Source organism: Eulemur rufifrons, chromosome 9 (genome assembly GCF_041146395.1).
Source record: "Eulemur rufifrons isolate Redbay chromosome 9, OSU_ERuf_1, whole genome shotgun sequence".
Classification (NCBI taxonomy): domain Eukaryota; kingdom Metazoa; phylum Chordata; class Mammalia; order Primates; family Lemuridae; genus Eulemur; species Eulemur rufifrons.
The window spans coordinates 36881373-36949830 of NC_090991.1; the positions used below are offsets into that span (position 1 = coordinate 36881373).

General features: G+C 47.8%; 4 protein-coding genes and 1 long non-coding RNA gene across 10 annotated transcripts; 3 read left to right on the forward strand and 2 right to left on the reverse strand.

Annotated features, from left to right (window-relative positions):
• Positions 1-10647: 10647 nt before the first annotated feature.
• On the reverse strand, positions 10648-14116 carry LOC138391540 (uncharacterized). Its single transcript, XR_011234846.1, has 3 exons — positions 14043-14116; positions 11538-11589; positions 10648-10726 (listed from the first exon to the last, which is right to left on the reverse strand). It is a non-coding gene; the product is annotated as an uncharacterized lncRNA (long non-coding RNA).
• Positions 14117-15133: 1017 nt separating this feature from the next.
• MSL1 (MSL complex subunit 1) lies at positions 15134-27913 on the forward strand. Of its 3 annotated transcripts, XM_069482492.1 has the most exons (10): positions 15134-15923; positions 16448-16543; positions 18987-19210; positions 20250-20632; positions 22539-22586; positions 23046-23110; positions 23872-23939; positions 24340-24464; positions 24630-24702; positions 25264-27913. In XM_069482492.1, the coding sequence occupies exons 3-10, from the start codon at positions 19008-19010 to the stop codon at positions 25352-25354; spliced, it is 1056 nt and encodes a 351-aa protein (XP_069338593.1). In that variant the 5' UTR covers positions 15134-15923; positions 16448-16543; positions 18987-19007; the 3' UTR covers positions 25355-27913. The 3 variants fall into 3 exon arrangements, with proteins under 3 accessions (XP_069338593.1, XP_069338591.1, XP_069338592.1); XM_069482490.1 differs by having other exon boundaries at positions 15134-16543; XM_069482491.1 differs by lacking the exon at positions 22539-22586 and having other exon boundaries at positions 15134-16543.
• Positions 27914-28889: 976 nt separating this feature from the next.
• CASC3 (CASC3 exon junction complex subunit) lies at positions 28890-48155 on the forward strand. Of its 4 annotated transcripts, none has more exons than XM_069482495.1 (15): positions 28890-29935; positions 30357-30384; positions 30727-30764; positions 41178-41333; positions 41423-41574; positions 42146-42322; positions 42529-42650; positions 42837-43214; positions 45059-45126; positions 45440-45554; positions 45797-45895; positions 46153-46367; positions 46927-47049; positions 47202-47264; positions 47731-48155. In XM_069482495.1, the coding sequence occupies exons 1-14, from the start codon at positions 29702-29704 to the stop codon at positions 47223-47225; spliced, it is 1929 nt and encodes a 642-aa protein (XP_069338596.1). In that variant the 5' UTR covers positions 28890-29701; the 3' UTR covers positions 47226-47264; positions 47731-48155. The 4 variants fall into 4 exon arrangements, with proteins under 4 accessions (XP_069338596.1, XP_069338597.1, XP_069338594.1 ...); XM_069482496.1 differs by having other exon boundaries at positions 42843-43214; XM_069482493.1 differs by having other exon boundaries at positions 42529-43214.
• LOC138391541 (small integral membrane protein 30-like) lies at positions 36756-37026 on the reverse strand. The gene has a single exon (XM_069481348.1). It carries the CDS (start codon positions 36992-36994, stop codon positions 36815-36817), a length of 180 nt encoding a protein of 59 aa, XP_069337449.1. The 5' UTR covers positions 36995-37026; the 3' UTR covers positions 36756-36814.
• Positions 48156-53091: 4936 nt separating the features above from the next.
• RAPGEFL1 (Rap guanine nucleotide exchange factor like 1) lies at positions 53092-64841 on the forward strand. Its single transcript, XM_069482498.1, has 15 exons — positions 53092-53624; positions 56377-56455; positions 57382-57517; positions 57757-57854; positions 59562-59674; positions 59908-60075; positions 61005-61102; positions 61201-61323; positions 61882-62060; positions 62154-62244; positions 62742-62792; positions 63139-63226; positions 63428-63492; positions 63856-63910; positions 64156-64841. Exons 1-15 carry the CDS (start codon positions 53105-53107, stop codon positions 64278-64280), a joined length of 1989 nt encoding a protein of 662 aa, XP_069338599.1. The 5' UTR covers positions 53092-53104; the 3' UTR covers positions 64281-64841.
• The last annotated feature ends 3617 nt before the right edge of the window (positions 64842-68458 follow it).

A 68458-nucleotide genomic window follows, 5' to 3' on the forward strand; every position in this document is an offset into this window, starting at 1 on the left:
GCATATCCAAGACCCGGCACAGCAAGGCACAGCCCTGGTTCCATGTTGTATACCCTTCCAGTTGGATTCCTCAGAGTCTGGGATTCTGGGGACTGACCTCACCATCAGGGGCAGCTTTGGATCCTGTGTGTATGTTTCCAAATATGTATTTAATTCTCCTTGATTTCTTTGGACTGAGGAGAACAGCAAAGATAGAATAGAGGAAGGAAAGGGATTGAGAGCTCTAAGTGCTGGTCAGAGTATGTGCGTGTATGTCTGTGTGATTGTATGATTGTGAGTGTGAGACTGCTTGTTTGAGTGTGAGTGTGAATGCTGTGAACGTATATACGTGTGCGTGTGTTTGATCTAAGGTCTGTTCTCCTTGCCAGTAGGTTGTTCCGGGTAATAAGGCAACGCCCTGTGCAAATTCTGGGTGGCCTAAATCTTGGGCTGACTGCTTGACTGACTGACTGACTAAGGGTGGGTCCTTGCTAAAAACAGGTCAGGCTTCAGTAGGTGCCTTCCCATCCCCCTGCTTTCTCACCAAGGAACCATTGCCCAGGGTAAAAACCTGTCTGCCCAGGTGAGGCAAACCTGGCCCAGAAACACTGGGGATGCCCCTGATTCAGGGAACCAGCCATGTCCCTAGGAAAGACTCATTCCCTGACCTCCTACATCCTTTTCCTTGTCTCTAAAAGGCCAGGTAGGTTTTCCTACCCCACCCAAAACCTCCATGTCTTGGGGAGAACTTTAAGAACATGTCACAGGAGGTACAAAGTCTGAGCTAACGTGCTTTTGGGGGAGATGAAGAAAGAGAGGGTGAGGCATGAACCAAGGTGTGCTTTGTCTTTTTTTTTTTTTTTTTTTTTTGAGACAGAGTCTCACTCTGTTGCCCAGGCTAGAGTGCCGTGGTGTCAGCCTAGCTCACAGCAACCTCAAACTCCTGAGCTCAAGCAATCCCTCTGCCTCAGCCTCCCGAGTAGCTGGGACTACAGGCATGCGCCACTATGCCCGGCTAATTTTTTCTATATGTATTTTTAGTTGTCCGGTTAATTTCTTTCTATTTTTTAGTAGAGATGGGATCTCGCTCTTGCTCAGGCTGGTCTCGAACTCCTGACCTCGTGCGATCCTTCCGCCTCGGCCTCCCAGAGTGCTAGGATGACAGGCATGAGCCACCGTGCCCAGCCTGTGCTTTGTCTTAAATTCTATCTTTACCTCACTACTACTTTTTCCAAGGAAAGGAATTCGTAAGTATGTATTAAGTACCAACTATATGCTAGGCACTGTGCTAAGTGCTTTACACACATTATCTCATTTAATGTTCACAACAATCCTATGCTGTAGGTCTCATTATTATTTTAGAGGTGGGGAAACTGAGACTTAGAGATGATTATTAACTTGCCCAGGGTGCCAGAGGGACTAGGTAATTTATCTTGAAGCTGTATTTGCATAGCACTTTATTTACGACTGAGAAGATGTCACATCAAAGAATGACGGAGATTATTGGATGGGCTAAAGCTCCCCTAGCCACCTCTTAGAACTACCACCATCATTGTCACAATAAAAATGGCAGTGCTGGGGGGCTTCAACCCCAGGCCTGAAGAGGAAACTTTTTCTACTAGCAAAACTGTTCTCCTAGAGAGAATGATTACTCTGGGGGGAATGTCTGAGCAGCAAACTGATCCTGGTATTTCCCAAGCAATGATGGTTCTTGGAAGTGAGGTGTAGCACCAAGAACAGAAGCCTGAAGCACCACTTTTTCCCACCCCGACAAGTACCTCAGCTTCCCAGAACCTCTCTCTTAACCCCATATTTCCTCTTCCTCTAAACTCTTCCCTCTCTCCATACTACATTCCCCTTATCTGGGTTCTAAAGGTAGAAGGGGTCTGGAGTAGGGTGCAAAAACCAAACCAACCACCAAAAGAAAATTCCGCATAGACTGCTATAGAGATGACTAACTGAAGTGGGCGTCTGAACTCTCTCCTCTACCCGCACTTCTGACTTTGGGGTCTGCGGCTGGTGATGAAGGGAGTGGGGCTGGTGGGTCAGGGCCCATTAAAACCCCATGATGCTTCCCTCCAGGGGATGTATTAAGAATGGATTGGTTAAAAGAGAGTGTGAGCTGGTCCCAGTGCAATGGTGTTTACAACTAATTGATCACAACCAATTACAGATTTCTTTGTTCCCTCTCTACTCCCACTGTTTCACTTGACTAGCCTTTAAAGAAAATAAAGAAGAAAGAAAAAGAGAAGTAGAAGGCCACCAAAGATAGACAGATTTTGTATAAAAAGCTCTAAGAAAACATCCCGCTTCCCTATTTACCTGCTTGAGCTATGTGCACCTCTAAAACCAACGCTTCCTAAAGCCACCATCCTGGGCCAGTGCTTCTTCTGCAGATACTTTGGGGAACCCGAAGGAGGGTCCCCCTCTCAGAGCCCAGGATCCAGTTCACATCACAGGATCCTAGAGGTGGCATGGACTGTCCTTGGCAGTGGAAGATTAAGCCCTAGATGACCATTTTTCAGGCATGGGATTCCTCTTCCTGGGTTGCAGGGCAGTGACATCCAGTACATGCTATGCCACAAGGCCTCCTGTGCAATCTTTGCCATGCTGCTGCCGGAGCCCACAGCGGTATTATCTTCAGGCTCCTGCACCTGCCCATTGGCTGTCCTTGAGCTGCAGAACTAAGATGCAGGGGAATGTGTGTGCCTGCCTCCGTCTCCACCCCTTACCCCAACCTCCATCTCAAACCCTCCTCTTATCCAGCATCTCCCCATTCCTTGGGCCTCTGCAGATCTCCATGCAGCTGCCTGGGGAGGCCAAAGGCTCATGACAGTCCTCGTGAGCAGAATGGACCTTGGAGGAGCTGTGGCTGGGCAGGCATTAGGGGCCCATGTGTAGTTTCTGGGAGGCTTACATAAACACTGGCTGGGATGAGGAGGGAAGGGGGGTTGCAATGGGCTGCCCAGGAAAAAAAGCAACCCCCGCCCGCCCCGCCAGCTCAGCCTGGGTGGAAAGAAGGAACGAGGCTCACTTTCCCTCCTCCCACTCCTCTCCCCTGGTCTGCAGCTGTTAGTTGGGCTGGAAAGACTGCGGTATCTTGGGGGAGGGGGGCAGTAGAAGGAGAGAGAGAGAGAGAGAGGATGCGACTTCGCAAATTTGGGATCCCTCCCCTGCTTCTAAACTGGGGGGGCGAGGGGGGAAGAAGCAATTTGCCAAAGAGATTTTCGATGCCGATGCCGCAGGAAGGAGCTTTGGCTCATTAGAATGCACAGTTTGCACCCTGGAAAAAAAAAAATCTGTGCTGGTTGCAAAAATGCAGACGTGTGTAGGGGCCCAGCGGAGATTAAAAAAAAAAAAACCGCTAGCTCTGCAATGCAGGATCTGCGAAGTTTTGGTGCGATGAGGAAATGTGGGTCGTGCTCATTTCATTTGCTTGTTCCTGCTAACCTACTGTCCCCCTGACTCCAGTACAGTCTCACATCCCAGCAAGAGGCACTGCTGCTCAGAATCAGGGTCACGGGTAGGGGGCGGAAGCAGAGGGCTGGAAATCGGGGTCTGAAGTTAGAGCACCACAAAGGATCCACGGGGCTGGGAGGGCCAGACGGATGGGACGGGACGCTTCCATGAGAGGTGGAGGCGGAATTTGCCTTGCACACCCACATTTGTTCTCCAGCTGCACCGGGGTTAGTGTGAAAGCCCTTCCAGGTCACCCTCGGCTCTTCTCCATCCCCTATTGGCAGAGGGACTTTGCCTTTCTTGTCCACTAACCTTGCAGACCACTGCTGCAGAACCTTTGCTTCATGTCCCCAAGCCCACAAATCCCTGAATCCTCCTTTTTCTAATCCGGGAGTGCACACTTGCTTCGTGTGTGTGTGTGTGTGTGTGTGTGTGTGTTGGGGGGGGGGGCAGGTAGGAGGGCATTCTCCTTCCTAGAAAGAAAGGACAGAGTAGCCTCATTTGGGGAGCCCAGGCAGCAGGGAAACCAAGTTTTGGCTCTGGGCTGACATTAGCACATCAATGTGAGGGCTGGGTGGGCCATTCTGTGCCTGTGGTTTGGGGAGGCCCTTTGTTCTTTTGGGGTTTAGGGCTCTGGGTGGTGTTAACAGCAAGGGGCTGCCTGGGAGGACAATATGCCTGGGGAAATCATGTTTCTTTCCTGGGTGTTTGCTCCCCTGGCGGCTCAGGAGAGACAAAAGGAGACAAAAGCAGGATAAAGAACAAGGAGACAAGAAGGGAGCCCAGTGCCCTTTCACTCCTTCCCCATCTTGCCTCCTGTTTCTCTGACCAGTGGAGGAAGGGGACCAGTGTGTTTGTGCAGGCTTGAGGCTCACGCGGGCTGCTGGGGTCACATGGCCCGGGCATGTGCAGCCTGCTCCATTTCTACCACAACAACTCGCTCATAAACAGCCCGGCTGCTGCGGCGGTGGCGGCGGAGACATGTGCAAGCGAGGGGGTGGGGCACGTGGCCCTGCCCGAGCCAAGGGAAGGCGCTCGCTCAGCACTGCCTCCACCCCTCCCTGGCACCGGCACTGCCTTGCCACAGGAAATTCCTAGTGCTCCTGCAAAACATGTTTTTGGGAAGTGACATTCAATAAGGATAGAGTCAATGGACTATTTAAAAAGAGATAGAATGAATAATCAGTCTGAGACTAACTTTGTTTGCCCTTACCCTATCTTTCTAAGATCCAGGTACACATTAGGGTAGAGGGCTGAGCAGGAGTCACGTGCTCACAATTCTCACTTGTTCCTTCCTCACTTAGAACCAACCTGGTCCTCCTGGTGAACACTGGGGCAGGGGCTGGGGTTCTCTAAGAAGACAGTTCTCAGGATCAGCAGAGGGGTCAGCACCACGTGGGAATCCGTTAGAAATGTAAATTTAATCCTAACACTTTGGGAGGTCAAGGTGGGAGGATCCCTTGAGGTCAGAAGTTCAAGACCAGCCTGAGCAAGAGCCAGTGGGCAATAGAGTGAGACCCTGTCTCCAAAACGAAAAAAAAAAAAAAAAAAGGAAATGTAAATTTCTGGCTGGGCACAGTGGCATCTGTAATCCCAGCACTTTGGGAAGCTGAGATGGAAGGATAGCTGGAGGTCAGGAGTTCAAGACCAGCCTGGGCAACACAGCAAGACTACTATATCTTAAAAAAAAAAAAAGAAGAAACATAAATTTCCAGACTGATTGGATCAGAAACTCTGGGTGATTCTGATGCACAGTGAAGTCTGAGAACCACTGCTCTAGGTCTTTGTTGCCTTGAAATCAGTCCTCTAGGAGGATCTAGTCTAGGATCTGGGGATGTATCTACCTTCCCCCTTTGTGCTGCTGCATCTCAAAGTTGGCCAAAGAGCATAACCAGATTTAGTCTGACTTAGTGTAAAAAGCATTTATTGAGTGCCTCCTGTGTGCAAGGATTCCAGAAATGAGGGCAAAAGGCACAACAGTAGTGGAATAATGACTAGCTGAGATCTCAAAGGGGAATGGAAGGTATTGGGGGGGGGGAAATGAGGGAAAGAGAAGGGTAGAAGTGTAATTGTTTATCCTTCCTCTATCTTACTGCCTATTAGAACAATTCATTGTGGTTTAAATTGTTTTGAGGCTGGAGGTAGAAATTGGTCCCTTGTCTGGTTTTGCTGGCCATGGGGACCCCAAGCTAGTTACAGCCATAGGCCCTTGACCCGCCCCCCCCATGCCTAACTAAAAGGATATGAGGACCATATACATACACACGCACACACACATACCCACACACAAATACACAACCCTTTGGATCTCAGAGGCAAGGGCAGGGAGAGCCAAGAAAAGGAATGCAGTCCCAGAGGGCTGGAAGTTCCCTGGGCAAAACGAGTTTAGCAGATAACAAGCAGGAAAAGTCTTTCAATAGGGGAGGGCGGGGACACCGTGGCCTATTCCAGCTTTGGGAGCCCTAGAAAGTGTGGCCAGAGGAAGCAGAGGGTCTCTAAGGCAAATCACAAAGGCTCCTGAGGATGAAACCTGAGGCTGCAAAGTGAGTGGAGAACAAGGGATGGACAGCAGATCCATTATACAGGCAAATGTGGGGCGAGGAGGAGGGATGGAAGCTATGGCCAGCCCCTCTCCTCTGGCCTTCTCTCCATCACAGGCAGCTCTAACCAGAGATCCTGTTTCTGTCTCAAGTCTGAGCATTTGACTCCTGGCCTCTCCCTGCTTCAGTTTTTTATTTTTTTATTTTATTTTTTTTATTTATTTTTTTTTTTTTTGAGACAGAGTCTCACTCTGTTGCCCAGGCTAGAGTGAGTGCCGTGGCGTCAGCCTAGCTCACAGCAACCTCAAACTCCTGAGCTCAAGCGATCCTCCTGTCTCAGCCTCCCGAGTAGCTGGGACTACAGGCATGCACCACCATGCCCGGCTAATTTTTTCTATATATATTTTTTAGCTGTCCATATAATTTCTTTCTATTTTTAGTAGAGATGGGGTCTCGCTCTTGCTCAGGCTGGTCTCGAACTCCTGAGCTCAAAGGATCCGCCCACCTCGGCCTCCCAGAGTGCTAGGATTACAGGCGTGAGCCACCGCGCCCGGCCTCCTGCTTCAGTTTTTGAGGAATAAGCTTTCCTCTGATTCTCATAGAGCCCTTTCTTTTGCTTCTCTGCAAGGCTTCCTTTCTGTGCCTGAAAGGCTCTGGGCTCAAGGAGCAGACAGCCCTGCAGCTCAGCTGCAGTGACCTACATCAGCTCTCCCCTAGGCCCTGGGTGTGGGGGCTGAGGTTTCAAGATAGGAACTTGGGAATCTGGCACAGGTCTACGGATGATGACATCAGGCAGACAGGCTGCAAAAGTGGCATTGAGAGACCGTGAGGCAGTGGGCACCACAGGACTGAATTCTCACCTTGTTATTTAAGGGCTTTTTTTGTGGACAATATCAGAAGACTCCCCTAACGGCAAAAATATTTCTGAGCAGTGACCCCTTGGATCAGAGCCAGAGGTCCCTGACAGGCCTGGTCTCTATGCGTGAGATTTGGGAGGAGTTTCTGTCTGCTCCCAGTTCTTGCTGAACCCACCCCAGTCTACTGCAGTGGGCTGGGGAGATGATGTGGAAGAGTGAGCTCAGATTTCAGCTGATTTATATCAGGGAAATGAAGGCTGAGTAGAGGTCACATATGCAGAAATCCACTTACTCCCAGGCTTAACTATATAGAGACCCTGTACTTTAGACCCAAGGGTTCTGAGAAGGATCCAGAAGGATTCCTAGATGTGAATTACCATTTACAAACTCCTTTCCTCAAGACCCTGGCAACTGACTCCCTCCTTCCAGCTACAGGCCTTCTGGAACAGGGAAGGCATTTTCTGAAATAGGTGCTTTCCCTTCTCTCCCACTGTAAACCACATGCTTAGGATGACCGCTGCCTCCAGATTGGATATTTTGCCCTGGCAAGGAAATCCTATTGTAGGGGGAGGAAATTAGGTGATGGTGATAGAGAATGATAGATGAGCCTTTTGCTTAGCAGAGAGAGAGAAAATGGGCAGGCTGTGCAGAATTGGGTGGCTCTCCTGTCACACGGGCTTCCCCTCCGCCAAGCCCCACCCCAAAGCCCAGGAAGTCCATAGCTTGGCGGCCAGCCAGGGTGCGGCGAGCATTCCTCGGGACTCTGATAGGCTGGGGGATGGTTCCCACCATGAGGATGGGGGAGGGGAAGGAAAGGCGCGGGCGGGGGTGGGGGTGAACAAAGAGAAAGCGGTGAGGGTAAGAGATGGGGAGTTAGTTCTCAGTGCCGTAAGTCTCTTTTAGAGAGAATGGCTGAGGCTGGATGCCCTCCCATTGGCTATGCGAAGAGTCTGCTGCCTCAGAGCAGATGACCCCTGGGTCACCTCGCTGCTCAGGGTCATCCCTGACGTCGCAAGCTGTCCTCTGGAGGCTCGTTAGCGCTCTCTTTCGCCCTTACTCTGCGGCTGTGGTTGAGCTTGGGAGCCCCCGAGTGGCTAAACGCTGGTACTGCAGTTGCGCTGGGGGAGGAGCCCATCGGGTCTCCCCCTGCCTCTCCCTTTTCCTCCCCTTTAGCTTGGGACTCTGGAAATAGCACCTGGTAACGGGAGCGCTGACAGATACTGAGTTATAGGAGCAAGTGTCCTGGCCACAGTCCTCAACATTTTAGCTTGATCGCTTTTTGGACTGTTTCCCTTGAAAGTAGTGCCCTAGGACTCCTCCCATTCTCTTCCACACATTGCTCCTTAACGCGTCCCTGGGTAGTGCGCTTCTGGGCTACGAGGTCTCCCTACTTGGGCTCCAAGGATGGTAGCTCTTGGGCCATTAACTAGTAATGACCCCTGTGACCTTGGAGGGACAAATGGCCCCACGATAATTCTGATTTTAAACTTACCCTTCCCTGCCTGCACTACTTAGTCCTACCCTTCCTTCTCTGAGAGCATTGCTCACAACTCCTTTCCTCAATCGGCCTCCAACCTCATACATTCCATCACCCCAACTCCCTACCCAATCCCTCCATCCCACATATGTGGGGGAAAAGTGTAAGGTGAAAACTGGACAAAGCCCACGTTAGAATTTTTCCCAAGGAAATTAGTTGCCTCTGTTTGGCTTCACTTGACCTATTTTCTAGCTTTTCCTTGTTAATCCCCTTTTTCTGTGCACCAAGCCTTCCCACTGGACTCATTTTTTGCTGCCCTGCCCACTCCTTCCTACAACATGATCTCCTGAGGCTCTTCCCATCCAGGGCAAATGTTCCCAATGCTGAGAGGGGAGAGATTCCCTTTTGAAAACAACTGATGTCAGCTTGAGGAGGCAGAGCCAATAAAGAGACAACTGCTTACAGTGTTGTTGGGGGAGGGGGTGGAGGCAAGGAGCAGTTCATCCACCCCAGGAGAGGCCCTGTTCCCATCACCCAGCCCATAATTAGGGAATCTTGGCTGTCGCCTGGCATTGGAGGATCTGAGCGCTTTGCCAACATCATGAACTCTGGAGGAAGTGGAGTTGGAGTAGAGGTAACTAACTTTGCAGCTGGGGATTAAAACCTTACCCAACTGCACCCCAAAGTAGTTTTCTTTGATGACATCCTTCTCTTGAATTTGTCTCATCTTTTGATTGTGTAATCCTTAAAGTTATTAACCAGGCAGCTATGTGGATATGAAATCATTTTAAGCAGAGGCAGCCTCTTTCCCCTATTGTCCTTCAGCCCACATCAACTTTCCTCCCTTCCCAGGCTGCTGCCCCAAATTCACCCTGAAGGGGGCACTTTTGTTCAGTCGTTAGCTGGTGCCAGCTACAGGGGAGCCCCAGGAAGGAAACATAACAATTGGTCACGTGTTGGGGGTGAGGTTTCTCGCAGGGTTTGCTGGGACAGGGAAGGGAGGTCCACGTGGAGTGGGCGGAACGCGGTGAAAGTTTTGGCGGGGCTGACAGAGGGAGAAAAATACCCAAATTTGTGTTGTGATTTTATTGGGAGCGGAAAAAAAAAAAAAGCAGCAAGGAGGGTGTGTTCTACCCTGTGAGAGGCCCCCGCAGAGGAGAGTAGGGGAGCGGCACACGAGCATCGTGCTCGTGGAGGCCTGGAACGCAGGGCAGGGTTTCTGCCAGGAGAAGCTCTGAGCCGGGGCCGAGTTTCAGAGCCGGAAGCCTCTGTGGCTCCATGCTGGTTTCCCATCCCCCATCCTGCCAGGGAAGGAAAAGGTGGCCTCCCCAGCTGTGGTCCCTTTCAGTGCCATGTGGGGGCTGGGCTAACGCCAGCCACGCAACTCTAGTCTCTATTTATTTACCTTTCCGAGAGAGCTTCAGGAAGCTGCCGAGTTGAATCCTCTCCCCCTGGGGAGAAACCAAAACAAGTCTCCTCATTTTACTACCTAGTTCTGCCATACTGTTAGCAAGAAAACACGGCTTCAGACAGTCACAAGGCTGGAAGGGACCTTAAAGATGATCTATTTGGATTTTCTTTTTGGTCTGTGAAAACCAAGACCCAGTCAAGTAAAAGGGTTTGTTGCATGCTCTTTCCACACCATAGGTATTCCCTTCAAAGAATGTAGGTCACAGAAATGGAATTCTGCCATTCTATAAGCCTTGGAGGGATGGTGAAAGTGGTTGGCTTTAACTCTATCCATACTTTTAGCCAGCCAGAGAGCAAAAGGAATGGTCATTATCTCATTAAGGATAAAATAGGGAATTGATTAGGGACTTGATTTTGGATCCTAAGCAGTTTTCTTAGGCTTCCTTTTAGCTAGCAACTCCACTTTGTTTCTCTTGGCCTTTCAGATCACATTTCCTTAATGTTTCAGTTAAGGTGTTAAAGCAAGTGTTACAGCGGGTGGTTCCAGGGATAAACTGAGCAGCACTTGGAGAGTCAGAGAATCAAGGTTTCTTCGACTGGCTCAGAGGGGTCTGGCCACCAAATTCTGAGCCCCCGTCTACCCGTTTTTTTTTCCCACTTTTATTAGGTTGGGGTGGTCCGAGGGGTGGAGTCTCAGGTGGCTGATGCAATTGGTAAGCATGATTGCAGAAGCCAGGTAATAGATGGGGGTCTTCTTATCAAAGGGATCACCACTGTTTAAAACCTAATGGTTTGGAATCAAGAATTCCCTTCTCTTCTTAGAAGACCTTCTCTTCCAGGTTTCAGTTTTCTGGTGGTTTAGCCAGGTCATACCGTGAGTGAATTGAGATCAAGAAGATCAGACCTCCAAATCCAAAAATTTCAGGCTTGGCTTTGGTGGACAAAAGCATGTTTACTTAGTCTGGAGCAGTGAAATCCTAGACTTTGGATTTCAGAACTGTAAACTTTCCAGGAAAAAAAAAATGGGGACTGTTGTTCACAAAAGAAAGTACATCTTAACACACACACAAAACAGGAAGCTTGTAAGCTCAGAATTGATAACAATTCTCAGCTATCCTGCATTGACTCACATGGGTACTCTATAGTGCCTTCCCCGCCCCCCCAATTTTGTCCTAGACTAGGGGTAGGCAAACTACAGCCTGAAGACCAAGTCTAGTCCAACATCTTTTTTGTATGTTCCACAAGCTAAGAATTTTTAAATAGTTGAAAATTTAAAAATAATTTTTATGACATGAAAATTACATGAAATTCAAATTTCACATAATAGATAAATAATAAAGTTTTAGTGCAACAGGGCCACACTCATTTCATTTACTGGGGCTGCTTTTGTGCTACAATGACAGAGTTGAGGAGCACAAAAAAGACCCTAAGGGCCATCAAAGCCTAAATGTAGTCACGGTCTGGCCCTTTAAGACTAGGTTGCCCAGCCAAGCCCGGGAGGGTGTTCCTGCAGTCCTTGTCCGGAGGCTGCTTGAGGCTGCTTCAGCCCATGGGTTCCAGGTTGCAGTGAGCTATGATCAGACCTATGAATAGCCACTGCTACTGTACTCTCTAGCCTGGGTGACATAGCAAGTCCCCCTATCTTTGGGGAAAAAAAAAAAGAATAGGTTGCCGTGGTGTAGACTCCAAAGCAGTGGTTCTTAAACATGAGGTGCATAAGAGTCACCTGGAAGGTTTGTTAAAACAAGAACTGCTGAGTCTTATCCTAGAGCTTATTATTAATAAGTCTAGGGTGGGACCCAAGAATTTGCATACCTAACAAGCTTCCAGGAGATGCTGAAGATGCTGGTCTGGAACCACACTTGCTCTAGAGAGGAAGGAAACATATACGTTTTGTTCACGGAATTGCCATTTGTCCTGCCTTAGAAATCTTGACTGTAAAGTCCTCCTCCCTCACCCCCTCTTTCTATTAATCAACAAAGCCTGCTAATGAATAATAATGTGATAACTACATTATCAAGCATTACCAGGTGCCACATGTTATGATAAACACTTCAGTGGATTATCTCATTTAATCCTCACAATACCCCAGTGAAGTAAAGTGCTATTATAGTCATTTCACAGATAAGCAAAGTCAGGTAGAGAAGTTAAATAACACAGAGACAATAGATGAGGAAACTGTGTTTGGTCCTTGCAGTTTCACACCAGAGCCTTTGTTCTTAAGGGCTGAATCTCCTACCTGTCATTCTCTCTTTATCCCCATACCAATACCACTAGTACCTTAGTTTAACCACTTATCTCACATCTGGAATAACGGCCTTCAAGTTGGCTTCCTGCTTTTGGCGCAGAGACACAAATATTGAAGTTAGCTTTCAGAAACACAAATCTAATCATTCCATGATTTGCTGGAAATCCTTTGATTGTTCACCATGGCTGATAAATTATACATTCCTTCAAATTTTCATAATCTGGCCCCAACCCCCTTACCTGCCTTATCCCCTACATTCCTCACTATCCAGGCTACATTTAAGCCAACTTCTCCCATTTTCTACAATACATCCTTTTATCCCATGCCTTTGCAATGTTCTTACTTCTGCCTGAAAAGCCCTCCTATGATCTCCAACCTTCAAGGCCCACCTATATCGTCACTTCCTCCTTAATTTCTTCCAGATAGTATGTTCTCTCTCCTCTGCACTCCTAGACAACTTTATTCTTCCCTAGGTTTCACTATTTTTTATATAATATTAATATGACTGCCACTTGCAAGCAAGCTAAAGGTCAACGACAGATGTAATGTGCTTCTCTTAGTATGTCTAAAACGCTCATTTACTCATTCAATCAATATTTATTAAATGCTTACTTTGTGGCAGATATGGTTCTAGGTGCTGAGTCAATAAAACATGAAGCTTACATTCTAGTGGGGGAGGACAATGGACAAGGTAAATTACATGTTAGATGGCAATAAGTACTATGGAGAAAAATAAAAGCAGAAAAGGAGAGGGAGTTTGGAAGGGGTTGTGAGTTTACATAGGATGGCCAGAGAAGTTCTCACTGAAAAGATGACATTTAGTAAAGAGCTGAAGAAAGTGAGGAGGGAGAAGTCATGAGGTTATCTGAAGGAAGAATGATCCAGGCAGAGGGAACAGCAAGTGCAAGGACCTCAGCAGATGCGTGCCAGGAGCATCCAAGGGCCAGCAAGGAAGTAAGTATTTGCAGGACCGGAGTGAATAAAAGGGAAGAACAGTAGGAGCCAAAAGTTCAGAGAGCAGCACCAGAGGGCCAGGGCCTACAGGCCATTGTGATGATTTTGCTTTTACTCCAAGTGAGGTGGGAAGGCATGAGAGGTTTTTTGTTTTTTTTTTTGAGACAGAGTCTTGCTCTGTCCTTTGGGCTGGAGTGCAGTGGTGTCCTCACAGCTCATTGCAACCTCCAGCTCCTGGGCTCAAGCGATCCTCCGCCTCAGCCACCTGATTAGCTGGGACTACAGACATGCACCACCATGCCTGGCTAGTATTTTCTATTTTCTGTAGAGAAGGGGTCTCACTCTTGGTCAGGCTGGTCTCAAACTCCTGACCTCAAGCGATCCTCCTGCCTCGGCCTCCCAGAGTGCTAGAATTACAGGCATGAGCCACCTCGCCCAGCCTGTGAGAGGGTTTTGAGCAGAGAAAGAACATCTCACATCTTACCAGGATCACTATGGCTGCTGAAAGCAGACTTAAGTGGGGCAAGGCAAAGGTTGAAACTGAGAGACCAATTACAAAGTTACTGCAATTTAAAAAAAGAGAGAGATGAATGTGGCTTCTTAGTCCAAGGTGGAAGTTGTGGATGAAGGTGTTGAGAAGGTATAGGCTTATGGATATATGTTTTGAAGGCCAATAGGATTGGCTGATTTATCAGGTATGGGGTGACAGAAAAAGAGGAAAAGGGTAGGAGAAGTAGGATTTGGGTAGGGGGAATTCAGAAGCTTGATATTAGATGTAAGTTTGAAATGCCTATTAGACATCCAACTGGATATGTATACGAGGCAATAGGATATATGATTTTGGAGTTAGACGATGAGTCCAGGAAGAAGACATAAATTTGAGAGTTATCAGTATAGAGATGGTATAGAAAGTGTTGACACTGAAAGAGATCACCATATTCTGTGTACATTCTCATGCCCACCGCACCCCCTCCATTCCTTGGTATCTCTAAGCCTAACACTTCCCTTGCAGATCTGAGGCCATACAATCTGGTAGAAGAGGGCTGGGCTCTGATGGATACTTAACACATTCACACCCATTTGTTTAAAATTTCCAATGCTTCATGCTTCAGACTTACAAGGAAGAGACACAGTTTTAATTAGGTTTTCACATTAGGCCAGAGGATGTTAGTCTTCTCCATCTCCACATGGATTTTAAAAAGAACACCTCAGACAGAAGAGAAAAACAATCAATTATTAAGACTATTTAAAATTTTTTCCACGAGGAATTCTGTGAGGACTTGTTGGCTAAAGTTGCTTGGAAATTAAGACATACATACAAATTGAACTTGGAGAGACAGGAAGAGGTGCTCAACATAGAACAGCCTAAATTATTCCTGCTCCTGATAAAAGGATAAGTCCCATCAGGGATATCCTTCGCTTCAACCCTTCAAAAGCCTCCAGAAGATGCCAGGAGTGGTTTAAGAAGGCCGGGGAGATGGCCGTTGGGAAAGAACTGTTGGTAGTTGGCAATACTTCATCCCACGGAGGTTGTGGCAACAACTCCCCGGGCAGCAGACATCATGGATTCTCCTCCCTCTGGGAACCAGAGGTCCCTCCGTTTCTGGTCTGGAGCACTTAGAGACAAAGAACTTCATTCTCTTCCGTACCAGTGTGGGACTGCTGGGGAGGGTAGGGGGTGGAGGGGTTAGAATTCTACCCCCGTGAAACACCCACAGGCTCAAAGAGGAGCCTGGATCCTGACTCGCCAGGAGGCGTGCGGGGGCCCCTCCGGCGTGGGCCAGGCGCGTTGCCAAGGTGCCGGCGCAGGGGCCACCTCGCGCAGTCCGGGTACGTGGAGCGCTCGGTGCGTTTCCACGAAGGGCGCATCTGCCTCCCGAAGCCCCCTTCCTTCCTCTCAACGCCATTCTCTCGCGCTTCTTTTTCCCGGGGAGCCTCCGCATTCCGCATCTACCCAGGGCCGCCCTCGCCCTTTTTCTCTCTTCCAGACCCTCCCCCGGTTCGCCCCTCCCTCGGCAGCCCACCTTCACCCCGCTCCTCCGCGCGCTCCTGGGTCCTTGCCCCTCATCCCCGGCCTCCCCTCGCCGGCCCCGCGGCCCCCTCCCCGCCCCCCTCGAGGCGGCCGCAGCGGCGGCCCCTTTCACAATAGCGCCGCCCGCCTCCCTCATCTGCGCTCCCGGTTCGCTCCCGCCCGCTTCCCTTCCCGCGCATGCGTGCTCCGGTCGGCGGCGGCTGCGGCGGTGGCGGCTACGAGCGGCTCCGTTTTTTTAAAGGGAAACGCTGAGGCGCCGGGGGTGACTGTGGGGGAGGGGGATCCCGAGCCTCGGAAACCCTCGGGGGAGGCGACAGACCCCCTCCTGGAGTAGGAGGGCTTTGGGCGGACCCATCCCTCCCACCCCCTCCTGAGGAGGAGGGGGGGGGAAATGGAGGCTCGGGGCGGCTGAGGCGAGCTCCGGGGCGGGGGGCCGGGGCGGGGAAGGGGGGGTGTGGGGTGGGGAGACGAGGCGGGCCCGGCCGGGCCAGGGGGGGCCGAAGCGAGCTCCGGGGATGAGCTCGGGGGCGGCTGGGTGCGAGCTCCTGCCTCTGAGGCGAAGGCGGTGGCGGCGGCAGCAGAGGCGGCGGCGAGGCCCCCATGGGCCGGCGGCGGGCCTCAGCCGCGGCCTCCACTTCTCCGCACGCCGGCGGGATGGCGTCCGGGCCCCGGAGGAGCCGCGCTAGTGGAGGCCTGCTGCCGCGCTGCTGAGGCGAGCCCGCCAAACTCCCCTCCCCCTCCTCCGTCCTCGACCCCCCGCACCTCGCCCCTTCCCCACCCCCTCCTCCGTCTCGGTCCCCGGCGCTGCTCCGGACCACTATGACCATGAGATCCGCAGTGTTCAAGGCGGCCGCGGCCCCTGCCGGCGGCAACCCTGAGCAGCGACTGGACTACGAGCGGGCTGCGGCGCTGGGCGGGCCCGAGGACGAGCCCGGGGCGGCCGAAGCCCACTTCCTCCCCCGGCACCGTAAGCTCAAGGAGCCGGGGCCCCCGCTGGCCTCCTCTCAGGGCGGGAGCCCCGCGCCTTCCCCGGCCGGCTGCGGCGGCAAGGGCCGGGGCTTGTTACTCCCGGCCGGGGCGGCACCAGGGCAGCAGGAAGAGAGCTGGGGCGGTTCGGTGCCCTTGCCCTGTCCGCCCCCGGCCACCAAACAAGCCGGCATTGGGGGGGAGCCAGCCGCAGCCGGAGCCGGCTGCAGCCCCCGGCCCAAGTATCAGGCGGTGCTGCCCATTCAGACGGGCTCTCTCGTGGCGGCGGCCAAAGAGCCTACGCCCTGGGCTGGGGACAAGGGTGGGGCGGCTTCCCCAGCTGCCACCGCCTCGGACCCGGCGGGACCCCCACCACTACCTCTGCCGGGGCCGCCACCCCTCGCGCCCACCGCCACCGCCGGGACTCTGGCGGCCAGCGAGGGCAGATGGAAGAGTATGAGGAAGAGCCCTCTCGGGGGTGGCGGCGGCTCGGGAGCCTCCAGTCAGGCCGCCTGCCTCAAACAGATCCTTCTGCTGCAATTGGACCTCATCGAACAGCAGCAGCAGCAGCTGCAGGCCAAGGAAAAGGAGATCGAGGAGCTGAAGTCAGAGAGAGATACGGTACGGGAGGGGTTAATCTGCATTCGGGACGAGGAGCGAGTTGTGCGCATGCTCGGGGGAAGGGGTGCTGTAGGAGGTTAAGGTACCCCTTGGTTAGGAAAGGAGATTGGCCACCAGCAAAGGAGTATCTTAGGTGCTGGGTGTGGGAGCCAAGCTCACACACACGTTAGGTTGTAGGGAAGGTTTAAAGGGCAAGCTCCCAGTGGGAGGGGGAGGGGAGTTTCAGGTGCCAAAGGGTTAATTTAAAATGACAGTCCCAGACTTGTGGGAAGGACGTTTAGAGTGGGAAAAGACCTGATTTGTGAGGGGTTAAAAATGAAAGGGTGGGGTGCATATGTGGTGGCTTTATGGAAGGGGTTAAATTAAAGAGATGTTGCGTTAGAAATGCATTGTGGAGCAGAGGGACAGAGCAGCTGTTGCTCTAACCACTGCTGCAGCATCTTTAGATAGGAGGGTAGTAGGCCTTTTAGTGGGCAGAGGGGCAGAGATGATTTACATGGAAGCCTATTTTAGTTTTCCTAAATGATATTAAGAGAATTGCTGCCTGTGATTTCAGACAGTTTTTAATAGGAATCTAAGTTTATAAAACACAATCCACTGACCAGGTCCCTTGTATAAGCATGGTGTTTGAAGCTTGAAGATTTTAAGGCATCAAGGGAGAGTAAGCTTATTAAATGTATTAAGTAGACCTCCCCCAAAATCTCTTTTAGAATCTTAAGGTAGCAGGGATGTCGTTTATTATTTCTTTGTACTTCTGAGGAGCATGACTGCATAGGCTTATTTTTACTGCATCAGTAGTTAAGGGAGCCTCCGTGTTAAAACATATTCCTTCAGATACCAGGGAAGCTGGGGTGGTGGGGTATTACTGTGCTAGCATACCTTACAGCTGCCTAAAAATAAACATGGTTTCTACAATTGTTGTGTTCAGGCTGCAGCAGTCTCTCTCTCTCTCTCTCTTTCTCAGTCTCTCTCTCTCTCTCTCTCTCTGTGCGCCAAGGGCTGAGCAAGGGAGCAGAGGGCTATTCATTTTGTTTGCTTTCCAAATGAATCGCATCAGGCAGCTGTCTTATTGGAGAATGCATTCTGCAAGGTGGAATGGGAGCTGGGGCAGGTCTTATTAAAATATCTCATGGTGTTGATTTGTGGAAGTTACTCAACATGGAGGTGGCATTGCTCAGCTACTGTACTGCAGTCTAGGGGTGTGATGGTACTGTAATTACAACACATCATATCCTTACATGGGGGGGTAGGTGGGAAGAGGAGGACCAGTGAAGGAGAAGAAATCAAGGAAATGTCACCCACAAACCGTGGCTAAGTAATGCTAACGCTGTGAATCAAAACAGATATGAGGAGATGAAATGAGAGTATGGCTGACAGGAGGGGCTCTCTGCTGATTGTGGAGGTTTCTTCTTAGCTCCTGAGGTAATGGCCCCTTTGCAGGCTTTCCTAGGCAGAGAAAGTGGGGTGACTTAAGGATAGAGTGTCAGTCTGAACTTGGTATTCACTGCTTCTGTTGTGTATTGCAGTCTTTATGTTGCTTAAGCCTGTTTCTCTTATTCCAGTTGTTGTTTGGCCTTGACTGAAATCCATGCAATGAATGTAATGAAGGCAGCATTAATGTCACCGTCTAACCCAGATAAAATTCTTGTAATAGGGCATAAGTAGCACAGTTAGCACCTTTTCTCAAAACTAAATTAATGAAGTTTTCAATGATAATAGACTTCCATTTTCTGTTTATGTAGTTCTCCCTTTTAATTAAATTGAAAGGACTTTGATTTCAATAAATGTTTACATAAATGGGTGTAATTTTTTCTGCTATCTCAAATGCAAAGCAATATGTATATGTCATGATTGTTGGGATTTATAGGTACTGATTTGTATTATAATTAAATGGAATGTTCATTGTTTTAGAAGTCCCCCCCCACCATCACTTTCAAATAACACTACCATCCCTAGTGGTAGTATGAGCTCTTAATTCCCTCTCAATGTACTGTTTGGACTTTGCCATTGTGTATAGTGTTTTGGAGTAGAAGTAGAGAGGATAGAATTTGAGGAACCTTAAGGCCTCTTAAAAGAACATATATAAGGTTAGTTCTGGAAACTCTCAAACCAACTTAGAGCCCATGGTTAGCAGTACCAGAGACTATGCCATTAAAAGGCATACCGTGGCCCCTTCTGGTAGAGAGGGTCTTCCTCCAGAAGACTGAACTTCAATTTTCCTTATGCCTCTTCCCATCTAGGTTAGCCCTTAAAATTAAAGGACGTTTTGTCTTCTCTATATTGTTCAAAGAAAACTATTCAGATAATGCCTGCCTATTAAAAATAACTTGAATTGATGTGGTCCACAGAAAGAGGCAGAAGACTATACTCATTCCTAAATGGGGCCAAGTATCTGTGTTTAATTTTTTTGTGTAAGTCTGCATTTTGCCACTTTCTCTTTTAGCTCCTTGCTCGGATTGAACGTATGGAAAGGCGGATGCAGCTGGTAAAGAAGGATAACGAAAAAGAAAGACACAAGCTGTTTCAGGGCTATGAAACTGAAGAGAGAGAGGAAACAGAGCTATCTGAGAAAATTAACCTGGAGTGCCAGCCGGAGCTTTCCGAGACATCCCAGACTCTGCCTCCCAAGCCTTTCTCATGTGGGCGGAGTGGAAAGGGACACAAAAGGTGTGCTGATAACTTTGTTACACTGTCTGGACATAATAAGGATACTTTTTACCAATGACTAAGAGAAGGGATTGGGATTTATGAATTATTTTTATAGCAATATAATAATTCAACCACAGCCTGAATTATGAAGTCTTCTGTGCTGAGAAACTATCTTGAACATTCTTATGCAGGCTATAAAAGTGTCTTAGGAACATTTTGGTCACAGTAATAATTACAGAGTGCAGAGTAACATACAGAGAATGGACATCAAATGTGACAGCTGAGTTTCTTAAAGAAAACTGTAGCAGTTTACTTCAAGTTAGGAAGTGTTAAACTTCATTGTGTTGGGCACTGGTAGACATAAAGTAAAACAGAACTGTCCTTGAACTCAAAGAAATCAGTCAAACTGTAAGGATGGGCATAAAATTTGAAAACTCAGAATTCAAATGCAATAAAATACATATATAACACTGATATAAACTAAGTTTTGTAAGATTCAGGGATATTAAAGATTATTCTGAGTTAGAACTCTGAAACTTTTAAGGAGATGAATCTTGAAAAAGAAATATAAAGTTTAGTTGGTAAAGAGGAAAGGAGATGGCAGAGAGGAGAAAAGGGGAGGGATAGAGGTGGGAGAAAGAGCCAGCAGACAATAAGAAAAGAGAAATAGAGATTGTAATAGGGTTGGGGGGAAAAGTAGAGACTGATCTCTGGTTGACAGGAATGAAGTAGATGGCAAAGAGTAATGGCACCTAATGTTAAAGCACTTTGAATAGGAATCTTTTTAAATCTAATAGGCAATAGGATACTATTAGAGATTCTTAAGCATGGAAACTCACTTGTTCCACATTTACTAAGGGCCTCTCATATATATTGTTAAGCAGGGGCTGTTTCTGCTCATGACTGCCAAATGAGCACAAACAGATATTGAGGTACCTGAATACTGGTCATTTTGGGGCAAGAGAACAAGCTAGTTTTCTTGCCCCAAAGTGTGTTCAGATTAGATTTTATTCAATAGTCAATAAATTTTTATAATATTTTCTTCCCTATCTAATAGGAAATCCCCATTTGGAAGTACAGAAAGAAAGACTTCTGTTAAAAAGCTGGCTCCTGAATTTTCAAAAGTCAAAACAAAAACTCCTAAGCACTCTCCTATTAAAGAGGAGCCCTGTGGTTCCTTATCTGAAACTGTTTGTAAACGTGAATTGAGGAGCCAAGAAACCCCAGAAAAGCCCCGGTCTTCAGTGGACACCCCACCAAGACTCTCCACTCCCCAAAAGGGACCCAGCACCCATCCCAAGGAGAAAGCCTTCTCAAGTGAGATAGAAGATTTGCCGTACCTTTCCACCACAGAAATGTATTTGTGTCGTTGGCACCAGCCTCCCCCATCACCGTTACCATTACGGGAATCCTCTCCAAAGAAGGAGGAGACTGTAGCAAGTAAGGCATAGAGAACACTTGCTCTTATACCCTAGTGGTGGCGGTCAAGCTAACAAGTGTGAAAATGCCTTTGGCATTTTTTAAAAAGTGCAATCAATAAAGCAGAGTTCTGTCAAGAATGAGTAAGTTAACAGCCAGAGACAGACACTGTGCAGGCAATGCAAATAGATGGAATTACAGCAAAATGTGCTCAATGTATTTGCCTGCTTACAACACTGGGAGATGTGTTTGCCAGTAAGTTGCTCATCACAAGAGCACCAGACTTGGGGGTGTAATCTGCGGCAACTTGCATGCCCTCTGAAAGAAGGGTTTTCTGTGCTGTGAAATGCATAGAACTTATACTTTGCCATGCACGACTGTTCCTGCAATTGATATTGTGTGAAACCTGGGAGGGTGGTCTTTGGGTGTTCTCAGGGGCCAATGGTAATTTTTGGGTTGGGGAGCCAGCTTGGGGTGGGGAATTTCACCTGGGCCTCCGCTCTTTAACTATATAAACATTTATCTGTATCTCCATGTCCCGGTCTGGGGGGCAGGAGGAATCTGCCAAAGACTAACAGTCTTACTTTATCTTACTATAACTTCACAAAGGTTCTAAAATGTGAAGAGTTTACTTGGATTGCAGTAGCCCATTGGTTGTTCATATATTTAAATAAAATGGTCTACAAACTATTTTTCAAACAATAAGGACTATCTTGGGATATCTGAGCTGCTTGGGGAGGGTGTGGGGTATGGGACCTTGGTCTTCATTCCCTTTTTTTTTTTTCTTTATGGCTTCCACACAGAGATGCTCCCCTTATCTTCTACATCAACCAGTAACTGGAATGTGCCTTCAATCATGTCATATTAGCCTATGACAGTCACTGCGGGTACTGGGGTTCTGGTGGGGGAGGCCTTCTTGGATAGAACCGCAGTCCCAAGTTTCTACCACTGTGTCTTGCCCTAGCAGGATGGGGATGGAAATCTATTCCAATGAGACAAGAGTATTCTCCAGGCTTTGTTTGGCTGTTCTGGTGACAAAATTAAGTGGGAAAGCTAGATTACTCTTCTTAATTATCTAACATTTATTAGGCCTCACACTTGAGTACATGAGATAGACCAGGATCCTGATCGAGGTTCAGATTTTTTGTTGGTTCAGTCAGTTGAACAGGTTCATCCTTAACGGTTAACCTTTTTGCTGCTATGGCAATGCTGTGTAACAACTTATGAGAAAATGTGAAGCAACTTCCCATCCGGGATTGAGAAATGGCTTGGTCCAGAGATGTTCTGTGTGACTGGCTGTTTTTGAAAACTGTATCTTCCCTAGTACAGAAAATTCCAAACACCTCTGAGATTGTGGGCATAGCAGTACGAAGGAGTCTGACTGGGGAGATCCCAGCCCCTTGAGGAGCCTGAGTTGTGAATAAACATGTGAATCCTTATTCTTGATGCCCCTATCTCAAGAGGCTTGTTCTAAGGAAGCCAAAGTCTTTGTGCATGTTGCTCAGGCTGGACCAGCAAGGTAGTTTGTTTGGTTGGAGGGAGGAGGGAGCTGTTTAAGAAGACTACGTATGTAAGTTTTGAGAACGCTGATCTTTTATTTGAAAAATAGGGTCAACTTTTACTCACCTGCCATGTTCTGAGTTTAAGGTTTGATATCCTTGGCCATCAACTGTTGCAGGGAAACCACCCTAAATAATGAAGAAAAGAAGTCGTCTCAGTGTAAAAAAAAAAAAGTGGTGGGCTTATTTTCTTTTCTTTTGTCTGTTGTTCCCTCTTCCCCTCCCCCAGAGAGAAATTCTCAAAAGAACAACTCAAAAAACAAAATGGCTTCCTAGTGAGAACTTCAGTGATGATCCTTTCCTCCATTTTGGGTATGGGCTTTTTTTCTTTTTACACTGAGATGATTCTTCTTTCCTGCATTATTTAGGGTGTCTGATGCCATCAAGTGTTGCAGGAGAAACTTCAGTCTTGGCTGGTGAGTAGAATAGGAATTGTGCTGGCTGGGCCTGGGGTGGGGGTTGGTGGGATGGTGGATGGTTGGGAGCTGCATTCCCCATCCATTGGATGTGGGAGAGTGAGATTTCTTGGTGTGTGATTGATTATACTACTATAGACTTCAAATGACAACAAATTTCAGTTGTTTTTCAGGAACTGCAATAGCATCCATTATATGAATTGTCAGGTATTGGCTTAGGGTTTTTTTGTGATCCTGAGTTTGGCAGACTGCAATGGCACTTTAGGTTCTTTTATTTATACCATAGCAGGGACACTGAATATGGCTTCAGGCGAGGCCATAGAATGGATTCCTATCACTTGGTAACTTTGTCTTATCTGGGGAGACACCTCTTGTCCTAGTGAATAGTTGTGCGACTTTGGATTTAAGAGTGGTTCCACCCCTCCTCCCTTTCTTTTTCTTTTTTTTTTTTTTTTACAGTTCCTTCTTGGAGGGACCACTCAGTAGAGCCTCTAAGGGACCCAAATCCTTCAGACCTTTTGGAGGTAGGTACCCAGGAGCTGTCAATGGAAGGGAGTAAGGGACTTGAATGTGGGGATGTAACTTCAATATGTGGTAGTACTATGGATGAGTTAAATAGAACTGAACTCCAAGCTGGGCGTGGCAGCTTACACCTGTAGTCCCAGCTACTAGGGAGGCTGAGGCGAGAGGATTGCCTGAACCCAGGAGTTTGAGGTTGCAGTGAGCTATGATGATGCCAGTGCACTCCAGCCTGGGCAACAGAGCCAGACCCTGTCTCTAAAAAAAAACACAGAAAAAAGAAAACTGAGGTCCAGAGTGATTAAGTGACTTATTAAAAAATAAATAGCTAGGTAGTACTCAAAGCAAAGGTAGATTTCATGTGAAGTAGAAAAGTTGGCGTATACCACTCAGTAACAAAATTATGTATTCCAAGCTCATTTGATTCTTAAAAATTTGATATTTACTTTAAACTCAGACTCTTACAGGAAGTATGGAGGTGGGGAGGGTTTATGGCAGTCTCAGGAGGTCAGTCTGACGTGATGTTTACCTTGGAAAATTATGGAAATGATTTTGAAATTGAGAGATTCTAAAAGAGTGGGGGTGGGGAAAGGTGTTATGTGTTTTGTTGATTCTGTTACCAGGAGGTTCACGTCATATTCATAGAACCCACAGACTCAGGTAGAACCTGAAGGTGAAAGATTTTGTGTTCCTGGAAGCTGGAAATTAGTTAGTATATGTGTGTAACATGGTGATAGATAGCTTATCAGCTGCTTTCTTTACACAGAACCTGGATGACAGTGTGTTTTCGAAGCGGCATGCAAAACTGGAGCTGGATGAGAAGAGAAGGAAGAGGTGAGGCCAGGGATTGTCAATTCTAGGCACAGCTCAGCCTGACCTCCCTCTTCCATGCTGTGGAGAATCATGGAGCTCTTAACACTCTTATTAGCTTCCCAATTGGTTGAGTATTTTAGTTGGAAATGGTAGTTGTTATAGGTAAACAGGTTTGGCTTCTTTTTCTTTGTGTGTGACCTTCCTCAGTTTCATTTTCTGTGGAACACCAACATATGATCTGGACTGGTAGACCTAAACAGCTCTTCCCTAACCAGGCAGTCATTTCTTTTTACTCTGTCTAGAGGAGTCAGCAAGGATCGTCCTAGCATCTGGATTGTGTGAATTGCTTTTATAGAGCAGATTTTGGGTAAGCGGTAATGTTGGGTTTGTTTGTTTTGTTTGTCTGGTTTGTTTTTCCCAGATGGGATATTCAGAGGATCAGGGAACAAAGAATTTTACAGCGACTGCAGCTCAGAATGTATAAAAAGAAAGGAATTCAGGAATCTGAGCCTGAGGTTACCTCATTTTTCCCTGAGCCAGATGATGGTAAGTTTTGTCTATCTAAAAGAATAGGTTTTTCAAAAAAGAAAAAGGGTTCAAGGCTCCAGAATACAGCTTACTCTGAATGAATGAACTGTATTTTGGAGCAGGTATAGTTAGACATTTCCCATCTATGTCACTAACAAGGTCCCATTTGACTTTCTTCCATAGTTGAAAGTTTGATGATTACCCCCTTCTTGCCTGTTGTAGCATTTGGACGACCATTACCAAAATTAACTCCACAGTAAGTATAAAGTCTTTTTCCTCCTCTCTCAGGTAGCCTGCACCTCCTTTTCCAGACTTTAAGGAAGCCTAGATATAGGGTGTAACCAGGTGGCTTAGGGATAGCCATGGGGCTACCTGGGCCAGGTGCAGTGGTGTGCACTTGTAATCCCAGTGATGGGAGGCTGCGGTGGGAGAATTGCTTGAGCCCCAGAGTTCAAGGTTGCAGTGAGATAAGATTGTGCCATAGCATTCCATCCTGGGCGAGAGAGCGAGACCCTGTCTCTTAAAAAAAAAAAAAAAAGAAAAGAAAGAGATGAGACTATCTGGGCAACTAGCTTTTTGCAATGATAAGATTCCCAAACGAATTAGGATTGCTTTTTGAATTATAAATAGATTATTCCATTACTTTAATGGTACACTATTGCTCTGGCTTTGAGGCAGGAAAGACATTCTAAACTTGGGACTCAGGAGTTGGAGCTAGGAGTAGTGATGGATTTGGTGACTTTTTTGGAGTTGCTATCATGTCCACACTGAATCCCTTTTAGTTTTGCAAGTTGATTTCCTCATCTTTTTTTGCCAGGAATTTTGAGCTGCCCTGGTTGGATGAGCGTAGCCGATGCAGGTTGGAGATCCAGAAGAAGCAAACACCTCACCGGACGTGTAGGAAATAGCTGTGCTGGCAAGAACCCTCTGTCTTCAGATAGTTGTAGCATGCCATTCCCAGAGAGTGGCAGAGACCTGTATATGTGACCTATGTCCTCATGTATGTTATCATTCACTGATAATGCCCTTCCATACTTCCTTGATTTTGGTTTTGTTTTCATCACTCTTATTTCACAAAAACTCTTTCATTGGGCTAATTGTGAATTATGGAGGGTGACTGAGATTTCTTGTCCCTTTTTAGGGAAATGAGCTCTTAAGCTAAATCTATAGGATGGCAGATTTGAAAGTTTCAGGAGTCTGCTTCTATACATTTGCCTGTGTTAAAGGGGTAAAAGGGCTTTCTTCATTAGACATGTGGAAGATGAAGCAAACCCTGCCGTTAGAGCTGTGCCTGCATGGCACTCTTCTTGCCCTGGTGTACCCTCCTTATAGTTTGGGCATAGTGGTTTTTACCCTATAATAAAACAAAAAACCTCACCGTGAGCTTTAGGACCAGATGAGGAATAACAAGTGAAGTGATGAAGCACGTCATCTTCACAGAGTAGAGGTTGGAGAATTGGTAGGTAAATGTCTGAAAGGATAGTTGTTCTCTTAAAACTATTCTGTGATACAGCAATGCGGGAAGGGATGTTTGACTGCAATTATTTTCTTAGTTAATGGGTAACTGAATTTCTTCCTCTACCCCATAAAAATAATATCTTTGGAAAAGAGAATGGGGATAGTTAGTTTGGGACAAGTTACAGCTGTAAACAGAAGCAACTGGCATTTAGGATGGTGTGCCAGAACCTGTATAGATGTCCTTGTATCACATCACTTCTGAAGTATTCCTTTTAGCTGAGCTCTTGGTGGTAGGGTAGAGATTTAGGGAGGGTTGGGGGGAAAGTGTGGAAATATGTGCTTCCTTTGGCTGGCAAATGTCTGCATCTTGAAACAAATGTACCTAATGAGCTTCTCCATTCACTTTGTAAAAATAGATTTGTATGTGTACCATTGTGGTCCTATCTCCCCCCCTTCCCACCCCCAGTTTTGTTAAAGTGTCAGGACAGCACTCCCAGGCCACTTTGGTCTCAGTGTAAGATCCCTGTTAACTATCTGAAAGGAAAATAGAGCCAAGACCTCTGGTCTTAAATACATAGGAATTGCCTTTCTTTAGTCTTCAGGACTATTGTGTGAAAACAAGTAGGGGTCTAATCTCCTAGAAGGTAGGGGCTTTTATCCTTGAAGAGAATATGTCCCCATATTATTAGCACTTTTAGAGGAGAAGCCAAGGTATGTAGGATGTGTGGCCGGCCCATCAGTGGAGCATGAGAGAGAATGGGGATACCATTGTGGGAAGAGAAGAAAAAGTTCCTCAGGGGCCTCCCACTGCTAAAGCTTTTTGTGAGATGTTCAACTGTGCTCCCTGGATTTGACTTTTAAAGGAATTACTCCGGCAGCACATGTAGTATTCTTGGATGATCTTGCTGCTCTTATTTCTCCTTTTGTGTGTGTGTGTGTGTGGCTATGGGTTTTCATTTATAACTCCATCTGCTTAGGAGAGTGGGCTCTCTATAAGGGAACCTTCTGTGAACATCATTGCAGCAAGGATGTAGAGAGAAATAGGACTTATTCCACTAGGGGCTCTCATCTCACACCTTAAGGAGAAGAAAGATTTCTAGAAAAACTGGGCCAGATTTTCTTTGTTCGTCATCATTTTAATGTGGCAAGCTGTTTTGCTTTCCTACTCTGACCTATGTTATGTCCTTCATGATGTGCCCCAAAAGATAAAAGACCCCAATCAGTGTCTCTTGACTTTGTTCCTTGATCCCTCTCAGTTTCTACTTGATTTCAGCATTTGTTGGATTCCTAATTTTGGATATGGGTTAGCAAATTGAACTTTATGTTTGTGCCCTGCCCAGGGGACTCCTCAGATTCTGACTTGAACTAGACTGAGAGGAATCCATGAGGTGCTATCTGGCCAGACTTAAGTGGATTCTATTTTCTTGGTTCTCCCTCTCCCTGAGGACCTCTTATTTTATTGTCCCCTCTTCTAGATCAATTCTCCTTTGATTTGGATGTGTTGAGGTTTGTTGAGAAGGAGCTTGGAGAGTAGATTAGCAAAGTTCCAAGAGGAAAATTACAGTGTGTTTGAGCGTGGGGGGAAAATTAGTCTTATTTTTCCCTACATGGGATACAACACTGTGAAATTCAATCTTCAACTGAAAGCCCTGCAATTCTCCTAAAACATAGTTTTGTTTTTCTTTAACAAAGTTTAAGCTAGTGTTAATAAATTAAAAAGAGAAATTGCTTGTCTGTCTACTTCAGCTTTGTTTTATGCTCATTTCATATTGTCGTCTGTGTTGTAATTCATACTTTTGATACCATTTCTGATGTGTAAAATTGGTTGTCTTGTAAATATCTTATAAAGAGTTCAATTGTAAATAAACTATTGTGGCTGTTAATTTTTGAACTTCTGCTTCAGTTTATTAGATTTATTGGCAAGCATTAAGCAATTCTGATTGTATTTGAAAGACTGGGAAAAGAAATCCATTTTCACAATTAAATAGAACACATTATTTTCCCCTTTATATAAGGTACTCACTTCTATTTGTGTATAGATACAATGTATTTTTCAGCTCTTTTTGTCCAGCGTACTTCCTTATACATACTGACAATTTTAAAACAGGGGATTGTACGATGCTTGGTACTTGGTGTCTAAGTTAATAAAATCTTAACAGTTGGAAAGGCCTTAGAGGTCATCTGGTCTGACCCCTGATAGATGATTTCCCCTTGACAACATTCCAGACAAATGAAGTCCAGCTTCTGCTTCAAAACTTCTTTGTTTTTCCCTGTATATATATATTTTTTTTTCCTAAATGTTTGAAAATTCTTCCTTGTTGACAAAGTAACTTGAGCCCATTGGTTTTTGCTTTGCCTTCCAGGATGATAAAAAAAGATCAATCCCTTATTTTCTTCACAGTCCCTCTAATAAATACTGCTGTGGCTATCCCAAGTCTTCTCTGCATGCTAAACATTCACAGATCTTACAATTGTTCCTCAAAAGAAAAGATTCTGGTTTTCCAGTTCCCTCTGGATGAGTGAGCAATTTGCCCACGTCCATTTAAAAATTGGACCCAGACCAAACAACTGAAGGACAAAGTGGCAGACTATCACTTTCCTTATTTAGACACTAAATGTGGCAGCCTTATTTGCACCAACTTAGCTTGTGATGGATAAGATCCTCCAGCTCTTTTTCTTTAACACTTATTAAATCATACATCCCCTATTTTGAACTCAGGCAGTTGGTTTTTGAAGCTGGACTTAAAAGTTGTCACATTTGGCCACTTGTCTAACCAGTTGAGATTGTTTGAATACTGACTCCATCTCTGAAAACAATCATAATTCCTTTTAGTTTCATACCGTCTATAACTTTGATAATCACCAGGATTGTTAACCATACCACTTACAAAAATACTACTCAGGACAGAATCCTACACTATGCCATAGTGACCTTTATCTGTTTGATATATATCATTAATGTGCACTCCTGCAGATGCAGTAACTTAGCTCAGGCATCTTGTATATCATCATGGTCCAGAGAAAATATAATTCTTTTCATTGCTAACAAATGCCCTGCCAAAAGCAAAGCATTTTCCTCTGGTAACCAACAATCGTTTTTACTGATCATCTCTTTTTATTTAAATCAGTTTAAAATCTTGGTAAGACTGGCATCATACCAGCCTGCACTTCTGGGGAGAGGTCATGGCTGGCGTGGGAAGAAGCATGAAGACGGAAGAGGAAACAGGGACACAAGGAAAATGCTGCAACAATAAGTCTCCTGGCTTCACTGCAGACGACTGGTTTTTCCTTCACCCTTTAGCTTAATCTGGGCTAGTGTGGCAAATCTGACGCAGCACTACGGCTTTAGAGATTTACCTTGATTCGTGATTTCACCAAACAAACGAATGCAGATTGACCTGCCTCAAATTAGGTAATAACAAGAAATGGAACTAGAAAAGCATGAAACAGCCCCAATGCTGCAGTGAAGCTGGCAGGTCAACGACTTCCACTCGGAAAGCCCAAGATGGCCGAGCAGCAACCCAGGAGGCCGCGGAACTCCAACTCCCCTCGCCCTGGGCCTGCCCAAGGGAAGTGAGGAGCCACGCCACGCCCCTTACGTCACCGACAGCCGTACCCCCGCTCGCCCGCAAACGTGCCGCAGGGCGCAGGCCCCGCCCCCAGCCCCGCCTTCCGAAAAGCGGGGCGGCCGAGCGCCGCACGTGAAGCATGCCGGGACCAGCTTTCGAGCCTCCCAGCAGCCTCCGCGACGGGCGCGGTGCGTAAGTAGCTAGCCGGCGGTGGCCGTTCTCCGTAAGATGGCGGACCGACGGCGGCAACACGCTTCGCAGGACACAGAGGATGAAGAATCGGGTGCTTCGGGCTCAGACAGCGGCGGCTTCCTGACGCGGGGCGGCGGGAGCTGCAGCGGTAGTGCTGGAGGCGCCGGCAGCGGCTCTTTGCTTTCACAGCGCGGAGGCCGAGGCGGGGCCTTTCATCTGCGGCGGCCAGAGAGCGGAGGCGCCAAGAGCGCTGATGAGGAGTCGGAGTGTGTGAGTGCGCGCGCGCGGGCGGGGCGGGGCGGGGCGGGGAGGGGGCCGGACCGCTAGCCGGCCGGGGGGCGGGGTGTAGATGATGGTGGGAGGTTGGAAGTTGATGTAGATGCTGGGGTGTATTTTGTTAGAGGAGTTATCCCAGTGCGAGTTTGCATCCGGAGCCCCGAGGGAAGAGGAAGGAAAGATTGGGGGTTCTGGGAAGAGGGCAGAGCCATTGCCGGTGGAAAGCAGATGTTGAGAAATTGGGGCTGGAGGTGAAGAGACCTGGCCTGTCTAGGATACTTCTTGTTAAAGATTTACCGTTCCCCATCTCTCTATTCAACCATTTTGTGTTGTCTTCTCCTTTCCACCTACGTTTCTTTATTCGGCTCCCCACCTCTGGAAATCACAGAACTAACCCATATCTTCTTTCTTTTAGGAGAGTGAAGATGGCATGGAGGGCGATGGTGAGTAGCATCTTTTAACCCATCATGACAGGAGTTTTTTGCGCATAAACTCAGGTCACCTGTTTTCGACAGTGACATCCTCTTAGACTGTTAAGAATTTAGGGCCACAAAACGGTTTTTTATAGCATAATGAATAAGAGTATAGGTTTTAGCAGTATGGTCTTAGGTAAGTCACTCTTTGAGTCTGTTTCTCCATTAAATTATGGAGCTTCCAGTTTCATCTACCTCATAGGTTGAAGTCAGAATTAATTGAGTGTCTTAATCTGACCCACCATAAGCAGTCAGGAAATGTTAATTGTAATTTCTGGGTTTTTTTTTTCACATATATCTGTTTTCTTTCAGCTGTTCTCTCGGATTATGAAAGTGCAGAAGACTCAGAAGTGAGTGTGATAGGTTCTTTTTCCTATGGTGTATGTCAGAAAATGGATTTTTAAAACGCATGCTGCAGAAGTACCATGCCCTGTTTGTTTCTCTTGTGCATTCTTCACTTGTGCTTCTGCAAAACTGTTACAGAAGTCTTATTCAATTAGAGTGAGGGAAACCTTGGGGCAAGCCTCTTCAAGCCACAGGTATTACACTGTTAGTAGTTGGCTTTTCTCCCTATCTGAAGAAAATAAGTTTCCAAATAAGAGAATGACAACATCCTGAAGTCCTCCACAAGATGTTTGGCAGTTCATTTTATGCTGTCTCAGTTGAGAAGCCAACCAGTTGGATATTTTTTTCAGATTTGTCTGAACACTTTGCAAGGGCAGGATTCCAGGTGGTTTGTGCCAGAAACATCCCATATTTTATAGATGGGGCTTTCTTTCTGTCTTTAGGAGAAAGTTTCCCAAAGACAGGCTCTTGTCAGCTTGTTGTGATTGGATAAACTACTAGAGATGTCATCAGAGTAGTTGTTTCCTGAGTTGTTGAGTCCTGAGTTCTTGATTTTGGTGATGGGATTACATACAGAGAAAATTAGATGGTAGAGCAAAGGTTTAACTTTATAAATGTTATAGAACTGTTACTACACCTTAGCCTCTGTTAAACCCTTGAAGATAGAAATTTTATTATAGTGTTCACTGTTCCATCTTTAGAGATCTTACAACTTATTAAAAAAGCCAGGCAAACATTGAGGCAGTCATACTACTTGGTGACAGTTGCTGAGATAGAGCTAAATTGAGTGTTCTGGCCGGACACTGAATCTAAGGCAGGCAGAAAAGAATAAGTTAGAGTTAGCTAAGCAAAACATGTTTTAGGCAGAGAGAACAATAGTCAAGAAAGCCCACAGACAGGAGAGAAAATGGAGCATTTGGGAACTTGGAGTATTATAGTTTGGTGTGTCTGGAGCATTGTTGGGACAGGATAGTTACCAGAAATACAGGCACATTAGTGAGCAGGGACCAAATTATGAAGCAGCTTACTTGTTCCTTCTCTTTATTAAGTACCTGCTCTGTGTCAGGAGCTGTACTAGACACTGGGTAAAAAAGATGCAGTTTTCCTCTTGAGTTTACATTCTGGATGAGAGGAGGAAAACAGTTAAGTACTTAGAATAATGTTTAGTAAGTGCCATGATATTGGAAGGATAGGGTGCTTTGGGAGCACATACCAGGGGTAGCTAATTGGGTTTAGGTTGTTTGGAAACACTTAAAAGAATGAGATGTTTAAATAAAGATGTGAAGGATGGTTAGGAGTTAGCCAGGTAGATAGTTTTCTAAGCAAATGGAACATTGGGAAGAAGGTCTAGAGAGATGGATTGCATGGTGAGTTGGAGGATATGAAATATTTAGTATGATGAGGACATAGGAGGGCAAGGAAGGGAGGTTATAAGAGATGAGTCCAAGTCCAAATCTTCAAGTACCTTGTAAGCCAGGTTACAAAGTATTTCAATTTTATTCTAAGGAATTGAAAAACTATAGAAGTGTTTTAAACAAAAATGTGATATGATTAGACTTAGATTTTAAGGCAGTGTTTGTCAGGTTCAGAGGATACTTCCATCAGAAAATCCAGTCCCTGCTGAAACAGAATCTTGCCGGGGGGGGGGGGGGGGGGGGGGGGGAGGGGACGGGGGGGAGACTCAGACATTTATATGTTTTAACAAGATCCCAGGTTGATGCCTATGTACAATAAAATTTGAGAATATTTTACAACAATTATATTGTCTGCAATGAGGAGAATTGATCCAAGAGGAGCAAGATTGGAGACAGAAAAGCTAGTTAAGAAAGCTGTTGTGGGCCGGGCACGGTGGCTCACGCCTGTAATCCTAGCACTCTGGGAGGCCGAGGTGGGCGGATCGTTTGAGCTCAGCAGTTCGAGACCAGCCTGAGCAAGAGCGAGACCCCACCTCTACTAAAAATAGAAAGAAATTATATGGACAGCTAAAAATATATATAGAAAAAATTAGCCGGGCATGGTGGCGCATGCCTATAGTCCCAGCTACTCGGGAGGCTGAGACAGGAGGATCCCTTGAGCTCAGGAGTTTGAGGTTGCTGTGAGCTAGGCTGACGCCACGGCACTCACTCTAGCCTGGGCAACAGAGTGAGACTCTGTCTCAAAAAAAAAAAAAAAAGAAAGCTGTTGTGGAAATCTAGGCAAGCAGTGCGTGGCATGAAGTAGATTGGTGGCAGTGAAAATGGAAGTGGACAGAATGGAAAGTTACAAGAAGTTTTTGGGTAGGAAATATTTGCAGTACAGATGCTTTTCGATTTACGCTGTGGTTACGTCTAGTCCTGATAAACCCTTCATTAAGTTGAAAATACATGAGTCAAAAATGGGAGGCTGACTGGGAGCTGCAGCTTGCTGCCACTGCCCAGCATCTCAAGAAGAGTATGGTTCCTGAGGAAAGCATATCATTATAAAGTTGAAAAATTGTGAGTTGAGCCATCATAAGCTGGGAACTGTCTGTAGTCAGTGGAGAATGGAAACGTTGGAAAAACTGCCAGGCAGTGTGGAGTGTTCAGTGAGGTTTGGGGATTGTGATTTTCTAGTGGCTCACCATTCTGTATGTAAAGGAGTTTGGATGTTATCCTAATTGGCAAGAAAAGAAATGGCCACTGAAGGTCTAAGTGTGGAAGATGAATTATGGGCAAGGCATGAGGCAAGACTATAGGCAGGAGTGTTGTTAGGATAGTCCAAGGAACATGACAATGGTGCCCTGAAGAAGGAGACGTGGACATAGATTTGAGAGGTATTCTGGTGTTACTAGCAGAACCCGTTTGTTGATTGAATGTGGAGCCTGAATTAAGGAGTCAAAGGGATGCCCAGGTTGATGAATACAGTTAATAAGAAAGGGACAGCAGGAGGAAGAGATTGCAAGAAGGACAGTGGTGGGTTGGGTTTTGGATGTTTTGAGATTAGGGAACCTGTGGGACTCTCAAGTGGTGATATTTAATATATAATTTCTAATTTCTTATTAATTTCTTATATCTTTCTGAGTTTTCATTTCATTTTTGAGTTTTTCTAATTATTGATAATGTCTTTTTAGCTAATTTTGAAATAGGAGTTGCAATTTTTTTTTCTTTTTTCTTTACACACAACATGGATGTGAGGAGTTGCAATTTTGATGATATGCACATGTCTTTCTGCCTTGCTTTCATTGTAGGAATGCTGTTCTTTTTTTAAATCTTTATATGGGGTATAACTTCTATAGTTTGTGCTCATTTTTACGTAAAATTAGTTTTCCTGCTCTTTTAGAAGGAAGGATGATTCAGAGTTGCTTTCTCTAAGTTTACAGAGCTCCCTCTTCTGTTATTTTCCTGTGATGTTAAAAAGTATGGTGGCTTGCTTTCTGAGAATTACTGCTTTTGTTTCCCTCCCCAACTTTTTGGGGACTTTCCTTGTCCTGCTCAATTTGGTTCTCCTCTCAACAGTTTGTTTTCGGTATGAGATCCTGTCCTAGAAGGGAGTCCTGACAGCCAGGTCCATTTCACCCCTTCGGATCTACCTACCATAGGTCCTTACATTCATGTGGGAAAACCCTTCCTAGTTTCAAGTGCTGTTCTCAGTTTTGCCTCTTGTGTTTTCCGTTGCCTACCTGTTGATAATTACGGGGTTCTCCTGTTCTCAGATCCCACTCTACTTTCTTCTACACGGACACCAACAATATGCAGGGTTTGCGGCTGTTGGTGCTTTGTTCTTATGTGCTGCTTATACATTTAGGGGCTTGGGGGATATCTTATAACCTAGTTTTGCTGTAAATGTTGTCTGAACATTTGGTTTTGCTGTCCAGGTTCCATGTAGAGATTTGAAGAGAGGTCAAATATTATGCCACTGCCATTTTCACAGAATTGTCCAAGAAAACTTTTTAAAGAAACTTGACTATGAAGGGAAGGCTAGAGAGATGGTAGGTGGAGTAGAAGGCTTTGAGATCAAGAGGTGATTTGGTGTTTGTTTTTAAAGTTGGGAGAGTCTCAAGAATGGTTAAAGATTGAAGGAATGAAGTAGAAAGGGAAAGAAAAAAGAGGGAATAGATAATAAGCATACTGGTGTTCTTGAGTGAGTATGTAAGAAGAGATACGAACCAAACCAGAGAATCATCTTTCATCGTATTTTTAGATAGGTGGAAAGGAAGTGTATGTGAAGCTGGTGTTAACTTTGTTTTCTTTGTGAAATTGAAGGAAAGACATCTCCTTTTAGAAGTGGGGTATGTGGAGAGGCAGAGTAGAAACTGTGACTAAAGGAAGTTTGAATAGTTGAGGTTGGAGGTAGCATTGATCTGTGAAGTTGTGTGTATGTGTTCAACTCCTTCAGCAAAGGGGTCATCTGGTGCCTAAAGAAAGCAGACATTTAAGTTGATCTTGTCCTAGGCACATGGGAGTGACAAGGGAATTGAGGACGTTACTAATAGTGATTGAAATGAATGGGCAGTGAAGTCTAGAGAGAGAAGAAAGTGAATGTGAGAAAGGAATGATTGATAGGCCGAAGGTAGAAGGGTCAAGGGGGAGTGGATGTCTTAAGTTAGAGCTGGGCATGGTGGTACATGCCTATAGTCCTGGCTGCTCTGGAGGCTGAGGCAGGAGAACACTTGAGCCCAGAAGTTTGAAACCAGCCTGGTCAACATAGTGAGACCCTGTCTCTAAAAATAAATAAATAAATAAATGAGTATATAATGCAGTGAATTTTAGTATATTCACAGATGTGTGCAACCATTACCACGGTGGCTTTCAGAACATCATCATGGGCCTGGCATGGTGGCTCACGCCTGTAATCCTAGCACTCTGGGAGGCCGAGGCGGGTGGATTGTTTGAGCTCAGGAGTTCGAGACCAGCCTGAGCAAGAGTGAGACCCCGTCTCTACTAAAAATAGAAAGAAATGATTTGGACAACTAAAAATATATAGAAAAAAATTAGCCGGGCATGGTGGTGCATGCCTGTAGTCCCAGCTACTCGGGAGGCTGAGGCAGGAGGATCACTTGAGCCCAGGAGTTTGAGGTTGCTATGAGCTAGGGTGACACCACGGCACTCTAGCCTGGGCAACAGAGTGAGACTCTGTCTCAAAAAAAAAAAAAAAAAAAAAAGAACATCATCATCACCTCAAAAAGAAACACTGTACCCTTTAGCTGTCAACCCCCCAATTCTCCATGTTCTTAAGCAACCACAAATCTTTCTATCTGTATAGATTTTCCTATTCTGGCCTTTCATATAAATGGAATCATGTAGTATGTGGACTTTTGTAACTGGCTTCTTTCCCTTAGCATAATGTTTTCAAAGTTTTCTTTTCTTTTTTTAAACAACATAATGAGTTTATATTTAACACTTCTCACCATGAGGATGTTAGTTAATATAAAGGTTTTTTTTTAAACATTAGATCTCTATTTCAATGTTTTTTTCCACTCAACCCCCACCCCTGTCCAAGGCCTGTTTAAATGTTAATACAGACGTTTTTGGGTTTTTTTACATTAAATCTTTCTTCGATTTGAATGTTAGATACACTGAATACATTTTTCTAAATGTTTTTTACCCAGAGATAAACGTTTCAATTTTTGGCTGACCGTGATATCTAAATACAATATTAATGTGGGAGATAAAGCAAAAATCTAATAAAAATATGGAGAAAAGACTCCTCAACAATTCAGGAGGCAATGATTATAACTTAACAGGAGTGATTTCCTAGGATTCTGGGCAAAAGCTTCCTTCTTCCTATTTCATGTGATTTGAAAATTCTAAAACTATGAACTATTACTTATGTAAATTTCAGCCATCTTACTTCCTTGACCCCCTTTCTAACCAGCGAATACAAATTATAGGCTGCATTTTTTAGTGCATTACTTGTTATAAAAAAAGCATATTTTCCCATTTATATATTAATTTGTTTCCATTTTAAGAGAAACAACAAAGAATATGAAACGCCCCTATTTACTGTTTCTTGGAAATTTTCAGACACCAAAGCTCAAGTTTAGCCTCAACAGCACAAAGGTCTTCAGGGTGAGGTTTGATTAGGAGGTCCTTCAAAGTCACGTCTGTCCATTTCTCTTCCGTGCATATACCCTCAAGCAAGCACAAATGCCTGTAAGGCTGAGAACCACACCTAACAAGAGAGCAGTTGCATCTCCAGCTTCCACTGCTTCCACAACAGGCAACACCAGAAGCAGTGAAATGAGGACTAAGAGCAATTGGGATGAAACTGAAGTCATGATGTTGGGATCTCTTGAGGGCTGAAGGTTCCAAAGAAATGATGTATACATAATTCTGACTGGAAATTTTTCCCTTCCTGGAACTCAGGATGCTAAGGCTAAGAGATTCCACATGACACAGCCTTCTAGGAAGCAGCCATTACAGGAATTGTTTTCAAAGTTTTCATCCAAGTTGTAGCATATATCAGTACTTCATTCTTTTTTGTGGCTGAATAGTATTCCATTGTGTGGATATACCACATTTGGTTTTATCCATTCATCCATTGATGGACATTTGGGTTGTTCTCTCCCCACTTTGTTGAGGTATATTTGATAAGTAAAAATGGTATACATTTAAGGTATACAACATGATGTCTTGATATATATATATACACACACTGTGAAGTGAGTACCACAATCAAGTTAATTAACATATCTATTACCTCACATAGATTTTTTTTTTTTGTGGTGAAGATCTACTCTTAGCAAATTCCAAGTGTACAATACATAACTATTAACTGTGGTTACCATGCTATACATTAGGTCTCCAGAATTTATTCATCTTGTAACTGAAATTTTATATTCTTTGACCAAAATCTTCCAATTTCCTCTACCCTCAAACCCTTGACAACCACCATTCTACTCTGTTTCTATGAGTTCTACTTTAAATTTCACAGATAAGTGAGATCAGGTGGTATTTGTCTTTCTGTGTCTGGCCTATTTCACTTAGAAATAATATCTTCTAGGTTCATTCATGTTATTGCAAATGGCAAGGTTTCCCCTTTTAGGGCCATATAATATTCTCTTGTGTGTAATATACCACATTTTCTTTATCCATTTGTCCATTGACAGACACTTGGGTTATTTCTGTATCTTGTTTTCATCTGGTTATGGTGAATAATGCTGCTGTAAACATTATTGTATACATTTTATGTTTTTGTTTTGTTTTTTGAGACAGTGTCACTCTATGGCTCTGGTACAGTGCAATGGCTTCATCATAACTTACTGCAACCTCAAACTCCTGGGCTCAAGTGATCCTCTTGCCTCCGCCTCCCAAGCAACTGGGACTACAGGCTCGCTCCATGGCACCCAACTAATTTTTTTTTTTTTTTTTGAAACAGAGTCTCACTCTGTTACCTAGACTAGAGTGCTGTGGCGTCAGCCTAGCTCACAGCAACCTCAAACTCCTGGGCTAAAGCAATCCTTCTGCCTCAGCCTCCCGAGTAGCTGGGACTACAGGCATGTGCCACCACGCCCAGCTAATTTTTTCTATATATTTTTAGTTGTCCATATCATTTCTTTCTATTTTTAGTAGAGACGGGGTCTCGCTCTTGGTCAGGCTGGTCTCCAACTCCTGAGCTCAAACGATCTGCCCATCTCGGCCTCCCAGAGTGTTAGGATTACAGGCGTGAGCCATCGTGCCCAGCCTCAGCTAATTTTTAATGTGTAAGTTTTTGTGTGGACATATGTTTTTACTTCTCTTGTGTATATACCTAGGAATGGAATTGCTGAGTCATATGGTAACTCTGTGTTTAAACATTTGAGGAACTGCCAGACTTTTCCCAAGTACTGCGCCATTTTACATTCTCAGCAGTAGTGTATGGGGGTTCTAATTTCTCTACATCTGGACAGTACTTGTTACTATCTTTTTTTCTTTTTCTTTTTTTTTTTTTGAGACAAGGTCTTGCTCCGTTGCGTGGGCTAGAATACAGTGGTGTGATGACAGGTCAGTGCAACCTCAAACTCTTGGGCTCAAGCAATACTCCCACCTTAGCTTCCCAAGTAGCTTGGACTACAGGCATGCACCACCACATTCGGCTAATTCTTTAATTTTTTGTAGGAATGAGGTCTCACCATGTTGCCCAGGCTGGTCTCAAACTCCTGGCCTCAAGTGATCATCCTGCCTCGGCCTCCCAAAATGCTAGGATTACAAGCATGACCCACCATGCCTGGCCTGTCTGATTTCTTTTTTTTTTTTTTTTTTTTTTTGAGACAGAGTCTCACTCTGTTGCCCAGGCTAGAGTGCCGTGGCGTCAGCCTAGCTCACAGCAACCTCAAACTCCTGGGCTCAAGCGATCCTCCTGCCTCAGCCTCCCGAGTAGCTGGGACTACAGGCATGCACCACCATGCCCGGCTAATTTTTTCTATATATATTTTTAGCTGTCCATGTAATTTCTTTCTATTTTTAGTAGAGATGGGGTCTCGCTCTTGCTCAGGCTGGTCTCGAACTCCTGAGCTCAAACGATCCGCCCACCTCGGCCTCCCAGAGTGCTAGGACTACAGGTGTGAGCCACCGCGCCCGGCCTGATTTCTTGATCTAGCCATGCTAATAGGTGTGAAACAGTATCTCATTTTGATTTGCATTTCTCTGATGACTAATGATGTTGAGCATTTTTTTCTTGTGTTTATTGGCTATTTGTCTATCTCCCTTGAAATGACTATTCTGATACTTTGCCCATTTTTAATTGGATTATTTATTGAGTTGTAAGAGTTTTCTGTATGTATTTTAGATATAAGTCCATTATCAGATATATGATTTGTGGCCGCGCGTGGTGGCTCATGCCTGTAATCCTAGCACTTTGGGAGGCCAAGGTGGGAGGATCACTTGAGGCAAGTTCAAGACCAGCCTGGGCAACATGGCAAGACCCTGTCTCTACAAAAAATAGAAAAATTAGCTGTGTGTGGTGATGTGTGCCTGTGGTCTACTTGGGAGACTGAGAGAGGAGGATTGCTTGAACCCAGGAGTTCCAGGCTGCAGTGAGCTATGATCCTGCCATTACACTCTAGCCTGGGTGACAGAGGAAGACCGTGTCTCAAAACAAAAGGATATATGATTTGTAAATATTTGTTTCCATTCTGTGGATTGTTCACCTTCTTGATGATGTTCTTTCAAACACAAAGGTTTTAACTGTGGTAAAGTCCAGTTTATCTGTTTTTCCTTTCGTTGTTCTCGTTCTTGGTGTTACATCTAAGAATCCTTTGCCAAACTCAATGTTATGAATATTTACTCCTATGCTTTCTTCTACAAGTTTCATAGATTTAGCTCTTATATTTAGGTATTTGATCCATTTTGAGTTAATTTTTGTATGTGGGGTGAAGTAAAGGTTTGACTTCATTCTTTTGCATGTAACAGTTTTAGTCAAGACCTGGGGTATTTAAGACTTCAAAAGCCAGCAGGTTTACTTTAAAAAAAAAAAAAAAAAAAAAAGGCATAGCATTTCCAGGTAAGACTGCTTGGGAGTGGTGGCTGAAGTGAAGGTGAAGACTGTGACCTCACTGCCAGAGTCTTCTAGTCAATGATAGAGTGGGTCCAGGGCCTCAGGGAGCGGGGGTTTAAAATTAGGCTGAGGGAGTTAGATCTGGAAGAGAGACTGAGAATGAGGAAAACACCAGCACTAGCTCTTACTCTGAAATATGTGGAGCGTAGAAGAATGAGCTAAAACTTTTGCATGAGAATTCTTTAAGGGAAGCAGTTCCTTTAGGGGAGAGCTAGTAAGAGTTGGAAACAGTTCACTGAAGTGGTGAGTGATGTAGGGGACTGTGTCTCCTCCGGAAAAGGGTTCGGATGACATCCCTTAGCCAAAACAGTGTGACCCTAGGGTAGCACCTTGGCTTCAGTTAGACCAAGGTTTGACTCTGATTTGGAGTCTTCTCAGCTCTAGGCTATTTGTATCTTTCTATTCTGCCCTGAAAACAAAATTAGTTTCTCCCTTGGAATAAAAATGTTGCCTCATTTGACATTCTACCACAGACTAGATGGGGTGGAGCATAAAACAAAGTTCCCTTATTAATCATGCTGGTACTATTTTAAGATGTTTGAATTCAGTCAGTATGTGTGGCGAGGGGAGTAATGAATTAAAGTGACACACGCACCCCAAGTAAGTTCTTATAATTTCTGCTTCAAAATCTGTAGGGAACATAGGATCAAGGAAAGAACGGGATGGTTACCACCCACCCACCCTCATCTCCAGAGGAGAGAAAACTTAATGTAATTGAGGAAAATGGGAAGAATCAAGGGTAGTTGGTTGTTAAAAAGGTGTAGGTATAGGCTTGGTTCTCAGAGTGTGGGTGTAGTCAAGCAGCCTCCCTCAGTTCTCTGTTACCTTTCTGAGAATCTTAACCCAAAACACTTTGAGGCCAAAATACAGTTGATCCTGAACCATTCAGATCTTATTTCCACAGCTGACCAGGAAACTTTTTTCAGGGTGAAGACGAATACAGTGAAGAGGAAAACTCCAAAGTGGAGCTGAAATCAGAAGCTAATGATGCGGTTAATTCTTCAGCAAAAGAAGAGAAGGGAGAAGAAAAGCCTGATAGCAAAGGCACTGTGACTGGAGAGAGGCAGAGTGGGGATGGACAGGTCAGTACACACCACAGTCCTCCATGCTGGGGACTAGAATAGGGGCTCACAGCCTGGGAGGAGTAAGGAGCCCTTTATGTGTCCTCCAGGAGAGCACAGAGCCTGTGGAGAACAAAGTGGGTAAAAAGGGGCCTAAGCATTTGGATGATGACGAGGATCGGAAGAATCCAGCATACATACCCCGGAAAGGGCTCTTCTTTGAGCATGATCTTCGAGGGCAAACTCAGGATGAGGAAGTCAGGTAACAGCCACTTGGTGCTGCTGCTGCTGTCGGGCATGTATTTAGTGCTTACTGTACGCCAGGCACTTTGCTAAGTGTTTTACCTGTATTATCTCATTGACTGCTCACAACATTTTAGGGTACATATTATGATTATCCCTCTTGGACAAGTGAGGAAAGCGAGGCTTAGAATATTTGATAACTCTTGGTGGGACAGCTGGGATCCAGACCCAGGGCAGTATGTCTCCAGAACCCATCATCTCTTAATCATTACACTTTTGCCTTCCTTCATCTGAGGCTCGAGCCCCCTGAGATATGAAGTACTTGCATAGGCCGTCTTTTAGGAGAGAGTTGTTTCAGAGGTACTGAATGACTTGAAATCTTTTCTCATTTTGATTTTTGTTGTATTTGAGCCCAGCAGGTCCTGCTGTGATTCACTCTTGCTTTTGGGGGGCCCGTTTTGTATGATCTGGAAAGAAGGGGAGATTACATAAAGTTCCTGCTGTCTCCCTGCGTGACCCTATTTGTTTCATGAACATCTCTACTTGGCAGATTCTGGTGACCTAAGACACTTTTCCTTGGTCTTGTTCAGACCCAAAGGGCGTCAACGAAAACTGTGGAAGGATGAGGGCCGCTGGGAACATGACAAGTTCCGGGAAGACGAGCAGGCCCCAAAGTCCCGACAGGAACTCATTGCTCTTTATGGCTATGACATCCGCTCAGCTCACAATCCTGACGACATCAGACCCCGAAGAATCCGGAAACCCCGGTGAGGAAATTTTGGAGCCCAGACTTTTTTTTTTTTTTTTTTTTTTTTAAGGCCTGGACTATTGATATTTTTAGAAAGAACGCTCTTCGCTGCCTGTAAGTGAATGGGTGAGGAAGATGGGAAGTCTCCCTGACTGTGTCAGTTTACATCTCTAGTGGTCTCTTATGTTATTTTCTTCTTAACAGTTTCTGCATTCCATTTCTTAGATTCGGGAGTCCTCCACAAAGAGATCCAAACTGGAATGGTGAGCGGCTAAACAAGTCCTATCGCCACCAAGGTCCTGGGGGCAGCCTACCACCAAGGACATTTATTAACAGGAATGCTGCAGGTACTGGCCGCATGTCTGCACCCAGGAATTACTCTCGATCTGGGGGCTTCAAGGAAGGTCGTGCTGGTTTTAGGCCTATGGAGGCTGGTGGGCAGCATGGTGGCCGGTCTGGTGAAACTGTTAAGCATGAAACCAGTTACCGGTCACGGCGCCTGGAACAGACTCCTATGAGGGACCCATCTCCAGAAGCAGATGCTGCAGTGCTTGGCAGTCCTGAGAAGGAAGAGGCAGTCTCAGAGACACCTGCTGCTGCTCCTGACGTCACACCGCCAGCCCCTGACAGGCCCATTGAGAAGAAATCCTATTCCCGGGCAAGAAGAACCCGAACCAAAGTTGGAGATGCAGTCAAGGTTGCAGAGGAGGTGCCCCCTCTACCTGAAGGGCTGATCCCAGCACCTCAAGTCCCAGAAACCAACCCTCCTCCGCCTACTAAGACTGGGAACTGGGAGGCTCCAGTGGATTCTACTACAGGTGGACTGGAGCAAGACATGGCGCAGTTAAACATAGCAGAACAGAATTGGAGTCCAGGGCAGCCTTCTTTCCTGCAACCACGAGAGCTTCGAGGTAGGAATCTTAGGGTTGGTGGCTAGCTTTTCCCCCTTTGCATCATCAGGTTTAGGGGAATGGGATTTATGGCTCTCAGGAATGTGGTATCTGACAAATACCTACCTTTTCATTAACTGAGAGAAACAGATGGATTTATAGGTACATTCATCCAGTCCTCAAAGCAGTTTTATCTATTACCCAAGACTGTCCCACTGTTTTGCCTGTTAACTAATCAGTTGTCTATTAACTAATCAGTCATCATCATTGAGCTCCTGAGTACAGAATCCTTTTCTACTCTATAGAAAAAGTGAAAGAAGTCAATGTTCTTATTATTTAAGCTAATGCTTAAATTTGAAGGCAGGGGAGTAAAAAATATATATATATATTTGAAGGCAGAAACTTATTCATTTGAATTTAGATCTGATCTCTTTGAAAGGAAAACCTCTAATTTCCTTAATCTTCCAGTGCCAGACTGCCCAATAGAACTTTCTGTAATGATGCTGCTTTTTTGTTTTGTTTGTAGAGATGGGGAGGTCTCATTATCTTGCCCTGGCTGGTCTCAAACTCCTTTGCCCAAGCAATCCTCCCACCTCAGCCTCCTGAGCAGCTAGGATTACAGGCATGCACCACTGCACCTGACTGATGGTGCTTTTGAATACTTGAAATATCCCCAGAGTGAGGGATTGAGATTTAAATTTTAATTAATTTAAATTTAAATTGCCACATGTGGCTAGTGGGTATCATATTGGATAGTATAGTTTTTGTTTGTTTGTTTGTTTGTTTGAGACAGAGTCTCATTCTGTTGCCCGGGCTAGAGTGCTGTGGCATCAGCCTAACTCACAGCAACCTCAAACTCCTGGGCTCAAGCAATCCTACTGCCTCAGCCTCCCAAGAAGCTGAGACTACAGGCATGTGCAATCATGCCCGGCTAACTTTTTCTATATATTTTTAGTTGTTCATATAATTTCTTTCTATTTTTTAGTAGAGACAGGGTCTCACTCTTGCTCAGGCTGGTCTCGAACTCCTGACCTCGAGCAATCCTCCCGGCTTGGCCTCCCAGAGTGCTAGGATTACAGGCGTGAGCCACCGTGCCCGACTGATAGATCCTACTCTTCAAAACTATACTACCTATCATACTTTTTGTTCATTCTCCTTTATCTTCCTCCAACCAAATAGATTGAGGAGGGATCTTTCCTTAGTTTCCGAAATGTAACTTAAAGATTGGAAATCTTCATACAGTGTTTCAGCATACTTTGGTGTGGGTGATTTTTGAACACCAAAAACGATTATAGCATAAACTGGACCTGGAGTTGATCTCTGGGTAGAGGAGTATACCCTCCTGCTGATTTTACCATTGGAAGACAGTCTCTAGAACATTCCTTTTTGTCCTGAGTCATTTTTAGCCACAGCAGAATCTCTTCTCAAACTTACAACCCAGACCTCTGTGACTAGGATATAATCAAGCAGATTTACAGAACATCCCTCCCCTGTGTGACTGTTGCTCAGAAACTCTTGGGCTGACATTTTTTTAATATGTTTGATAACATAATGTGCTAATTATAATCTCCCAGGGGATTCTGTGCAGGGAAGAATTTGGTAGGAAAAATCTGAACTTGAGTTTCTTCACTGAAGTCATTTTTTTCATGTTCAAGGGCTTTACTGCTGTATTAAGATGGCAGTGAGGGCAAATTTCAAATCATGGTGTTGACAGGAAGCAGAGATAATTTAAAAGGAACTTTGTTTGTTTAAAAGAAGAAAGACGGTCCCCCTGGTGACTCTTCAACCTGTCATTTTGTTGATGGCATCTGAGTCCCACTCACATACGTCTGCTCTGCAGCAGTGACTTTTTTGGTATATTACAGGTATGCCTAACCATCATATACACATGGGAGCAGGACCACCACCTCAGTTTAACCGGATGGAAGAAATGGTATAAAATGGGAATGGGAGTAGATTGGGGGAGGCTACAAATTACAGCTTGTTCATTGTTTAAACCAAGATAAGATCTTGAAGTCAGTTTTCCCATTGCTTACCCAAATTTCTTTTAATTTGGGATCAGAAATATAGAGTAGAAGATTTAGGTTCAATTCTTGATGTTTTTCATTGATTTTTCAATTCACTTTCCAAATACTTATTAAACAGTTGCCATGTACCAAGTGTTTTGCAGCACCTAAAGAAGGGGAGGACTTGATACACCAGTCGGCCCTCTGGAAGTCGTATTCGGGCTTCTCTCTCTATCTCAGGGTGTCCAAGGTGGTCGAGCCAAACGCTATTCATCTCAGCGGCAAAGACCTGTGCCAGAGCCCCCCGCCCCTCCTGTGCATATCAGTATCATGGAAGGACATTACTATGATGCACGTGAGTTTTTTATTATTGTTGGGGTACCTTTCTTGGCAGGGTGAAGTGAACCTAAGAGACCAGCCTCCTGCCTCCTGAATTTCCCTTCTGATTTTTCACAGTGGTTATCAAACATGTCTGGTTGCTGTTTTCTTCACATGGAAAACTGAGAACATCTCTTAAAGGGTTTGGGGGACAAGGAGACTTGTTTTTGTGATATGAAGAGTGAGGGTTTATGAGAGTCCCAATGTGATATCTTACAGTGCAGTTCCAGGGACCAATCTATACCCATGGTGACAGCCCTGCCCCACTGCCTCCACAGGGCATGATTGTGCAGCCAGAAATGCACCTTCCCCACCCAGGTAAGCTTTGTGCCTCTACTTGTATGCTTCCAGTACATGAGGATATATGTTTGGGGCTCCACAGACCCCATCTTCCTGAGCTCTGTGCTGCTAGCCCATGAGGCTGGCCATCGTGGCTGCTTGGGCAACAAGACTCCTCTTGTGTCCATCCTGCGGCTTCCATCCTGAGCCTGTTTGTGCTGAGCAGTCCAGCCAGACCATCCCATGGAAATGGTATTATCTTCTTTTTCAATTTTTGTTTTCCTCTCCTTGTCCAGGTTTACATCCCCACCAGACACCGGCGCCTCTGCCCAATCCAGGCCTCTATCCCCCACCAGTGTCCATGAATCCAGGACAGCCACCACCTCAGCAGTTGCTTGCTCCTACCTACTTTTCTGCTCCAGGCGTCATGAACTTTGGTAATCCCAGTTACCCTTATGCTCCAGGGGCACTGCCTCCCCCTCCACCTCCTCATCTGTATCCTAATACACAGGTGAGATGGCTAATGAGCATATTTTTCTAGGTACACCTCCTTTAAATCAGACAGGAATGTGGTATGGGGAGAATGCTAAAGGAATTTGAGAGAACATTTCAATGCCACTGATAGATATATGGCACCAGGACGCCTCTTGGTGGTCAGGATCTGGAAATGCAGCTTATGTAATGCGTATCATCTGTTTATTCTCTTCAGTTTCTTAAATATTTCATTTGAGTGTTGTGGTACATCATGGACCACAGTATCTGCCATTTATTCAACTGCATAAAGAAGCTGTGTTCTACTCCTTATCGGCTCTACCCGTGCCCTGCTTAACTTCCAACTCCAGGTTGACACCATCAGGTAGCTGGAGTGTCACCATTGAGCTCAGCCTTTTCCATTTGTCAGCTGATGGTGGGAATTAGAGAAAGCTCAGTAGTACTTTGAAGAAATTAGAACCACAGTATAATAAATTCCCCAATATTCTTATTTTTGTGTCTCAGTAATATTACTTATTCATCATAGGTTGGATGAATTAATTCCTAACTTTTTCTTCTCCTGGCTTGTGGGGTCCCAGGCCCCATCACAGGTATATGGAGGAGTGACATACTATAACCCCGCCCAGCAGCAGGTGCAGCCAAAGCCCTCCCCACCCCGGAGGACTCCCCAGCCAGTCACCATCAAGCCCCCTCCACCTGAGGTATGAGAGTTCCTTCCCATATTTAAGGCATATGCCACATCAGTGGGCTTTTCCTTTTCCACAGAGGATTTCTCTCCTTTACTGGGTGTGTTTCTATGGAAAAAAGTCTTTTGAGTATGACTTGATAACAAATTCCAACTTTATTATTTCAGGTTGTAAGCAGGGGTTCCAGTTAATATGAGTTTCTGAATATTTTAATCTAACATCATATAAAAGTAAGTGCACAATTTACTGACTCCTATTCTTAAAACTAATGCTCACACTTAACAAACAACATCGCCTAATTAATGCTTTAAGTTATAATTTTGGTATATCTCAGGAGAGGCTTAAAGGAGTCCTGAAATTTGCTGGTTTGTTTTATAATTATGCAAGGTTGAAATAAAAACCATGGTTAATACGACAATTTCAGTTGGGAAGCTACAAGGATAAAATACAGGATGATGGTCTTAAACTTGATTGAGGAAAGAGAAAATCTGAATTTGAGGTGTTATAGCAGAAAGAGCCAATTCTGAAGATCACAAGTGGAGAAAAACTGCGGGATTCTTTGTTGCTGCTGTTTTCTTTAAGGAATTACTTTAAAACACATTATTTAGAAACGTGGCTTTTTGAAAATAGCTTGTAAATGCCCAGAAGATCCACTAACACTTTGGTGGTTCTTCCCTTTTCCCAACCCCTTATCAGAACTGCAGAGGTGAGAACTCAGGAGAGAAGAGAAACACAACTGGCTATCTACTACCAGGAGGGCTTCAAAGATAGAGGGTGGCTCCCACCAGCAAACAGCTGAAAGCGGAGGACCCCTGCCTTCCTCTGAGGACAGGCTCTGTTGGAGAGAGGAGAAACAAGTGAACTTCTTCCCATCTCCACCCTTCAGTTGAGTTGGCTGTGTTCAGGGGAGCAGAGACAGACAGCCCAGCTTCTGAGTGTAGATCGAGAAGCCCGTGTCTTTTGCTCTTCTTTATTTTCTTCTGGGAAATTCAAGTGTCTTCTGTTCCCAGGGAAGTTCCTTCCTGTTTGTTTTGTTTTCTGAGATGTTCGTTTTTAAACCCTGGCTTGCTGTTCTTAAATTAATATTCTTTTAGTTCTCTCTCTCTGCCTTTAAATGAAAAGTGTTCATTCTTCTGGTTTGCTGGCTTCTCTGGGTTCCCTTTTGACTCTTCCCTGCATCCAAATAATGGAGAATGTATCAGCCAGCCTTCCTCCACCAAGTGTAAACAGACCTGGCTTTTCACTTTTGGTTGGCCTTTGTTACTCTCTTATATACTTGGATTCCCTTCACTCCTGTAACCCTGTGGAAGCATAGCTGTCTGCACAGAGTGTCCCGTTGTGCGGAAAAACTCAGAATAGGTGGGTAGGAGCCCTTCTTTTTGACTTAGGTTTTTAAGAGTCTGAGCTTCCATCATTACTTGTACTGTGGTGGGCTTCAGTCCTCTACTGAGGGCAAAGTCTCTATTGTGGGAGGAGATGGCAAACCAGTTGCTTTTGTGAGACAGGGAGGATGAAGCGAGAGCCTTTGCACCTTAGGAGTATGTATTCACATAGTCCTCAGGGCTCAGTCTTTGAGGTAAGTGGAATTAGGGGGCCCTGCTTCTCTTCTTTTCCATTCCTCCTACCATACCCCCTTTCCAGTTGCTGTGGACCAATGCATCTCTCTAGAGGCAAATATTATCCAGCAAGCAGTCTACCCTGTCCTTTGCAATTGCTCTTCTCCACATCTTTCCTGCTACAAGTGTTTTAGATGTTACTATCTTACGTTCCCTAAATTTTACTCTTGTCCTTGCAAACAGAAGATACCACACCTAGGCTTAAGGCCTAAGGAAGCCAGTCACCTTCTGGGCAAAGGCTCCTCTTTTCTTTCCTTCCTATCCGTGGCACTGAACCACTCACCTGCTGCCTCTGCAGAAGAGATTCCTATTACTGCAGCACTTCTGTCTGCCAGGGATAACTTGGCCACTGTCCCTGTCCTTCTACAGAACCTGGGGGAGAAAGTGGTGGCTGTGTCTCTCCCCAAGTAATGTCACTGTCTGTTTTTATTCCTTCCCTCCTGCAGCTGGCGTAACTACTCTGAGTCACAGGTGTGGGATGGGGAGTAGGGAGAGGCACTGAAGCTGTAACCCCCAGAAGGAAATGGCTAAGAGGTTCTTCCAGGGGTAGCTGGTGGTTGTGCCTTTTGTAGGCTGTTCCCTTTGCCTTAAACCTGAAGATGTCTCCTCAAGCCTGTGGGCAGCATGCCCAGAATCCCAGACCTTAAGACACTGTGACAGTTGTCTCTGTTGGTCCGCTGTGTTTAGTTGCAAGGATTTCTCCATGTGTTTTGTTTTTTGTTACTGTTTTAAAGGGTGCACATTTGTGATCTGCATTGTGACTTGGAGATAATAAAATTTAGACTGTAAACTTGGCTCCCTTGCCAGTGTTTTGCATGAGTCTTTTTTTTTTTTTTTTTTTTTAACATCCCACTGGTAGACAAGTGCATGAGTCTTGATTTGGGAGGGAGGGAGGGAAAAGGACTCCCTAATTCCCCCACAAGGTCACAGTTACAACTTGAGCCAGCTCAGACTTGTGAAATGGAAGCCCAGAGAGGGTAGGGGCCATTATGAGGCCATAAATGTGTCTGTACTCCCCCTAAGTTATTTTTTTTTTAACCACATTGCCACATAGATACTAGGATATCACACAATCCCTTAGATTGGAAGTGTCAGGGACAGAAAAACTAATGAGATGTGGCTTATCCGCTGGAACATCCAGTATCACTTATGCCTTTCTTTGTGTATGGCAAGTAAGCTTCCCAAGGTAATCTGCCATTAAATGTCAACATAACTGTGTACCAGGTCCTGGACTAGAGGAGAGATGCAGGTAGCTCTCTTTCTTGAAAAATAAAGAGGCTTAATATATTGACACTTTAGTGTTGACTTTAGTGTCAATATATTAAGGACCACAGTCTAAGGGAGAATCTCCTATTCATCATACTACAGGTAAGGGGAAGGGAAATTTAAAGACCACCAACTGTGGCGCATGCTGCAGTTTACCTAGGCCACTTACAAGGCAATTCTCAGCTTTGAATTGACTGTTCCCTCCAGGTCCTGGGTGCGATGGAAGTTTACTGTAGAGGCTTTCCCTGCTATGGGAGAGCAACTGAGTTTAATGTGGCATGAAGCCCAGGATTTGTTCTTGGGTTTCGCAAATCCATACACTGGAGAGGTGGGCATCAAGGTGTACCTTAAGATGACAGTTAGGACTCCCCCCACACCCCTCGGTGCTGCTGCTATAGCCGGAGGACCATGACTTTCCTGACCTCCATCCCTAATTCCTCTTTAAGTCATGTCAGTTTCTCTTCCTCCATGGGGTGATGGGTTACTATAGGCCTGGGTCTCCTGGGGTCATGCAAAGAATGCCAACTGGCCAAAAAAGAAAGAATGCCAACCAGCCTTGTGGGTGGGTTACTGGCAGGAGGAATGAGAGTGTTAAGATGCTTCCCCCTCACCCCTGCCTCTTGCTTCCCCAGTCCTGCAGTTAGATCCCATTGCTCTCTCTGTTGCCCTGGTAACCAGCTCAGCAAGAAGAAACTCAAGCTCAGCAAAGCCCCCAGGTTCTCTCTGCCCTCCCGGCCTGCCTCTCGGTGGGCAGAAAGAAGGGGAGTGTAAGGGGCAGACAGATCAGCCTTAGGTAGCTGTGCCCAGTCCCGTTCTTGAAGCCCATGGGCTGAGTTCTCAAAGCTTTTCGGCCCCCCATCTCCTCATAGTTGTTATTCATACCACCCTGCCTTCCTCTTTTATTTCTTCCATGATAGAGTGCAGGTTCCCTGCCAACCCTGCTCCCTTCAGGATCAGCGCACAGCTTGCCTGCTATCTTGTGGGGCAACTTAGAACAGCAAGGACTTGAAATTCTAGAATCATCTCCCAGCATCTGCAGCCCACTTGGGTTGTTCTACTAGGGCAGTGATTTTCAACCCTGGCTATTTGAATCAACTGGGAAGTTTTTCAAAAATACCATAAGCCTTGGCCCTGCCTCAGAAATCTGATTTAATTGGGATGTGGCCTGGGCATCAGTATTTCTGAAAAGCTTCTCTGTGATTCCAGTGTGCAGTCAGGATGAAAACCATTGCTGCTCTAGGAGGACCATAACTTGATGCTGGCTTCCTTCCCTGATTCAAGGTTTTGAACTTAGTCTCTACCTGATATCCTTGAGTAGTTGGAGGGGTGTGGGGGTCCTGTTCCCTAAGCTTCTAGTTTCCAGAAGTCTCAGCACTTTTATTTCTAACCCTCACACCCTTCACACTCCCCAATTCTTCACCCTTCCTAACCAACAATCCCAAATCCTGCCCAGAGAGGAGGTTACCAAGGCAACCGGCTTAATCTGGTAACTGTGGCATGTGCTGGGAGAGATGCCCTCCCCTCTTCCTATTTGGTTCATAAAATGCTACCTGGGGAGCTCCAAGCCACTCCAGCTAGTTTCCCTTTGAACCCTGAGGATATTGGGATGTCAATAAACGGGGTGCAGGAAGCTGATACTCAGACCTCTAATCCAGCTTCTTAGTCAAAATTGCGCTTACTGTTCCCTTTCCAAATCCACAAACAGATGGGTGTGCAAAGCTTTATTTTTGTGAACACATGCTCTAGCACACATGGGACTAGATATACACATACAGTGACATGTATGTAGTACACACCCTGTTCAGTTTTAGCACACCACTCCCAGCCATTCACATTCCTGTCCCTGCCTGGTTCGTGCACAGTAAACAGGGGTGGGGCATTGTCCGGGAAGCCTCAACCCATCTGGAACCTGGTGCCACTTTCTGTACTTTGTAAGCCTAACCTAGATGTGCTCACACTGAATATGCCTTTATACCCCCTGCTCCTCCTGGGGCAGTGTACTCAAGGACAGAATGCTCCTGGCATGGGCATCAGGAATAAGGATTATTTAGAGTGCTAATTTGGCACCACTCCGCCCACTCCATGGCTATGTATGCTCTGGGCTCTATGATGTTAGTTGGCAGTTCTGGGGCTTGTCACCTATCTCCATGGCCCTGCTTCCTTCTGCTGCCGGCTGGGATCAGGTGCCCTCGTGCCCCTTGTCTCCTCCCCCTGCCTACTATCTCCTCCTCACCCCAACTAGACCTGCCACAACCTGCTGCTCCCTGCCTGGCTCCTACCTGCCTGCCAGTACCTGCCTTACAGGCCAGGCCCACACCACCTATTGTGCCCTACCAGACAGGGCAGATGGGCACCACCCCCCGTGCCAATGCCAATCCATCCAAGAGGCCTTCCCTCACAGAAAGATGATAAAGACTTATTCCTGTGAGTATGGCAAAGGACACACTCAGGGTTCAGCAATCTTTGCAGGCCTTACCTGGGTACACAGGTAAGTGAGTCAAGGTGTGCAAGCCACAGACCTGTCCTGGCTCTTTGAAATGATGCCAAGAGACCCGAGAATCCCTTCAGCCAGGGATCCCTCTCCATTGGTGAATCACTGCCTCACCTTTGCCCTTAATTTCTCTGACCCACGTTCGTCCCTGTTTCCCTTGAGGTCAGCCCCAGTGCCCAAGTTCAAGCCTCGCGGGGGCCGGGCAACCCGGCCCAGGAAGGGCAGGGGCGGGGACTGGGCGGGGACTGAAGGAGGGGGCGCGGTCTCAGTTCTGCCACCTTCCCCCCGGCCAGGAGCGCAGCCGTCGCCGCCGCCGCCGCCGCAGCCGCCGCCGCCGCCGCCGCCGCGTCCTCTCATCCTTGCTCTCCGCCCGCTGCTTCTGCCGCCGCAGCCCGGCCCAGCAGCGCAGAGCCGGGGGCACCAGCCCGACAGCCTGCCCACCCTTCGGGCCGCGTGCCGGCTGCAGCCGGCATGGGGGGCTGCTGAGAGCGGGCACTCCTTCCCTCTGGCACCTCCCCCGGCCACTGGCCACTGGACTCTGGCCAGGGAGCCTTGGGCACCTCTGGCCCCAAGTCCGGCGCCTGGCACGGCCCTCCGCTCTGCTCCTCCGGCTCTGAGCATCGTGTCCCCGCCCCCCCCGCCCGCGCCCGGGACACCTGGGTCCCCCGGCGGCCCCTAGGAGAGGGGCGGGGGGGGCATGAAGCCGCTGGAGAAATTTCTGAAGAAGCAGACATCGCAGCTGGCGGGCCGAACGGTGGCGGGAGGTCCCGGCGGGGGTCTGGGGAGCTGCGGCGGGCCTGGAGGGGGTGGGGGACCTGGCGGGGGCGGCGGTCCAGCCGGGGGACCGCGGCCGCTGCAGCGGCGTCAGAGCGTGTCTCGCCTGCTGCTCCCAGCTTTCCTCCGGGAGCCCCCCGCCGAGCCGGGGCTGGAGCCGCCCCCTGAGGAGGAAGGGGGAGAGCCAGCGGGGGTCGCGGAGGAGCCGGGCACCGGGGGGCCCTGTTGGCTGCAGCTAGAGGAAGTGCCGGGGCCCGGGCAGCTCGGGGGAGGGGGGCCCCTGCGCTCCCCTTCCTCGTACTCCTCAGACGAGCTGTCCCCGGGCGAGCCCTTGACTTCGCCGCCCTGGGCCCCCCTGGGCGCCCCCGAGCGGCCGGAGCATCTTCTGAACCGGGTTCTGGAGAGACTGGCCGGAGGGGCCACCAGGGACAGCGCCGCCTCAGGTAGGGATTCTGCGGGCTCATCCATCCCGGAGCAGGGGGGTGTCCCTGGTTCCTCCTCCTTGCCCTTGGAGAATGAGGATGGCGCGGGGGCCGGGGTATGGGATCTAATGGTCCCCCGAAGTGGGCAGGGGCCTAGCTGAGGACAGACCCTCCAGCGGAAGAGACGCGGCAGTGCCCACCTTCCTCCCTGTAGCAGCCTCACCCGCGGCTGGAGAAGAAGCTGAGCCCCTCTCTCTCCTTAAGCCACCCTTCCTTTCCCCTGGACATTTTAGCCACAGACTGCCATGGGTCCCTGATGTTGACTACCTCCTCCTGTGGCCTCCAATTAGGGCCTGACACACTAAGATGGAAGCTGCCCAGCGCGGATGTGCCATGCTCTAGAGGTGCCCAAGCCCTGAAAACCCTGACAGGAGTCCCTGACTCTGTATAGAAGCCCGCAGAGCACAGGCTGGCCCACTCAGGGCCCAGGCTGCCCTTTGGGATTGAGTAAAGGGATGCATAGTCCTTAGCAGTTTGGTGGGGAGATAGCGTTCTACTTGGGGGTGGACTCAGAAGGTGTCTGTGAAGGGAGAGATGGCTGGGCGGGCACCAGGGACCTGCAGCATCTAGGGGTGCCTGGGCCTCTCCAGCTCCCACCCTTCCGGTGGCAGGCCTCAGCACACGGCCTCTTTAAAAAATAATAACCACACCCTAAATGATGCTTATTCCCTAAATGAGGCTACTATTTCACCACTCGCCACCAGCACCCCTACTAAGCAGCCTTTGAGAAAACTGAGGCCCCAAGTTGCTGCTTAGTGGCTGAGGCAGAAGACCTAGGGGTCTTTGGGTCCAGCTCTCGGCATTACACTAAGCCCAGGAGGGTCTGAGGTTAGGGAGGTCTCACTGATGCCCTAGCAATGATGGGGGCTTTCACACTTTGCTCTCAGCTCTCTGCAGGGAACCCCAACCTAGATGTGGGGAGTAGGGCTCCACTTCTCCAGATTTTTCTCAAGACCTGAGTCCTCTCCTTTGGCTCAGGCTGTAGTTGCCCTGGGGAGCTGACACCTTTTGGATTTAATTAGAAAAATATCAGACACACACAGCTCTCCTAACCATAACTTCCCGCCTACACTACACACCCTGTGTCTTTATGACACATTCCCTGGGGAGGCTGTGCGTTGGACCACAGCCTGCCTGGAAAGAGACAGACGCCAAACTGTAGCCCCCATACCAGCATCTCCCCCACTCTGCCCCGAGTTCCTCTTCCTTTGCTCTGGCTTAGCTCTCCTGTGAGATAAAGAGTCTAGGCAGGATGTCATGCCTCTCTATTCCTTGTCCCCATCCCTGGAGCTGGGAGGTCAGGGCTGGGGGCTCTCTAACTCACTTTAAGAACACAGCAGGGTAGCTAGGCAGAGAGGAAAAAGGAGAAACTATCTTTCCCCTTCCACGGGGGCCTGATGCTCCACACTCTGCTCAGTCTCCCCTGGAGTAAGACTCCTGAATTCATTGTCACTCATATTATGTGGCAGGCTGGATTCCCAGAGTAACTGGTTTGGGAAACTCCAAACCAGTCCCAGAGTGAATGAGAATCAGCTTAACCTGCCACTCTGATATTCTCCAATATAACCAATGTTCTTAAGCCGTCTCAGTTTCCTCCCAGGGTGTGTGGGAGGAGGGAACTCACAGAAGGTACTCTAAACCTAGCCAAAGCCTCTTAGACGTCTAAGCAGCTCCATCTGACCACTAGGTTCTACCCTGACACTCTGCTTGCCTCAGGCGTATTGAGAACCGAACAAACATTCAGGATTCTGGGTTCTTATTCCAACTCTAGGCAAGTCCCTCCCAGCTCTGGGCCTCTGAAATGTTTCTCTGAAATGAAATAGTTGAAGCAGGTGATCTTGTGATGGTTCTCCTCCACTTTCGTGGCTAGAATTGACCACCAGGGGATGGTTAGCCAGCCAAGGGCCATCAGAAGCTGTGGTTTTGTCCTGGGGCAGTGCCTGGGGACCTGGCCCTAACCTGTCCCAGGGAGGACACCTGGTTCCCTCCCTACACCTTGCCTGTTTGTGTGTGCCAGGCAGCCCTGCCCCACCCCAGGGCTGGCTGCAAGTCAGGGCGACCTTGTACCTGGCTGACTGGCTGAGCCAGGCCCAGACAGGGGTGCAGAGGGGAAAGGAGTGGTGAGAGGAGCCACTCCCCTTCACCCTTCCATCATTAACCCTTCTGTCACTGGGCACCCAAAGGACAGAGGGTTTCTATTTAAAGGCTCTGGGATCAAAGAGATGGTAGTCTCTCCCTCTCCCTTTTAATGGGGCTGGTTCCCACCTGCCTAGTTGGAACTCAAAGCTGTTAGGCAGGGAGTGGGGAGGGGAGGAGGGACACACACGCGTACACACACACACACTGATGCTAACCTCTGTGTTTGGAAGTCCTCTTTGTCTAGAGACCCCGTGGGCTACTTCTTTTTTCGGGCAGATCTCAAACTTGGTGTTATCTGACAACTTCCCACATACACTGAGCATGGCCATCAGAGGCACGCCCCCCTCTTCCCTTCAGCTGCCTTGGCAGCTGCCAACCCCACCCCCGCAGCGGCTGCCCAGAACCTTTACACATGTGTGTGTGCACGTGTGCAGAGCATGACGGGGCAGGTGGCTGGGGCTCCAGCCTGGCGAAAGAGCACTCGCCCTCAGGGGCAAGAGAGGGAGGTACTGGGTTTCCAGTCTGGTTCTGGAAGTGCCCTCCTGACATCTGTGGCACCCACTGATCTCTACAGATATCCTGCTGGATGACATCGTCCTCACCCATTCTCTCTTCCTCCCGACTGAGAAATTTCTGCAGGAGCTACACCAGTAATATCCTTTTGTGGAGCTTGTAAAAGGAGAGCTCAGGAGGGAGCCACTCCCTCCACCCCATACACAATGTCTGAGCCTGAGCTCTCACCTAGAAAACACACCTGGGTTTCGGTCCCAGCTTTTCTGCTTACCAGCTGTGTGACCTTGGGCAGGTCACCTAACCTCCTGGGGCCTCAGTTTCCACTTCTATAAAATGGAGGTAAATAGCACCTGCCCTGCCTACCTACCGGGCTGCTGTGAAGATCAATCCGATAGCAGTTGTTGGAGTATTTTGGAGACTGCAGAGCCCTGTGCAAATATAAGATGTTATTATTCTATTAAGGTGCCTCTCCTCCCTGCCCCCCGCCACTGAATTATTGCTCTAAATATCTGGTTGCCAAGTGTGTTATTACAGGGTCTGATGTAAACATTAGGCCATGGCTGTGCTTCCAGAAGTTCTGCTAGAGACGAGCCACTGGCTGGGTGCTTCATAGGGTCTCATGTCAGCATAGGCCCTCCCACTGAGTTATTTTAGGACCTAATTGTAAATGTCAGGCCACTGAATAGAATGTCACAGGTCCTCTTAGAAACATCAGGCTTTACAATGAGGTATAGTCAGGTTTTTGTTAAGCACCGTCACCCCCTTTATCAGCTGCACTGTGAGCTGTAGGCCCTGGGCTGGCCAGAGGTTAGATGCATCCAGGCAGGGCAGGGTGTCCTGGAATCTGACAGACAGGAGCTGGATGTGGTCATGTGGGTGCCATTGTTAACTACTCTAAGCAAAAACTTGGCCTGGGGCATGAGCAGGTCTTGGCTCTAGGACCCTTAAATCTCCTTTCTCTCTGGCCCCAAATCCAGAGACTATTTGGGGGTAATTTAGCCTTGCACCTTCCTTCTCTGTTCCTCAGGTCTGCCTGCCCAGGGATTTTTCTTAACTTAGGGGTCAGCTTTGTTCGGGCAGGGGGCATGGAGGGCCCTGAGGGGCTGGGCCGGAAGCAGGCCTGTCTAGCCATGCTTCTCCATTTCTTGGACACCTACCAGGGGCTGCTACAGGAGGAAGAGGGGGCCGGCCACATCATCAAGGTGGGCCTGGGGCAAGAGAAGGTGGGTGAGCAGGCTGTTAGCTCTGTAGCTCTGGAGGGGAGCCCTTTGAAGGAGCCATACTCCCTAGGCTGAGTACCTGGAAGGAAAAGATGCCAGTGGGCCTTAGCTTGCATGGTTCTGCGATGCTCAAAGGCTTGAAAACCCTGCCCCAGCCCTTGCAGAGAGTGGTCCTTGGGAGGAGACCCCTGCCTTCACCTTCTCTGTCCTCCTCTCCCCAGGATCTGTACCTGCTAATTATGAAGGATGAATCCCTTTACCAGGACCTCCGAGAGGACACTCTGAGGCTGCACCAGCTTGTGGAGACGGTGGAGCTAAAGTGAGGGGGAATGAGTTGGGGGAGGGGACAGGAAAGTGGTCCCCCCCGGGTTCCTCTATTACAGTGGCTGCCTCTGGCCTTTCAGCTCCAGTATCGTTTTATTTCAGCTCCTTTCTCTCACTGAAGGGTAGCACAAAGCACTGTCTCCAGTCACTTTTTTGTCTACTCTCCCATCCATTTGTCTGTCAATCCAGTGGTGTACTGGTAAATATTTAACAAGCAGTGCTTCAGGGGGAAGAGCCCCAATTTGTAGCGTTTGCTGATTCCCACGGTGTAAATTCTCTCACTGTGGCTGATTTCAAGCTATTGACGGGACATCACTGAATGCAGAGTCGGGAAGAGATGTGCAGACTCGGGCTGTGTTGTAGTGTTTCCACCACGCAAATACAGTCGGCGTCAATAACCTCGGGAGCATAGATAATTGTAAAATGGAGTAAAACAATTAGGAAACTACCTTTTTGTCACAATTTATTTGACGATGAGTTTATAAAACATATATGCTTACTTATATTTATATATATTTTTGTAACCGTTTGAAAACCCTTGGCAAAATTCCCAAAAAACTTAGCAATCTGTTCCGGTGAGCCAGTGTGAACCAGCTTCAGGACACCACTGCAGCCATCCCTGTCTGTCCAGTCATCCATCCATCCCTTCCGCCCTTTCTGTTTCTCTCCTCTCCATCCCTACCAGCACAACCCTTATTTGGGCTCTTTATCTCTCTGGCTTATTGCCGAAGCCTCCTATCCAGGGCTTCCGCTTGGGGTCCTGTGTCCTTCTCTCCCTTCCCTCCCTTCTCTATGCTGACACCAGGAGGATCTTTCAAACTTCCAGAAATGATGCCATCAGCATCCATGCTCCCCACTGCCTCCAAGACAAAGTTAAACATCCCAGCATAGCAGTCAACACTCTTCCCTTTCTGCCTTCTGCTGTTCCTTGCCATCTCATCTCCCATGTTCCCCTCTACCCATGACATGCCCTATACACCCCATCATTCTCTCAACTCCTTTGCTTACAAACGAACTTCCTGTCGTCAGCTACACTATCCACCCCAGAATGCCCTTCTCTTCCACCCTCTTCTCTTCCTGTTGTCCTCCAAGGCCCAGGTCAAATGCCATCTTCTCAATGAAAACTTCCCAGCACCTCCTTTCAGGAATAGTTTTCTCCTTCCCCCACACCAACATAACTGTCCTGGTACCTTTGTTATATCACCAACACCTCCTGCCTCGTGTTAGAAGTAGCTGTGTGCATGTCTAGCTCCCTCCCAGACTGTGAAGTTCTTGTTGGAAAAATTCAGCAAACAGCTGATGACCTACCACCTACCATGTGCCAAGCAGTATGCTAGGCCCTGGAGGATGAAAAAAAATTCAGTAAGAACCAATCCCAGTCCTCAAAAGCTCTTGATCTCGCAGAAGAGATAAGACGTGAACATAAGTATCCCAATGTTCTCTAGCAGTTGAGGCAAGAAAGTGACCTTTCCTGGTGGGTGGGGTGGGTCAGAGAATTCATGGAAAAAGTGGCATTTGATTTGGGTCACTTGGACAGTTGTCCCATGTTGGTCATTGTCCTGTCTTCTGACTCCCTTAACCACCTTCTGAAACTGGTGCTGGTGCATCCTTGACCCACTTCTGATATTCCTGCTTGATGTTGCCTGCTTGGTGCTCCTTATACCTGGCAGGGCTTGCTGATGCCCAGCTGTGTCCCTGCCAGGATTCCAGAGGAGAACCAGCCACCCAGCAAGCAGGTGAAGCCACTCTTCCGCCACTTCCGCCGGATAGACTCCTGTCTGCAGACCCGAGTGGCCTTCCGGGGCTCCGATGAGAGTGAGTGTGGGCATTAGAAGGGGCAGGGCATACTGAGTGGCTCAGGAGGACAGGTGGGGTCCCTGGGTCTTGGGCACCTTCAGTGCTGTCTCCCACTGTAGAAGAACTAACCGCTTTCACAGCACCTTGTTCAGAGGGCCGCCTCTGGTGGGGAACAGAGGCACCCTGGAGGGGACTGTGCCAGTGCGGCCACTCTGCCCTCTGTTGAAAAGCTGCCTTCTGTCTCTGTCCAGTCTTCTGCCGGGTCTACATGCCTGACCACTCTTATGTGACCATACGCAGCCGCCTTTCAGCATCTGTGCAGGACATTCTGGGCTCTGTGACGGAGAAACTGCAGTACTCGGAGGAGCCCGCAGGGCGTGAGGAATCCCTCATCCTGGTTGCTGTGGCCTCCTCCGGAGGTGAGGGTCAGGAAGAACTGAGCTGACGGCCTGAAGAGGAGAAACTCACAAGCTCAGTGCCCTGGGGCAGGGGTAAAGACTGAATTCTAGGCCCTTGCTTCTCAAAGTGTGGTCCTGGGACCAGCCTCATGTGCAGCACCAGGGAGCTTGTTAAAAATGTAGCATTTGAAGCCAGGTGCAGTGGCACGTGCCTGTAGTTCCAGACACCTGGGGGAGGCTGAGGCAGGAGGATCACTTGAGCCCAGGAGTTCGAGGCAATTGTGTGCTATGATTGCACCTGTGAATAGCCACTGCCCTCCAGTGTGGGCAACACAGTAAGACCTCATCTCTAAAAAACAAGCAAACAAACAAACAAACAAACAAAAAAACCACAGCATCTGAGATCCCAGCCCAGACCTGCTGGATCAGAATTGGCATTTGAACAAGACCCCCAGGAATTCCTATGCGCATTAATATTTGGGAAGCAGTGGTCCGCAACTCCTGGGTTCTGATCTGGGTGCTGCCTTACCTGTCGATTGTGTTCTGGTCTGTTAATGTCCCTGTGCATCTAAGGATGCTATATTTTTCAGGCTAAAGACACAGGGTGGGTCACTAATCCCTGTGAGAAGGCAGAAAGCCAGCAATGTAGCCGCAGCCTTATTTTCCTCTAAGTTGGGGAAAAAATTCCTGCCTTTCCAAAGTCACGGGGACAATAGAATAAGAGAAGAGCTGTGAAAGAACGTTAGGGGTTTTATAAAAAAGGTTATAAATATAAAAGAAATCATCATTTGACAAATTTCAGATAAATTGGCATAAACTGGTGATGAGTCCCGTTAGTCTAGAATATGTCATTGTGGGGTTAGGAGTTTCTGGAGAGGATGGGGACAGTGCTGGGGTGTGCGAGGGGGCCGGTGGCTGGGGCTGAGGCTGAGCAGCTCGTTCTCCTGCAGAGAAGGTCCTTCTCCAGCCGACTGAGGACTGTGTTTTCACCACACTGGGCATCAACAGCCACCTGTTCGCCTGTACCCGGGACAGCTATGAGGCCCTGGTAAGAACTCCTTCCCAAGGCCTTGGCTGAGCGGGGCTGTGAGCAGTCCTTCACCCTGCCACCAGAAGCCCAGCCCCTACACCCCTGCCTGCCACCAGGTGCCCCTCCCGGAGGAGATCCAGGTCTCCCCTGGAGACACAGAGATCCACCGAGTGGAGCCTGAGGACATTGCCAACCACCTTACTGCCTTCCACTGGGAGCTGTTCCGCTGTGTGCACGAGGTGGGGATTGAAGCCGGTGCTGGGCTTGGGGACGGGAGGGAGAAATGTGCCCTTGACAGACAGTGTCTGCAGCAGAGCGTCCTGTTAGAAGGCTCCCTTGCAGCATGCCCTTGGGCACTGCATGGCTATAACCGCTCTAAGCCTTTGTCCCTTCATCTGAAATAATGGCAAAGAGAGAGCCCCATAGCAGAATGGTTCAGGGCCCAAGTGCTGCTTACACAGAATCTCACATGGGGTTAGTATTTTTAAAATATTCACTTTTAAAGAAATAAAATAAGACAGTGACAATAACGTCTACCAGATGGTTGTCTTGAGGATAAGTCAACCTTGAGCAAGTGCCTGCCACCTAGTAAGCGCTCTAGACGTGGAATATTGTTAACGTTGGATGTTTGCTCCCCCCCCCCCACCACGTCTCTGTGGCTTCCCGTCCTGTCCTCCTTTTCTATTTTCCACCCCTTCTGCCCCCGCCCTCCTGCCTTTCCCTCCTCACCGCCTTGCACTGCCACCGTCCCACCCACGCCCCGGCGCCTTGGCCGCCCCTCCGCACCGTGGGTGCAGCTGGAGTTCGTGGACTACGTGTTCCACGGGGAGCGCGGCCGCCGGGAGACGGCCAACCTGGAGCTGCTGCTGCAGCGCTGCAGCGAGGTCACACACTGGGTGGCCACCGAGGTGCTGCTCTGCGAGGCCCCGGGCAAGCGCGCGCAGCTGCTCAAGAAGTTTATCAAGATCGCGGCCATGTGAGTGCGGCGGGCGGCGGGAGTGGGGCGAGGAGGCCCGCGGCTAGACCTGCCGCTGCCGGACGGCCCCTGACCCCGCCTCCCACCCCGCAGTTGCAAACAGAACCAGGACCTGCTGTCCTTCTATGCCGTGGTCATGGGGCTGGACAACGCCGCCGTCAGCCGCCTGCGGCTCACCTGGGAGGTGATGAGACCAGACCCCTCCCTTTCCTACCTGGGCATCTTGGCATCCCGGGCTCCCCCTGGGACGCAGCTAGCCTGTAGTCCTCGTGCCCGTGGGAAGGAGGCGCCCTCTTCTGGCAGATACAGCCCCAGGGTACACAGCTTGGCTACTGGACCCTGTCTTTGTGCAAATTAGTGCAAAGCCGGGATCCCCGCCTGAGAGCGGGCAGGCAGCCCTCCGCCAGGTTGCAGACTTGGCTGTGGGAGCTGGGCTGAGTTACAGCCACACTCAGTGGGGCCACCTTTGTGCGTGGCGCACGCATAAGCAGAGGTCTGGCTTTCCCCAGAATGATCAATTCCTCAGGACTGTTTCTAGCTCCTCCACCCTCCTGCCCACACCCCCACTGCAAGACATGCAGACCCTTTCCCCCTCTAACACCTGGCATTAGTCAGGAGCTCCCAGGTAACCCAAGGAGCTCTACTCTGATGTCCCTTCTCCTTCCTTCAAACTCTCTGCAGAAGCTGCCGGGGAAATTCAAGAACTTGTTCCGCAAATTTGAGAACCTGACAGTGAGTGGGTTTGGCTCTTTCATCTGCCTTTGGACCCACACCCCAGAAACCCTCTGTTCCCAGAAACCCTCTTCCTCTAGCTTCCCTTTGAAGGTTTTTAGTGCCTGGGACCCCCACCCTCCCCACCATGCTGGGAGGGGAAGGGTGGAAGGATTGCTACCCTGTTTTCCCTGGAGAAGGGAGAGCAGTCAATCTCCTCCCCACCACACCCCCGCCTAGACACTTATACACATCCTGTCTGGTGGGGATGGATATAGGGCAGGGGGATGAGGGAGGGAGTCGGGGGGGTGGCTTCTGGATACAATGGGCCCATCTGTCCTTTGATCCCTCTTCTGTGGAATGCTAGGACCCCTGCAGGAACCACAAAAGCTACCGAGAAGTGATCTCTAAAATGAAGCCCCCGGTGATTCCTTTTGTGCCTCTGATCCTCAAAGGTAAGAGAGTTACTTCCAAGTTGTAGCTCGTCTATCCACATTCTCCTTCTCCCATGCCCCAGTTCTGACTCTCAGTCCGCTCTTGACTAGCCCTGAGTGCCCGCCTGGAGAGGGGCACCCCAGACTACAGTGGGTTCTGCAGGAGGGGAAGGTCCTCTTCTCTTAGCCTTTCCTTACACCAATTCCCTCCTCCTCCCCTAGACCTGACATTCCTGCACGAGGGGAGTAAGACCCTTGTGGATGGTTTGGTGAACATTGAGAAGCTGGTGAGTGGCACTGCCAACCGCTAGTCCCATGAGTGGGGGGCCTGCATCCTCCCCCTCTCTCCTGTCACCTCCCTAAAAATAGCAGCCTTCCTCCATGGTGCCCAGCTTGCCTAACAGACTCTTGACTGTCTCCCTGGTGGCATCACTGTGGCAACCCACCCACAAGTGGCAAAGCTGACAGGCAGTTTGGGGGCAACTCTACCTCCCCCTCGCCTGGCACCCTGTTACACCCCTTTCTTTGGTCCTTCAGAGAGGGACTGGAGGGAGCAAGACCAATAGAGCTGGTGAATGGAGGAGGGGGAGCAGAAGAGGGGGAGCATCTTTCTGTGCCCTTTTCAGGGCTCATTCTTTGTCATCTCCCAGCATTCAGTGGCTGAAAAAGTGAGGACAATCCGCAAATACCGGAGCCGGCCGCTTTGTGAGTACCCGGGGTTCGGAGAGCATTACAGGTAGAGATTTGACCGAGTGGGAGGGTTCCGGGGAGAACTCCCTGCTCAAATATGGATTTCCGTCCACTTGTCAGTTCTCCATTCTCTCCCTGGCCTCCCCAGAGGCCCTTCTCCCAGCACCTGTCCCAGTCCACAGCCTTATCCTCTGCCCGGTGTGTGCGCAGAGGATGAAGGGAGGCCGGGAACCTGACTGCCTCTCTCATCTTACACCCAGGCCTGGACATGGAGGCATCCCCTCATCACCTGCAGACCAAGGCCTACGTGCGCCAGTTCCAGGTCATCGACAACCAGAACCTCCTCTTCGAGCTCTCCTACAAGCTGGAGGCAAATAGTCAGTGAGAAGGGAGGTTCTGGTCAGCCCCTACCAGGGTCTTTGGGCACCTGGCACTCAAGCACTTTGTACGATGTCCTAACCCGCATCTGACATCTTTCCCCTGGAGCAACTTCCCACGCCACGGGGAAGAGAGCTGGATGGACTTACCCCTGGACTCATGAGCCTGTTCATCCTGCTGACATCCTCTCCCTATTGCTCCTTCAAGCCAAAACCACACTTTGCTGGTTCCTGCCCTCTCTGGGAAACGGGGCAGAGATCCTCTGCCCCTCCCACCCGTGGAGTTTCCAACTTTGTCGTCTTCCCAAGCAGGAAAGAAAGCTGCCCACCCTCTCATCTTTTTTTTTTTTTTTTTTTCTTTTGGAGACAGAGTCTCGCTCTGTTGCCCGGGCTAGAGTGCCGTGGCGTCAGCCTAGCTCACAGCAACCTCAAGCTCCTGGGCTTAAGCAATCCTTCTGCCTCAGCCTCCCGAGTAGCTGGGACTACAGGCATGTGCCACCATGCCTGGCTAATTTTTTCTATATATTTTTAATTGTCCAGTTAATTTCTTTCTATTTTTAGTAGAGATGGAGGGGGGAGGTGTCTCGCTCTTGCTCAGGCTGGTCTCGAACTCCTGACCTCAAGCGATCCTCCCACCTCGGCCTCCCAGAGTGCTAGGATTACAGGCGTGAGCCACCTCGCCCGGCCGTCATCTTGCAGAGCGGAATTGTGGGAGGGATCGGCAGCCTTCTCCTCCACCACCTGTCCACCTGTTTCCCCGGTCAGGGCTGGGCCCCCTGGATATGCTCCCCTGAATATTATATTACCCTGTGTGTGCGTGTGTGTGCTCGTGTGCATGTGTCCCCTTTTAGGGAGCAGGAGTGCATCTGGTAGTTGAGGGGTGATATTGTGTGTGCTGGGGGGGTCCTTCTGTTCGGTGCTACTCTGCCCCTGGGACGTGCGGGGTGCTTTCCCCACCCCCACCACTCCCTGCTCAGCTCCTCACGCTGCCCTGCGTGCCCAGGCTTGTGGGCCAAGCTGCTTTAAGGGCAGGGAGCAGCAGCAGGCGGGAGGGGTGCCCCAACAGCCCTTGTGAGTCCTCTACTCAGGCCTCCCGAAGGTCCCCGGGTGAACTCCAATGAGAGGGTGAAAGATGCTCAGGGAAACACAGGCCTAAGCTGCCTATAGGACCCTCCCTCTGCCTTGCAGTGGGGTGGGATGCAGCAGTACCAGGAGTTAGGGGTGCCTGCTGCCCACACTCCTGCTTTTTGGGGTGTTTCACTGCTAAGGAGGGAGTTGGCATCCCCTTCTGGCTCCTGTGTCTGACACCAACAACATGGTCTCGTCCCTCTCCCTGTTTTGACTTCCCCTTTGTCCTTCCCTTGGAGCTGGGGTGGGGTGGATCCCTGTATCTGGGGCAGGCAGCCCCCCAAAGGTGGGGCTGGGGGGACAGCAGAGACCATAAAGGCGAAACTGGACTCCGGCAAGGCCTTTATTATCTCTGCTCCCTCCTTCTCCCGCCACGGGCCTCCAGGACTGAGGGGTGCAGGGGCTCCTGGCAGCTACTGGGTGAGGTTTCCTGGCTCAGCCTCACCCTCCTTTCTGGCACCACCTCTTTCCCTCTTGAAGAGACAGCAGCAGCAGCAGTAGCAAAAACCGCGGCTGCTCCTGCTCCGAGGGTGTATATATTTTTTACCCAAAGCTCTGGAATTGTAAATTTATTTTTTAAAACTCAAAGAGGGAAAGAGCCTTGTATCATATGTAAACATTGTATCATAGGTAATGTTGTACAGTCCCTTTTATACAGCGGTCTGTCTTCTTCCTGCTACAAAAAATGTCCATGGACCTACGCAGGCGCTGTGACCCACCCCCTCCCGCCCTCACAGTGGCTTTGGCCGCCCTCCTCTCCCTGCCGCCTCCCTGCAACTGCTGATGCGCTCTCCTGTGCCCTCAGCCCTGACTTCCCGCCCTTCCTCCTCACTCCAGCTTCCCCGACCCTCCTTGAATGCTGGGACCCACCAGCCCGGTCTTGGCTGCGACTCGCCCCTAGCCCTGACGCCTTGCCCAGGGCCCCCAGCCCCTTCCCGTGCCCTACAGCTTTAACAGAGTGAACCATGCGTGTTGTACAGGCTCAGTTGTCATTGCAGAAAGCACTGGGTGGAGAAAAAGCAGATAAAGTCTATGAATCAACCCGCCTGCTGTTCTCCATTCTGTTCCTTTGAGGCTGGGGAAGGGCTGGGGGAGGGGAGCAGGGTGGCCTCGGTGCTCCCAGGCCTCAGCAGGGCTGTTCTGGATGCCTTTGAAAAAGTGAGTGAGAGGAAAAGGTGCCAACCTCACATAGCACTGGGATGTTTTAGTTTTCTCATGTTCCAGGTAGCATAAATATGCGATCACGTTTCATTCTAACTCTATAAGGTAGGAGACAGAGGCTGAGTGGTCCCAGCATAAGGTCCAAGTTACAGGGTGTGTGAGGGGGCAGCACTGGTCCCCTGACCCAGGTCTGTCCACTGCAGCAGGCACGCACGATTCACACAGCTAATATTTACCAGTTCTACTAAGAGATGGGGCACACAGAGCCTACTGCTAGGCTCTAACGATAGCCTGAGTTCCAGCAGGCAGCATGTACTCAAGTAGCCACACAGGAGCCCTCAATCTTCCACTGGCCCCCATCTGTTCCTTCCTCAATCTTCTGCATCTAAGAAAACGGTCCTCTCATCCACCCTGGTTTTCAAGGCAAAAAGCTAGGACTCACCTTTGATGCCTCCTTCTCCTATCCCTCATTTATCTCAGCCAGTCCCATCAGCTACAATTCCAGAACATATCCTCATTGAGCCACTTCTCCATGGCTCCCCTATGACCACCCTAGTCCAAACCACCTTCATATCCTCCCTGCATGACTACAATGGCCTCCTTCCTTGTCTCTCGGCTTCTTCTCTCCAACCCACTCCTAGCTGCTACCAGTTGGGTCTCCACACTACAGCCAGGGTGCTCTTTTTAAAACCTAATCTGTAATCCCATTGCTTTGGGAGGCCAAGGCAGGAGGATCGCTTGAGCCCAGGAGTTTAAGACCAGCCTGGGCAACATAGCAAGACCCTGTCTCTTAAACAGGTGTGGTGGCGCACACCTCTAGTCCCAGCTACTCAGGAGGCTGAGTTTGAGGCTGCAGCAAGCTCTGATGATTCCACTGCACTCCAGCCTGGGTGACAGAGAGAGATCCTGTCTCTGGACAAACAAACAAATAGACAAAAACCCCAATCAGATCACATATGGCTAAGTTTAAAAAGACTGGCAATATCAGGTGTCAGTGAGGATGTGGAGCAACTGGAACTTTCATACATTGCAGGTGGGACTGTAAAGTGGTACAACCACTTTAGAAAACTGCTTGCTAGTATTTACTAAAACTAAATGTACACCTAACCTATGACCTAGCATTTCCACTTCTAGGTGTACACCCAGGAGAAATTAGCGCTTGTATCCACCAGACACGTACAATAATGATCACAGCAGTTTTATTCATGTTAAAAAAAAAAAAACTGGACAAAAATCCTGTGTCCTTCAACAGGTGAATGGACAAATAAGTTGGGGCATATTCATACAATGGAATACTACATAGCAAGAAAAAGGAACAAAGGACTGTTACCTGTACGAATGAATCTCACAGACTTAACTTTCTTTTGTTTCTTGAGACAGAGTCTCACTCTGTTGCCCTGGCTAGAGTGCTGTGGTGTCAGCCTAGCTTATAGCAACCTCAAACTCCTGGGCTCAAGCAATCCTCCTTCCTCAGCCTCCCAAGTAGCTGGGACTACAGGCGCACACCACTATGCCCGGCTAATTTTTTTTTCTATTTTTAATTGCCTAGCTAATTTTTTTCTATTTTTTAGTAGAGATGGGGTCTTGCTCTTGCTCAGGCTGGTCTCGAACTCCTGACCTCAAGCAATCTTCCTGCCTCGGCCTCCCAGAGTGCTAGGATTATAGGTGTGAGCCACCGCGCCTGGCCCAGACTTTTTATTTATTTTATTTTTAGAGTTGGAGTCTTGCTCTGTTGCCCAGGCTGAAGTGCAGTGTTCCGATCATAGCTCACTATGGCCTCGAACTCCTGGGCTGAAACAATCCTCCTGCCTCAGCCTCCCAAGCAGCTGGCACTATAGGCAGGTGCTACCACACATGGGACAGACTTAATATTGAGTAAAAGAAGGCAGGCACATAA

Excerpts from the sequence above, each read along its gene's own strand:
- MSL1 (XM_069482490.1), top strand. The coding sequence starts at position 15,776 with ATGACCATGAGATCCGCAGTGTTCAAGGCGGCCGCGGCCCCTGCCGGC. Across the intron at positions 20,633-22,538 it reads GAAGGAGGAGACTGTAGCAA|GGTGTCTGATGCCATCAAGT; the intron begins GTAAGGCATAGA and ends TGCATTATTTAG. Across the intron at positions 24,703-25,263 it reads TTACCAAAATTAACTCCACA|GAATTTTGAGCTGCCCTGGT; the intron begins GTAAGTATAAAG and ends TTTTTTTGCCAG.
- CASC3 (XM_069482493.1), top strand. The coding sequence starts at position 29,702 with ATGGCGGACCGACGGCGGCAACACGCTTCGCAGGACACAGAGGATGAA. Across the intron at positions 41,575-42,145 it reads ACTCAGGATGAGGAAGTCAG|ACCCAAAGGGCGTCAACGAA; the intron begins GTAACAGCCACT and ends GGTCTTGTTCAG. Across the intron at positions 45,555-45,796 it reads AGGACATTACTATGATGCAC|TGCAGTTCCAGGGACCAATC; the intron begins GTGAGTTTTTTA and ends GATATCTTACAG.
- LOC138391541 (XM_069481348.1), bottom strand. The coding sequence starts at position 36,994 with ATGACTTCAGTTTCATCCCAATTGCTCTTAGTCCTCATTTCACTGCTT.
- RAPGEFL1 (XM_069482498.1), top strand. The coding sequence starts at position 53,105 with ATGAAGCCGCTGGAGAAATTTCTGAAGAAGCAGACATCGCAGCTGGCG. Across the intron at positions 57,855-59,561 it reads GTGGAGACGGTGGAGCTAAA|GATTCCAGAGGAGAACCAGC; the intron begins GTGAGGGGGAAT and ends TGTCCCTGCCAG. Across the intron at positions 61,103-61,200 it reads GGGACAGCTATGAGGCCCTG|GTGCCCCTCCCGGAGGAGAT; the intron begins GTAAGAACTCCT and ends GCCTGCCACCAG.